This window comes from Eriocheir sinensis, chromosome 67 (genome assembly GCF_024679095.1).
Source record: "Eriocheir sinensis breed Jianghai 21 chromosome 67, ASM2467909v1, whole genome shotgun sequence".
NCBI lineage: Eukaryota > Metazoa > Arthropoda > Malacostraca > Decapoda > Varunidae > Eriocheir > Eriocheir sinensis.
The window spans coordinates 6,976,758-7,048,846 of record NC_066575.1 but is presented as its reverse complement, the minus strand read 5'-3'; the positions used below and the strand labels follow the sequence as shown (position 1 = coordinate 7,048,846).

At 41.9% G+C, this 72,089-nt stretch overlaps 1 protein-coding gene and 1 long non-coding RNA gene across 2 annotated transcripts; one reads left to right on the top strand and one right to left on the bottom strand.

The window, feature by feature from the left end:
* Nucleotides 1-32,204: 32,204 nt before the first annotated feature.
* LOC126987863 (uncharacterized) lies at nucleotides 32,205-35,089 on the bottom strand. The gene is made up of 3 exons (XR_007741248.1): nucleotides 34,724-35,089; nucleotides 33,028-33,117; nucleotides 32,205-32,247 (listed from the first exon to the last, which is right to left on the bottom strand). It is a non-coding gene; the product is annotated as an uncharacterized LOC126987863 (long non-coding RNA).
* A 3,011-nt stretch (nucleotides 35,090-38,100) lies between these two features.
* Nucleotides 38,101-59,096, top strand: LOC126988031 (homeobox protein aristaless-like). The gene is made up of 4 exons (XM_050845773.1): nucleotides 38,101-38,266; nucleotides 39,359-39,762; nucleotides 40,723-40,768; nucleotides 57,670-59,096. Exons 2-4 carry the CDS (start codon nucleotides 39,365-39,367, stop codon nucleotides 58,390-58,392), a joined length of 1,167 nt encoding a protein of 388 aa, XP_050701730.1. The 5' UTR covers nucleotides 38,101-38,266; nucleotides 39,359-39,364; the 3' UTR covers nucleotides 58,393-59,096.
* The last annotated feature ends 12,993 nt before the right edge of the window (nucleotides 59,097-72,089 follow it).

The following is a 72,089-nucleotide window of genomic DNA, read 5'->3' as shown; positions in this document are numbered from 1 at the left end:
TAGCGCGCGCCCCGACCCCGCTGGACACAAGACCCGCTTCGCACAGACCCGCAATCTACACGGCGATCACTGCGGGGGGGAGAGGGGGAGAGGGGACTGGGGGGGGAGTGGGAAGGGGAGCGAGGGGGAATAACAGCTTCCTTCCCCTCGTGCAATATTCCCTAATTATGGTAACCCGGCGAAGGGGAAGGGAGGGGAATGGGAAGGGAGGCGAAGGGGAGGGAAGGGAAAAAAGAGGGAAAAGGGAAAAAGACGCAAGGAAATTCTCTCCCATCATTATCATATTCTCTCTCTCTCTCTCTCTCTCTCTCTCTCTCTCTCTCTCTCTCTCTCTCTCTCTCGTTTTCTTGGTCTTTTTCCTTTATCTTTTTCTTTCTTTTTCCTATAATCGTGGTGGTGGTAGTAGTAGTAGTAGTAGTAGTAGTAGTAGTAGTAGTAGTAGTAGTAGTAGTAGTCGGGTTTCCCAAGGATGTAAAAACGGTGTGTGTGTGTGTGTGTGTGTGTGTGTGTGAGAGAGAGAGAGAGAGAGAGAGAGAGAGAACATACGAGAAAGAACCTGCCAGAGAACATGCGAGAGAATATGCAAGAGAAAAAAAAAACATAATATGCAAGCAATCTGTACCTCTATGTAAGCGATCCGAATCTATAACCAGGCGATTGGAATCTTTAAGCAAGCGATCGGAATCTCTATATGCCCGATCCATAATCAATGCGGTGCGCCCCTTATCTTATCTCAATCGCATCTCCTCCGAGCACCATTTGGCCGCAAAACACGAGCTGAACATTGCCTGGTCGGCGCGCTAACACATCCCATCATGTCGTTAGTTACCCCGTAAAAAACGAAGACAGCGAACGCTCAACATGTAATTACGATAACTTAATATTTATCTTACGTGTTTTTATAAGGGGAGGGGGTCACTGAAGGATGAACAAGAAGAAAATAATAAACGTAATAATAAATTTAGCCTAATTTCACTACCAGATGTTTAAGACGAGTAAATAGGAATGAGAGGCTATTATTGTCCATCACTTAATAGTCTGTCAAGGTGTCTTTTTCGTCTGCTAAAGGATTAAAAAAAGTATAGAAGGGGAAAGAAAATAATAAGTTAGCCTAAGTCCACTGCCAATTTGTTTTGATAGAAGTAAATGTGAACTGATAGGCTAATGTCTTTAACTTATTATTTATCGTTCATGCTTTCATTTTCGTTAACTTAAGAATAGAAAGTCTAAAAGGAAAGAAAATTATAAAGTTTGCATAATTTCACTCCCAAATACTTTAAATACCAATAAATGTGAACTGATAGGCTAATGTCTTGAACTTATTATTTATCGTTAATGCTTTTGATTTCGTTAACTTAAGAATAGAAAGTCTAAAAGGAAAGAAAATTATAAAGTTTGCATAATTTCACTCCCAAATACTTTAAATACCAATAAATGTGAACTGATAGGCTAATGTCTTGAACTTATTATTTATCGTTCATGCTTTCATTTTCGTTAACTTAAGAATAGAAAGAGTATAAACGGAAAGAAAATAATAAAGTTTGCATAATTTCACTCCCAAATACTTTAAATACCAATAAATGTGAATTGATAGGCCATTGTCTAGTCCCTAATAACTTCCTTTCATTCTATTAAAGATAAATGAGTAACAACAAAAAAGGGGCAAGCATAAATTCCCTAATACCGCTTTAAATATCGACTTTAATATATATGCATTGATAGGTTATTGGTTACTGATAGACTATTTGCTGTACATATATTTTCATTATGTATTAACAGGCCAACAGCAGGCATTTATATATCTTCCTCTTTACTCCCTTAACCTGCCTCCTATACTGCGAAAATATTCAATAATAATATGTAAGTATATATCATTATAATATAAAAATTAGACCAGACAACTTGAATAACAAACGATGAAAAATGAGACAATAAGGTTATTTTTTGTCCTTGAGTTGTCCCTTTGACTGTGGAAAAAAATACATAATCAAATAAACTTGTCAGAAGGAACCTGAATTCTCAAATGGCCACACATAAGAGCAAACAGATTTAAAAGTAACAAAACAGAGCGATATTACTGTGGTTGAACTCTCCCAAATTCTCAGTCGTTTTTGGTTCTCACAATAACTTTCAATACGTCACAAACAACGAAGATCAGTCGGGTTCTCACGTTCAAAGTGCAGAAGCCTCGTCAAACTTTAACCAGCCTCATAAAACTACCCATGGAAATACTAACACAACCTCTACCAAAGCTTTATCGAATGTGTGTGTGTGTGTGTGTGTGTGTGTGTGTGTGTGTGTGTGTACGCCCCGAAATGGACTCCAGACAGACGACCAAAAAGGTTAATAATAAAAAAGCATTATCGGTTCGTCCAGTTCGCGTCAGACCTTTCTTGCTTGGCCTTTTAATGTTCTCTTTATCGCTCTCCACCACAGTCTGCATTTTGCGTCGATTAAGGCTGAATAATAATAGCCAGCCGACGCCCACCATAAAATAAAAGCAATATTAATACCCCAACCTCTCCGTGGAACCGTTTCTGGATAACACACACACACACACACACAGAAAGACCAGATTCATTTATTGTTTTTGCATGCTTGGGAAACCTAAATACTACTACTGCTACTACTACTACTACTACTACAACTACCACTACTACCTAATATAGCCCTTGCCTCTATCCTTGAACTATCAATTTCAGAACTACGTCACTTAGAGTAATTATGACAATGAGTACTATAAAAAATAATATTAACACCACGAATATTATTTTCCTCTTTCCTTAAACAGCAAAACCTCTTCACTACACCGCCCAGTCTACATTGCCAGTGCTATAAAACAATAATATTAACACAAGGCACGACTACTTTAATATTCTTTCCTTAGACTGCAAAACCTCTTCATAACACCACCTCGTCTGAGTCCTATCGGTTCGGCACACCACGCCACAATCTCCCTTTATTGAAACACCACAATACCCAATGTTTTACTGTCTATTCAACATCAGCGCAGAGGAGCCGCCGCCGCCGGGCCGTCACCACCTCCACCACTCGCTCGCTCGCTCGGTCCCCCGCTGCGAGCCGGGCGCCATCTGCAGCCTGACACCCGCGGGCCAGACAGGTTATTGCAGGTATCAACAGCTCACTTAGCATTCCGAGGTGTTTTTTCCGCCTATAATTGTGTGATACGCGCTGCTTGTTACGTTGATTCCCTCCTTCCCTCTCTCTCCCTCCCTCCGTCTGTCTCCACGCCGCTGATAAACACTTGTAACCCTGTAAAACCATCCCACAACTACTACTTTATGTGCTTGTTATGCCGGGTTGAGCAGCGGACGAGATATTCAATCGTTTGCTCAAGTTTGCCGACTTGAGTGATGGTTATGTCTAATATAATAATTGCTGTACAGGCAGTGTCTCCGCGCCCCTGATAAATGCTTGTAAACCCATCCCACAAGTACCTGTTTATAAGTGCTTGTTACTGAGAAAATCATTAACACAAAATTACTGATCCGAGTGATGGTTACGTCTAATATAATAATTGATGTAGTACTGGCTGCCTCTACGTCCTTGATAAACACTAGTATTTTATCCACAAGTACCTGCTTATAAGTGCTTGTTAATCCGGGAAACTCAAATCTTTAACACAAAATAAAGCAAGACTGATGGTTGTCTAATATGAACCCCTGTAAACCCATTCCATAACTATCTCCAAGTGCTTGTTATTCCGGGAAGCTCAACCCCTTACACATTCGCAAACTCAAGTGATAGTTAATTCCGTCTAACTAAATAATAACTGGTGTCCAGGCAGCGAGCATACTTGAGGATGTTGATATAAACACTTGTCAAACCATCCCACAACAATCTTTAAGTGCTTGCTATTGAAATTCCCGGAAACTCAACCCTTCACACACACATATTCGCAATCTCAAGTGATGGTTAATTCCGTCTAACACAATAATTGATGTCGAGGCAGCGAGCATACTTGAGAAGGTGACAACGCCGCGCCACCAGCACCCACCCACACGCCCGGCGCCCGTTATTACGCTATCACAAGCAGACAAATTCCCTGCCACTGAGAAACTGCACCAATTTGCATACTCAGGCGTGTCTGGGGCGACCGTGTGTGTCTGTGGCGCTTATTCCCGCTACCCTGATTGTTATTCCGAGGACGAGGGTTGTTATTACTACTGTACACTAATTCTGAGACACGCCAACACTTCTAACCCTCCTTTTCCCCTTCCTTCTCCTCCTCTTCCACCCCTTCCCTGGCCTCCCGCCCCTCCTGCTCTCCCTCCCGCACCCCCTCCCGCTGACTGACGTACGAGCAGGCTCCGTAACAGGCGAGACAAGTGTTCTGGTACCTGCGTCACGTCCTTCCCAGCGTCGCCTGTCATGCCATTCCCTCGCCGGCGACCCTCAAGGCTCCAGTCACTCCCCTTTCCTAAGACACCACCACAACGACGAGGAAGACTATAGCCCCGTTCACACTGTGCCGACTCTGGGCCACGACAACCCAGCGACTCCGGGAACACGAGGTCTTGGGTGTGAAATGTTGACATGAAAGGGTCGCACATAGTTTTTCCGATCATATGCGACCCTTCCACATCAACATTTCACACCCAAGACCTCGTATACCCCGAGTCGCTGGGTTGTCGTGGCCCAGAGTCAGCACAGTGTGAACGGGGCTTATGATAACCACCACCTACTCCACCCCACCCCAACACCCCTCTACTAACCACCACTCCCCTCATTCCTCATAGCTAGTTAACACACAAGCTTATAACTGATTTAGCCAATACGAAAGCACATAACAATGGATTTAGTTAACACACAAGCTTATAAGGGTTGATTTAGTTAACATAAGAACGCATAACGGTGGATTTACTTAACATACAAGACAAAGTGCACAACAGGTGATTTGAATAACTTGTTTGACCCTCACCTACTGCAACGCCTTTACAATCCCCACCGCTAAATACAATAGCTCAGCGAATGTCCTGCCTTTTAACCCTTCACTAACCATGCATTTCCATCATACACGTTCATTAATATTATATAAGCACATAACGGGGGATTGAAATAGCTTGTTTAACCTCCACACACCTACTTAAGCGCCCCCTAACGCCACCACCACTAAGGTAATTAAACTAGCCCACTGCCCCTTCCTCCCCCTCCCTACCCAAGCAAGCATTTACACAAGGCCTTAATTAACATAAAATCACCACCGAAGACATCACCGCTAACCAAGGTAATTAAACTAGCCAACTGCCACTTCCTCCCCCTCCTTCCCCAAGCAAGCATTTCCTTATACACGGCCATAATTAACACAGAACAACATAGACGTATCAGCGTCACAATAATCATTCAAAACACAAATACACACTCACCTGTCACCACAACAGTCCAATATTGACATTTACACTTGATTCACTTTCCTCCTATCTATTTATAAGTGTTATGCACCGAACCTATATACTGTCTTGTGCAATACGTATTATTTAAACTGTTACAAATTTAAATACATCGTTTGACCTTCACGCGATTGCAGCGCCACCAAACAACCACCGCTATGATAATTAAACTAGGCTATTACCCTTTCCTCCTCTTTCCAACCTTTATTTCCCTCACACACGCATTATATTAACATCCAAATGCATAATAAAGGATGAAATACCATCTCTAAACTCTTTACACTTGCTGATTGGTATTTTAAAACATAACTAACGAAAATTACGATGATTAAACTAGCCTATTACCCCTCCTCTCCCCTCCCCCTTTCCCAACCCTTATTTCCCTCGCACACGCCTTATATTAACATCCAAATGCATAATAGTGGACTCAATACCATATTAGACCTTCCTTACACCTGCTGAAAATGCCTTAGAAACAAAACCAACAAATAGAATAATCAAACTAGCCTATTACCCCTCCTCCCTCCCCACCTTTCCTAACCCTCATTTCCCTCACACACGCCTTATAGTAACATCTAAATGCATAATAGTTGATTTAATACCATGTTTGACCTTCCATACACCTGCTGAAAATGCCTTAAAAACATAACCAACAAATAGAATGTTAAGTTGATAACCAAACTAGCCTATTACCCCTCCTCCCTCCCCACCCTTCCTGACCCTCATTTCCCTCACACACGCCTAATTTTAACTTCCAAATGCATAATAGTGGACTTAATACCATGTTAGACCTTCCATACACCTGCTGAAATTGCCTTTAATTAAAACCATCAACAAAAAAGTACGATAATCAAACTAGCCCACTGCCAAATTCACCCCCCCCCCCCCCTCCTTCCCAACGGTCATTCTCCTTACACACGCCCTATATTAACATCCAGATATATTATAGTGAACTTAATACGATGTTTGACCTTCCATACACCTGCCGACATACCTTTAATTAACACCACCGGGCATTAAGTCGAGCAGGCAACCCTCACCTTCCCCCCCCCCCCCCTATCACGAGCCCCTCACATTTTCCCCTTATACACGTCCTTAAGTAATATACAAATACATAAACATCAGCCTAAATACAACTTCTGACCTTGCCGTAGCTGCTGCAGTGCCGGCGGAGTAGCAGAAGGAGTGGCAGCAGCAGAAATAGGAGTAATAGCCCGCGGCACACACACTTAGCCCACCCGCCATGACACGTGCCCGCCGGCGCTCTGGGGTCTCTCGGTCTCGGTCTGGGGCGCGGGTGTCGTGGATTCAGTGCTGCCAAATTGGATAAGTAGCGCATTGGGCCACTTATAAGGACTACACTTAACTTAAATTTCTATTCAACTCCTTGCTACTTGTTATTCTTTAAGTAGTTGTTATATGTATTGAGCTATTTTATGTTGAAATCCATTACTCTTTTGTGTGTGTACGTCAATCAAAAGAATATTGGTAAGCCTGGACTCATGGCGGGCCAGCCGTAAAATTCAAATCGACACTAATTTCGCTTCATTGTCGGGCGAAGATAAATTAAAAAGTCATATAAGGTTTATTCTCGGACTCCAGCTATTTGTCAAGGTTCCAGGTTTAATGAATATCTGATTTTGGGAGATGTTTTGTTTTTTCCTCCCGCATAAGACAGTGTTTGGCGTCTTGAGGATTGCCAACTGATAGGATATTAAGTTGTTCTATGGCAAGCTTATTTGTTGTCATTTTCTTCGATGGCTTATCAGACCAAGTGGCGCGTGGCTGGAGGGGTGGTGGCGGGAAAGGCATACATAAGATAGACAGACAGATAGACAGAGACGCTAAGAGACAGACAGGACAGATAGAGACACAGACAGACAGTTTTATTTATGCTTTTCATTACGTTAGACAATTAGTTGGTTTCTCGAATATGATGAACGAGAGAGAGGTCGGTGGAGGGAGGCAACCTTGGCTGGGCTGAGACAGAGACACAGATAGACATATAGAAACAGAGACAGGCAAACGGATAGATAGACAGAGCTTTATTATTCCTTTATATTTACGTTACGACAATTATTAGTTAGCACTCCAAACATGACGAGAAAGCAGGTGGAGGGAGGGGCGGCACACTGGCTGGGCTGAGACAGAGACAGAGACATTTAGAAACAGAGACAGCCAAACAGATAGATAGACAGACAAAGCTTTATTATTCCTTTTTATTTACGTTACGAAGATAATTATATTAGTTAGCACTCCACAAACATGACGAGCAAGCAGGTGGAGGGAGGGGCGGCAACACTGGCTGGCTGGGCTGACATCAAGTTGCTTCAAGATCTCACTCCTACGACCCTCACACCCCTGCTACCATTATCTTATATACTGAAACTCACACTGTAGATGAAAATACAGCCATTACCTCGTTATTATCATTGAAGAAGCCATGAAGCTCTGACACGCATCTTTAAAGGAAACAACACAGAACAGAGACACGGAAAATCAATTAACAAGCAAACAAGCAGATGAGGATGGTAATACAGTTTGATACAATAGAGTAGTACAAGACATTAACATTACATTACATAATCATTGTATTTTTTTACAGCGCAGAGAGCAACTCAAGGGCAACAAAAAGAAAATGTCGATAAAAAAAAAGCCCGCTCACTGTTGCTCCCACAAAGCGAAATGTATAGTGGCCAAAAGAGAGGTCAATTTCAGATGGAGATTGGAGGTGTCGTGATACACTTCTTGAAAGAGGTCAAGTCATGGGCAGGAGGAAATACAGACGAAGGAAGGCTGTTACAGAGTTTACCAGTGAAGGGGATGAAAGAATGGAGATGCTGGTTAACTTCTTTCATTTATTTATTTTATTGTCCTATTTTTTTTTCTCTCTCTCTCTCTCTCTCTCTCTCTCTCTCTCTCTCTCTCTCTCTCTCTCTCTCTCTCTCTCTCTCTCTCTCACACACACACACACACAGGATATCGGCTATTTCCGCTGCCCAATTCACTCTCCCTCTCTCCTTCGTGGTCTTCCCCGCCTCACAAGATTCACTTAACAGCAACCAACCCGCTATTTGATGTCATTTTCTTCGTTGGCTTATCAGACCAAGCGTTGTGTGGTGGTGGTGGTAGTCTCTCTCTCTCTCTCTCTCTCTCTCTCTCTCTCTCTCTCTCTCTCTCTCTCTCTCTCTCTCTCTCTCTCTCTTTACGGGTTTATATGTGTAATTATTGTGTGAGAGAGAGAGAGAGAGAGAGAGAGAGAACCACAGCCCAGTATATCTTGAGAGCTGATCATTTTTTTTACACACACACACACACACACACACACACACACACACACACACACACACACACACACTATAGGAGTAAACTTTTCCTTCTTAAAATACTAGAAACTTATTTTATTTTATTTTATTTTATCTTCATTTTTTTTTTTCATCGGATATACGAAACAGAATCTGATCTTATGCATAACTCATAAACGCTACAAATACCAAGATCAAAAACTAAATATTCCACAAGATACATGTTTTTATCTCCTTTCTAAACTATCACAGACGAGTTTCTTCCATTAGTGTAGCTTCAATGGACACAAGTGAACAGCAGGATAATATTTAACAAGAAGAATGAGAATAAAGTAGGTATTCTTAGACATTTCCGCCTCGCATCTAATAATTTAAAAGTAAAAAAATGAGATCCGTTGGGTCCTCATGAGTGTTCTTTTAGTCTCACAATACAGAAGAAGGGTCAAACTACCACCAGGTTCATAAAACTACCCCTGGAAATGCTCAAAACGCCTACGGAAGCCTTGTCAAATATGTGAACCTGGGTCGATCTGTCTAAGAATATGGTCCTGAGATTCTAATTGTTTTTATTATGCACCTTCTTTAATGTGTGAACTTGGGCGTCGATCTGTTTAAGAAGAATATGGCCTTAAGATTATTTTTTGTTCTTATTATGTCATTTCATCTCCCCTCAAGGTTCAATGTGCCGGAGATGAGCACCGAGGCCACGAGTAGCTACAGTATATCCCTCCTCCCCCTCCCTCTCCCGTACTCCATCCTGCCCCATCATAAGCTCAAACCCCATCTCTCATCCCCCAAACCTATTCACTAACAAACAAGAACATTAACCACAGGCCTCGATCCCCTTAATGGCGAATCCAATACCTTCTTTTTTATCCCTTCTTTTTTCCTCTGTCCTTTTTTTTTCGCCTCCCCCTTATCAGGCTGTCCATTACCGCCCTAATGTGCGCCTAATTATGACGAGGCTCCCGTCCACGCACACTCCCGCCGGCAGCCCTGATACCTTATACTCCCAAGACCTATTATGGGGGTTTAATAAAGGTACGGAACACCCTCTATACTTTTTTTTTCATCCCCATTTCTTTCTCTTTTTAATTTCTGACATCTTTTTCTTCTTTTCTTTAGTTTTCTCTTTCCTCTTTCTCCTTTCTGTGTCTCCCGTCATTATCTCCTTTCTTTTTTCTTTCTTCACTTTCTCTTTTTTCAATTTCTGGACTTTTTGTTTTTCTTCTTCTTTTCTTTAGTTTTCTCTTTCCTCTTTCTCCTTTCTGTGTCTCCCGTCATTATCTCCTTTCTTTTTCTTCCTTTCCTTTCTCCGTTTTTTCCATCCACTGCCTCCCTCTGTTTCCTTTTTCTACTGGCTTTCCTCTCTGTTTATTTCCTTCTTCTTTTCCATCCATTTCCTCGCTTCCTTTTCCTCCCTCCTGCGTTTCTTCCCTCAATGACTTTCCTCTCTTTTCTTTCTCCCTTTTCCTCCCTCCTGCGTTTCTTCCTTCAATGACTTTTCTCTCTTTTCTTTCTCCCTCTTCTCCCTTTTTTTCCTCTGCCTTCCTCCCATTCTTTTTTTTCCCCTTTTCTCTTTGTTCTATCCCTCCCTTTATTCTCTCCTCCCCTCCCAGTTTCTCTCTCTTCTCGTTTCCTTTCTTCCTTCACCTCCCTTTCTCCCCTCCTCCCTTCTCTCTTTCTCCCTTTCTCTCATTCATATCCTTCCCTTCCTGTCCCTACTTCACCTCCCTATCCTACTTTCCTTCTCTCCCTCCCTCATTTTCTTTTCTCCCTCTTCCTTACTCTTCCTCCTCCTTTCCTCTCCCTTTCCCCCTTCCTTTTCCTTTCCTCCCTTCCCTCTCACATTCTTCCACGTACGCCACTTATCAAAATCTTCCAGAGAGAGAGAGAGAGAGAGAGAGAGAGAGAGAGAGAGAGAGGGTAGACAGCTGCGTAACATGTCTTTCAGTTAGCGAGGCCTTCGAGACAGTGGGGGCGGGGGCTACGGACCGGGGGGAGGGGGGGGAAGGAAGGGGGGCTGAGGGGGAGGTCCTATAGCCTTGTTAGTCCTTGATGGAGAGAGACTTCCCGCGTTGGTAAATGGGTTCTTGTGGTAGGACAGCCCCCCCCCCCCCTCTCCCCCCTTCAGTGACAAACAGGTCCTGGCCTATAGCGTCGATTTCAAATAGGTTTCTTTTGGGCTCTTTTCCCCGGGTAATTTGTTTGGGTAATGGGTTTTATGCTAATGGGCGCGACGACAAGCCTCTGTTTACGCTGCTAATGACCTCCTCCTCCTCCTCCTCCTCCTCCTCCTTGGTCCGACCTGTCCCCACCACCACCACCACCACCACCACTGTCCTCACCCACCTCCACCACTGTCGCCTACCACCACCATTGTTCCTGTCCTCCACCACTGTCCCTGTCCACCTCCACCACCACCACTGTCCACCACCACAACCACTAGCTCCACCACTACTTGTCCCTACTCCACCATCATCACCATCATCACCACCACCGACACACCCTTTCCTACCTCTACCTCCGTCACACACACCCTACCTATCCTTCCTCTACTTACCACCCCAACCACCACCGCCACAATAACCACAATAACCACAATCCACCACCACTATCGCCTCCACTCGCTGTCCCTCCCTAACCACATCTCACCACACCACCACCACCACCACCACTACTACTACTACGCCACCACCTTCCATCACCACTTCAATAAGCCTCTCTCCACCACCACACCACCACCACCATAACCACACCTACCTAACTACTCTCTTACCCCCCTGTTTCCTCCACCCCAATGCCCTTACCTAGCCCCCCCCGCTGCCTCGCCCATTTAGACCTGGTTCCCCTGACTGGTTCATCCGAGTCTTGTCCGCCGCTAAGTGTTCCATCAGTCCATCGGGTCGGGTCCTCGGCGTCTCCTGGTCCGTCATTTGTCTCCGCCAGTTCGGACTATCGGGCCATCAACGCCACTCATCACGGCCACGACTCATGCGCCATTAAACTATTATATTATTGGGCCCGGCCATTATTGGTGTGGGTTGGGTTGAGGGTTACTCGCTGACTGACTGACTGACTGACTGACTGGCTGACTGATTGGGTGCATGGGTTTAAGGCTTCTGTATGGCTTTGTTTTGTTGTTGTTGTTGTTGTTGTTGTTGTTGTTGTTGTTGTTGTTGTTGTTGTTGTTGTTGTTGTTGTTGTTGTTGTTGTTGTTGTTGTACCCTGCTATAGCTTATGTCTCTTAATCTTGTTATTTTTGTTGTTCCTTTTTTTTGTTCTTGTTCATTTTTTTATTCCTTTTTCCTTCTTTTCCTCATTGACTTATTTTTTTTCTTTGTTCTTGTTTTCCATATTTTTCTTTTCCTCTTTTTCTTTTTCTTTTCCTTCATTTTCTTCTTTTCTTCTTGTTCTTGTTCATATTCTTCTTCCTGTTCTTGTTCTTCTTGTTCTTCTTTCGTCTGATCTCATTCACCCAAAACACTATTGCAGACTTTTCCTCATATAATTTTTTCCTCTCCCATGCCGTCACCTTATTTTTCTTTTCTTTTTCTTTTTTCTTTTCCTTCGTTTTCTTCTTTTCTTCTCGTTCTTATTCTCGTTCATATTCTTCCTGTTCTCGTTCTTTTTGTTCGTCTTTCGTCTGACCTCATTGCAGACGTTTCCATATATCCTTTTTTTTCGTCTCCCATGCCCGTTCTTGTTCTCGTTCATCTTCCTGTTCTCGTTCTTTTTGTTATTCTTTCGTCTGACCTCATTGCAGACGTTTCCATATATCCTTTTTTTTCGTCTCCCATGCCCTGTCTCCCATACCCTAACGAAAAAAAAAAAAATCATCCTGAGAACCTAGGCCACCATTACCATCCCATAAACCCATTTCTACTCCCATTACCCACCCCTATTACCCACCCCTATTACCCACCCCCTTACCCCCCTCACCTGTCAACACCTAACCACACTCCCTGCCTCTTCCTAACCACTCCATTAACCACACACTGACCCCCTCATCCCTGGCTACCCCTTAACTCGGCCCACCCCCCATTAGTTTAGTATACCACCTGGTTAGTTATATCCATTGGTCTATTTTTGCTTTTTTGTTGATGTTGTTTGATCTGTTATTTTAATCTACTTGTCTCACCCATTAAGCTACCTCACCCCTTAGCCACTTTACCCCTATAATACGATACACCCTTTATTAACTCATCCCTTAGTACGATCCGACCCTTATAAATTTTACCCCTCAATGCATTTAACCCCCCCCTTAACCATTTATCCACCCCCTACCTTGCTACCTCCCTCATTCAAACTTCTCTTCCCCCTTATCCTTATCTACGTAACCTAACTTGACCTTTCCTAAACAAATCAAACCGAACCTACAACCTAGCCACCCCTTAGCTGTTCCACCCCTTAATTTGTTCTACTGTACCCTGCTCCTCCTAATCCCTTTCCACATAAGCCAACCTATAAACCTAATCAACCTAACCTATTATAGAACTCCACCCACCACCTCCTAACTACCCTACCCTCTCCTGAACCTATCCGCTCCACCCCTTAATTTCACCCACCTCTTACCCCACCTCACCTCTCCACAACTCCCCTCCCATTAGCGCACACACAACTGCCCGGCTGCCCCAAATGACCCCACCCCCCCCTCACACACACACACACACACACACACACACACACACACATACACACACACGCCACCGTCACGCTCTGAATGGCTAATGGGTCTCTTGATAAGGGGAAAAACATGTGCAAAAAAGCTTGTTACCCGCCCGTGTGTGTGTGTGTTTGTGTGTGTGTGTGTGTGTGTGTGTGTGTGTGTGTGTGTGTTTGTGTGTGCCCGACCCTCCGCGGCCTGACGATCTCGTGCTGTCGACGCCGAGTGATTGCCCGGCACGACACGCCATTGCTCGCTGCGGGGAGGTGGTGGTGGAGGTGATGGTGGTGGTGGAAGTGGTGGAGGAGGGGAAATGACAACACGAAGAACTAGGACGAGGAGAAACAATATAGAGAAGGGACAGAAGCATATTGGAGCTGTACGTGGAAGAGAAGGAAGATGAGAAAGAGGAGGAGGAGGATAAGGAAAGAAAATAGAGGGGAAGGAAAATAGTAAGAAAGGGGAAATAAGAAAATATGAAAGGAAAATGAAGGTAAGATAAAAGAAGGAAGAGAGGGTGAGAAAATAAAGAAGGGAAGGGAAAAGATGAAAAGAGGAAGAAAAAAAGAGAATTATAAAAGACGGAAAAAATAAATATGACAAAAAGAGAGAAATAAAAAGAGACAAAAGATAACGTAACAGAGGAAAAAAAGATAAGTGCAGGCAAGGAAGGGGAAAAAAAAAAGGAGAAAGATATAGGAAAAAAGTAGATAAAGGGAAAGAAAGATAAGGAAAGAAAGGTAGAGAAAATAAAATAAATAAAATGAAGGCAAAAGACGTAAAGGACAAACAGGAAAAGAAAAAAGCCAAATTAAAAAAAAGGTGAATTAACAGGAAGTAAAAATAAGTAAAAGTAAATAAAAAACAATAAAAAATAATAAAAGGGAGAAATTAATGGAAAAGATTAATACGGAAAAAACAAAAAAACAAAATAATAAGAGAAACGATAAGGTAACGAAGGGAAGGGAAAAGGTAAGTGCAGGTAAGGTAAGGGGAGGGAGGGGGCGGTAAGGGAGGAAGGGGGGGTAGGAGGGGGGCACAGGTAGATAGGTCCGCTGAGGGGGGGGGAGGGGGGGAGGGGCAGGTGATATCCCCACAAATAGGTAATGGCGGTACTTGGCTCACTGATCGCCCTATTACCGGTGATGGATGTGTGTGTGTGTGTGTGTGTGTGTGTGTGTGTGTGTGTGTGTGTGTTTGTACATGAGAGAAAGGGAGACTGTTATTAGGTTATGTTGTTTTATGAAGTCGACGATTTTGCAAAGGTATTTTAATTATTGTCGCTCACTATCAACAGACTGAGAAACACATCCAGTTCTGATAGTTATTTTTCGGTTCTTGTTCTTTTGTTCTTCTTTTTCTTCCTGTCTTCTTGTCCTTGTTCTTGTTGTTGTCCAGTTCTAAGAGTTCTTTTTCGGTTCTTGTTCTTTTTGTTCTTCTTTTTCTTCCTGTTTTCTCGTCCTTGTTCTTGTTGTTCTTGTTCTTGTCCCTGTTCGTCTCAGCAAGGGAAACAACGAAGGAGAGAAAAGAGAAAAGGGATGGAAGAAAGGAAGAAAGAAAGCAAAGGGAATTAAGGTGTAGGAATTAAAAGCAAAGAAAATAACGGAACAAAGGAAAACGGAAATTAATATGGAAAGGGAAGGAACAGAGGAAAGGAAGAGGAGGAAGAAAAAAATAAAGGAAAAAGTTAGGAATAAAAAAAAGTTAAAAAAATGAAGTAAACTAAAAGAACGGAAAAGACTGAATGAGGGAACGAATGAAGAAAATTAAAGGAAGGAATCAAGAGAAAAAGAAAACACGGGAAAAAAGAAGAACAAACCAAAACACGAAGAAATGAAAGAAGAGAAGCAGAGAAAGAAAACACGGGAAAAAAAGAACATACCAAAACACGAAGAAATGAAAGAAATAGAAGCAGAGGAAGAAACTAAATGAAAAAGAAAACACGGGAAAGAAGAACATACCAAAAAAACGAAGAAATGAAAGAAGAGAGAAGCAGAGGAAGATAACACCTCCCCCAAACCCTCCCAAGCGTAGTACTATCTTAAGGGACGAGAGAGGGCGTGAGGGTCGCCTCGTGTGGTCCCCTCTCTAACGGAACCACTCGCCCAGGGAACCCACCAGCGATGTCAAATTGTCGTACTCTGAACATCGCATTTTTTAAACATTTTCATTCCTAAAACTCTCGTACCCTTACAAATACCGATCGAAAATTAAAGTTAGCGTTGAAAATGTTAAATAGTGATGGTTTTCTTTCATTTTCGCAATAGTTATATGTCAGAAACTACGAAATGGCAATGTGGTAAGCACAAATTTGGCAACACTGGAACCCAACAAGCCCCCCTAAAGGAACGCCTCGCCTTCTTGGGTTCCGTACACAGTAGCCCGGCGCAAGCGTGATGAATCGCGTACCTGGCTACCTGTATGATTAGGGCCGTACTTACCTGTGTCTCGGAATACCACCAAGTTCTTGTAATTGTTCTAATGGGCGGACGAGAGAGAGGGAGAGAGAGAGAGAGTGTGGAGGACCCAGCGGCTGCCATTCTTCCCTTCCCCGACCCACCGCCGCCGCCCCTGGTGAAAAGAACCTCCTTTTCTAGTACGTCAGAAGGAGAAAGAGGAGAGGAGAAGGAACGAGGGAGAGAGAGAAGGAGGAAAGGAGGGTGAAAGACAGATAGAAAGACAATAAAGAAGACTAAAAACTATCGGTGTTGCTTGGCATGGCTGAGGGCTATAGGACTGGTCAGATGTCAGTGCAATGTTATGATAAGGAATGCTGAGCTGGGCCAAGGAGAGACTATAGGAGTAAGAGACCCATTGATACCTTGCCTTTTCTTGCCTTGTTTTGCCTAGTCTTGCCTTAGCGTGCAGTGTTATGATAGGGAATGCTGAGCTGGGCCAAGAAGAGACCAGGAGTAAGAGACCCATTGATACCTTGCCTTTTCTTGCCTTGTTTTGCCTAGTCCTGCCTTAGCGTGCAGTGTTATGATAGGGAATGCTGAGCTGGGCCAAGAAGGGACAAGTAGTAAGAGACCCATTAATACCTTGCCTTTTCTTGCCTTGTTTTGCCTAGTCTTGCCTAGCGTGTCTCGTCTCAGCGCTGCGGGACTGTCCGGGATCAATACGTATCGCCGCTGCTGTCCAAGCCATCGGGAAGCCATCGGCCGCCGGGAGTTATAAGCTTGTAAACAGGAGCCACCGCCGCCGCCGCCGCAGCCTCGCGATTTAATCAATTATCCTCGAGTTTATTCCCACGTAAACACGCAAATTAGAGCCTTTCGCCTGCCTCGCTGATCACTATACCGACCCTTCCTATCCCTTACCCCTCCTCCTCCTCCTCCTTCTTCTTCCTCTTCTTCCTCTACCCCTCCTCCTCCTTATCTTCCTTTCCTTCCTCCTCTTTCTTCTTCCTCTATACCTCCTCCTCCTTACCTTCCTTCTCCTCTTCCTTCTTCCTATCCCTTACTCCTCCTCCTCCTCCTCCTCCTTCTCCTCCTCTTCTTTCTTCCTCTATCCCTTCTCTTCCTTACCTTCCTTCCCTTCCTCCTCCTTCTTCCTATCCATTACCCTTCCTTCTCTTCCTCCTCCTCCTCCTCCCCCTTCTTTCTCTACCCCTTCTCCTCCTCCTTACCTTCCTTCCTCTCCTCCTCCTCCTGCTTCTCCTTCCCCTTCTGACCAATCGCTTCCTCACTACCTCCGATTTCTCCTTCTTTTGTTTCCTCTTATTTTTTTAGCAGGTTCTCTCAGTCCTCCGCTACCACCTCCTTTTTTTCCGTCTTCACTATCTTCTCTTCCTCTTCCCTCTTCTTCCTGTCTTCTTCCTCCTCATTCTACCTTCTTCTTTACCTCTTCTCCATTCTCTTTTATTCCTCTTCCACCTTCTCTCTTTCTCACCCTTCTGGTCTCCTCTTTCGTCTCCCCATTCTCCCTCCTATTCGTTCTTCTCTACTCTCTCTCTCTCTCTCTCTCTCTCTCTCTCTCTCTCTCTCTCTCTCTCTCTCTCTCTCTCTCTCTCTCTCTCTCTCTCTCTCTCTCTCTCTCTCTCTCTCTCTCTCTTCTATTCCTCTCTTTCGCACCCTCCTGGCCGCCTCTTCTCTCTCCCCATTCTCTCCTCCTTTCCCTCCTCCTCCACCATCTCGTATTCCTCCCCCCCTCCCCTATCTTCCCCCCTCTCCCCCCTCCCCCCTCCCCCCCCCCCTCATCGTGCCATCAGGCCTTTCAGACGAGGCTTCTATCAATATTTTCTCGGTCTTATGGCGCTTGTTTTCCGCGCCCGGGTTAAAAACAAGTTTGTCTTCGGCATTATATTTATTTCCTTCAATTAGTCGAGATCTCGCCCCCCCCCCAGACCCTCCCCAACCCCCTCCTCCTTCTCTGACCTCCTCCTCCCTCCTTCCCCCCCTCGACCTCATCTGCCTAATGTTAGTAATGAAAAGGAATTTGCATTTAATCTAACCTTATTTAGAGGCGAGGAAAGAGTATATGATTAGACATGGTGTTATTTTTCTTCCCTCCCTGCAGCCTCTCTCTCTCTCTCTCTCTCTCTCTCTCTCTCTCTCTCTCTCTCTCTCTCTCTCTCTCTCTCTCTCTCATTCCTTATTTTGCTTGTTTTCTCATTTTTTTCATTATTTATCAAGTTTTTCATTCTCTTTTATCCTTTTTGTTATATTTTCCATTCTTTTCCTCTGCCATGCCCTTTATACTCTCTCTCTCTCTCTCTCTCTCTCTCTCTCTCTCTCTCTCTCTCTCTCTCTCTCTCTCTCTCTCTCTCTCTCTCTCTCTCTCTCTCTCTCTCTCTCTCTCTCTCTAAATCCTTCTTTTTTCATTATTATCCACGTTTTTTTTTTTTCATTTTTCTACGATTTTTTTTTTTTTGCCTTTTATCTTTTCATTCTCTTTCCTCTGTTACGTCTCTCTCTCTCTCTCTCTCTCTCTCTCTCTCTCTCTCTCTCTCTCTCTCTCTCTCTCTCTCTCTCTCTCTCTCTCTCTCTCTCTCTCTCTCTCTCTCTCTCTCTCTCTCTCTCTCTCTCTCTCTCTCTCTCTCTCTCTCTCTCTCTCTCTCTCTCTCTCTCTCTCTCTCTCTCTCACTCTCTCTCTCTCTCTCTCTCTCTCTCTCTCTCTCTCTCTCTCTCTCTCTCTCTCTCTCTCGCAGGGCAGTGATACGTGTTCTCTCCTCGTCGACTCCCTGTACAACACTGAGAAGACGGCGCGTAAACTTTCAATAAATGGCTTCAAATTGACACAGCCAGCGAGGGAGGAGCAGTTTGTTAGGATCCAGCACCACTAACCCGCCAGTGATACCAAGTTCTTCCTTTACGAATAGTCTTTGAACCCCGGAATAAGGAGGTTAGAGAGGAAGGGAAAGTAGGTATTAAAAGATTCAGTGCAGAGTAACCGTTCAGGATCAGAGGATTATTATAACCGCCAGTGATACCAACTTGTCCCTCCTTGAATAGTCTTTGAACCCTGAAATAAAGGAGTTAGAGAAAGAGAGGGAGGAAGCTTTTAACAATACTGAAGGAGCCAAAATTAAATGATATAGCGGGAAGATAACAGGTATTCATAATTACACGTCTCGGACACCATAGCAGTGATACCTGTACTATTCCTGTCTCGATGTTACACTCTTTAACCCTATAAAAGAAAAAAAATAGAGAGATTGAGGAAGCTGATAATAAAATTGAATGAGTGAAGATTGACAGCTATTTAGAATTACATGTATATTTTAAGCCTCCAGTGATGTGATATTTTCCTTCCTTTGTTGACCATGAAGAAAAGCAGAGAGAGAGAGAGAGAGAGAGAGAGAGAGGAAGTTTAAAGCAAGAGTGAATGACTCGAGATTGAAGTCACAGAGAAGGGGAAACAAGTATTTAGAACGGCATGGTATTTTTTATATAAGCTCCCAGTGATATCAACTTTTCCCTTCCACTTTAAACCATGAAAAAAAAGCAGAAATGAAAGACAGCGAGAGGAAGTCTAGAGCAAAAGGAGACGAAATGAACAAGTCTAGTAAAGGGTAACTATACAAAATTACCAGAATCTTAAGCTGTCAGTGTCATCAGCGTTTCCCTTCCACTTTAAACCATGAAAAAAAGCAGAAATGAAAGACAGCGAGAGGAAGTCTAGAGCAAAAGGAGACGAAATGAACAAGTCTAGTAAGGGTAACTATACAAAATTACCAGAATCTTAAGCTGTCGGTGTTATCAGCGTTTCCCTTCCTCTTTAAACCATGAAAAAAAAAGCAGAAATGAAAGACAGCGAGAGGAAGTCTAGAGCAAAAGGAGACGAAATGAACATGTCTAGTAAAGGGTAACTATACAAAATTACCTGAATCTTAAGCCGTCGGTGTTATCAGCTTTTTCCTTCCACTTTAAACCATGAAAAAAAGCAGAAATGAGAGACAGCGAGAGGAAGTCTAGAGCAAAAGGAGACGAAATGAACAAGTCTAGTAAGGGTAACTAAACAAAATTACCAGAATCTTAAGCTGTCGGTGTTATCAGCTTTTCCCTTCCTTTTTAACCATGAAAAAAAAGCAGAAATGAAAGACAGCGAGAGGAAGTCAAGAGCAAAAGTTAAGGAGACGAAATGAACAAGTCTAGTAAAGGGTAACTATACAAAATTACCTGAATCTTAAGCCGTCAGTGTTATCAGCTTTTCCCTTCCACTTTAAACCATGAAAAAAAAAGCAGAAATGAGAGACAGCGAGAGGAAGTTAAAAGCAAAAGTTAAAGATACGCAATGAAGAGATCTAGCGCAGGGTAACTTTTTAAAATCACCAGAATCTTAAGCCGTCAGTTTTATCAGCTTTTCCCTTCCTTTTTAACCATGAAAAAAAGCAGAAATGAAAGACAGCGAGAGGAAGTCTAGAACAAAAGTTAAGGAGACGAAATTAACAGATCTAGCGAAGGGCAACCATTTTAAAATCACCATAATCTTCAAACGTCTGTGATGTGAGCCTTTTCCTTCCCTTCCTCATGAAAAAAAGCAGAAAGGAGAGAAAGAGGAAGTTTAAAACACGAATGAATGAGTGAAGATTAACAGATTCGGGGAAAGAGTAACCGCTGTTCAGAATCACATGTTTTTAAGTCGCGTGTGAGATCAACGCTTCCCTTCTTTAACCAAGACAAAAAAAAGAAGAAAAAAAAGCAGAAAGTAGAGAGAGGAAGTCTAAAGCAAAACTGAGTGTGTCGAAATTAAAGAGATTAGAAAACGGAACTTATTCAGAATTACTAGTCTACTTAAACACACACACACACACACACACACACGCACACACACACACACACATACCCCCTTTCACCCCCACACACACACACACACACACACACACACACACACACACACACACACACACACACACACACACACACACACACACACATAGCCCCCCTACTCCCACACACATTCACCCCTCACCGCCACCCCCCTTCACCCCACCCCCCACCTCCCTACAGAGACACACACACACACACAAAGGCGGAGGAAGCGTAAAGTATAAATAAATGAGTGAAAATGAACACAACACAACAGGGGCGGACATCGTTACCTCCCGCCGACAACCACAAAAAGTCCTCCTCCTCCTCCTCCTCCTCCTCCTCCCCACTATTCTTTCCCTTCCCTTCTCTTCCTCTTTTTTTCTTCCTTTCCCTCCCCACTCCATCCTCTCCCCTACTCCCCGACTACTCCCTCCTCACTCCCTCCCTTGAGTCTCTCCGCAGTGCCCGCCCTGAAGTGAAGATGCCCGGCAAGTGTACCCTCTGTTGGGTCACTCCGCGGGCATGCAGGGTGAAGCTGTTATGAGGCTCTGAAGCGCTCACTCCATCCACCCCTCCCTTCCTCACTCCCTCTCAATCCATCATTCCCTCACTCATTCCTCACTCCTCATTCCCCCCTCCTTCACTCCCTCACTCTTTCACTCTGCCTCCCTTCCTCACTCCCTCTCAATCCATCATTCCCTCACTCATTCCTCACTCCTCATTCCCCCCTCCTTCACTCCCTCACTGTTTCACTCTGCCTCCCTTCCTCACTCCCTCTCAATCCATCATTCCCTCACTCATTCCTCACTCCTCATTCCCCCCTCCTTCACTCGCTCACTCCATCCACCCCTCCCTTCCTCACTCCCTCTCAATCCATCATTCCCTCACTCATTCCTCACTCCTCCTTCCCCCTCCTTCACTCGCTCACTCCATCCACCCCCTTCCTCCACCTCCTCTCAATCCATCATTCCCTCATTCATTCCTCACTCCTCATCCCACTCCTTCACTCCTCCTCCACCCCTCCTTCCTCACTCCCTCTCAATCCATCATTCCATCACCATCATCCTCATCATCACTATCTTGCCTCCTTCTCCCTCACCTCTGCCTCCCTTCCTCACTCCCTCTCAATCCATCATTCCCTCACTCATTCCTCACTCCCCCCTCCTTCCTTTCCTCTGCCTCACCTCACTCTCCTCTCAATCCATCATTCCTCACTCCCCTCTTTCACTCGGCCTCCCTTCCTCACTCCCTCTCAATCCATCATTCCCTCATTCATTCCTCACTCCTTCTCTGCCTCCTCTCACTCCCCTTCCCCTTCGCTCCCCCCTCTCTCATCCCCTCCGCCCCGAGCCCAAGAAGTCCCGTGTGCCCCGTCCCTGGTCAGAGCGGGGCGGGGCCGGCTGTTGTGGGGCGCTTAAGGCCGTAATACCCACCTTCAGGACCCATTACACGGAGCATTAGCATTTACAAGCGTGTCATTGATGAGATGGTCGCCGCGCGCACACACTGACGGAGGCGCGGCGGGAGGGAGAAGGAGGGAGAGAGGGAGAGATTTTTTAGGGAAGAGGTGGGCCAAGTGGAAGACTAACTTATGTAGGTGTGTATGCATGGTGGATGGAGGGAAAGGAGAGGATAGGAAGGAAGGGAAAATATATGGAGGAGGAGGGAAGAGAGAGAAAATGGAGGAGGAGGGAAGGAAAAGGATTGGGAGAAGAGAAGGGAGAGGATAGAGAGACGGAGGGAATGGAATGGAAGGATGGATCATAAAACTGTATGTTACGTAATTCATAAAGTTTTGAACCTATAGATGATTAGTTTGTCTGACGGAGGCGCGGCGGGAGGGAGAGAGGGAGAGGGGGAGAGATATTTTTAAGGTTTAGGAGGTGGGCTAACGGCAAGACTAACTTATGTGAATATATACATGCAAAAAGAATCTAGTTAGGAAGCTACGAACACACACACACACACACACACACACACACACACACACACACACACACACACACACACAGCCTCCCCTTCCATACATACACACATACATAAGCACCCTCCCTCCCTCCCTCCCTCCTCCCTCTCCCCTCTCCTTCCCGTCCATCAACACACATATATATAAACAGCCAAGAAAATAGATATAAAATGTAAAGAATAAAACTGGGCTCCACATGAAGAGAGAGATAAAAAGCGAGCATCATGTATTAAGGGCAAACATAGACTGAAGATTTTTAATGATGATTTGAACGTGAAGTGGCCTGGGGCAAGACACTGTGTAGAACCGACAACACAGACTGATAACCAAAGTAAGTGTGGCAACTCAGAAATCGTAGAAGCAATGGCGGACAGAGAACCAGGTGAAAGGAGGAGGACAAATGAACAGAAGAAGGAGTATAGAAAAAGACAAATACAAACAAGATGAGAAAAATGGGACAGATGAATAAGAGGAGGATGAAGAGAAGAGAATTAGAGGAAAGATACATGAGAGAAAGATAGAGAACCAGGTGAAAGGAGGAGGAAAAATGAACAAAAGAAGGAGTATAGAAAAAGACAAATACAAACAAGATGAGAAAAATGGGATAGATAAATAAAAGGAGGATGAAGAGAAGAGAAATAGAGGAAAGATACATAAGAGAAAGATAGAGAACCAGGTGAAAGGAGGAGGAAAAAGAACAAAAGAAGGATTATAGAAAACGACGACAAATACAAACAAAATGAGACAAATAGCTTAGACAAATAAAAGGAGGAAGAAGAGAAGAGACTTAGAGGAAAGATAAATAAGAGGAAGAGGAAGAAAATATTAGTAAAATCAACACGGAAGGAGGAGAAGAAGTAAATAACGAGTAAGGAGTAAAAGAGAAAGAGAACCAAAATAAAAAAAAGAATTTAAACGAGAGGAGACAAGAAGAACAGACAAACAAGAGGAAGAGGAAGAAAAGGGAATAAAGCGGAAGGAGGAGGAAGAGAAGGAAATAACGAGGAAGGAGTAAAAGAGAAAGAGAACCAAAATAAAAAAAAAAGATATATACGAGAGAAGACAAGAAAATGGATAAACAAGAGGAAGAGGAAGAGGAAAATGAGATGGAAGGAAGAGGAAGAGAAGGAAATAACGAGTAAGGAGTAAAAGAGAAAGAGAACCAAAATAAAAAAAGAATATATACGAGAGAAAACAAGAAAAATGGATAAACAGAAGGAGGAAGTAGAAGAAAAGAAGGAAAAGAAGAGGAATGATAAAATAAATAGCAAAAAAAAGGTAACATAAACTAGACGATAAAAAGGAAATAATAAGAAAAGAAAGCCAAATAAAAGGAGGAAGAAAAAATACTATTATAAACTATATATCTATGAATATAATGAAGAAAAAGAGGAAGAAACGCAGAAGCAGAAGCAAAAGAGAAGACGGCGCCACTATAAACACCTGCCTGCGCCAATACGGGATGGGACCGACTACCAAGCCTACTGGAGCTATAGGCGTAGACGTAAAAAAAATAAAAAATAAAATAAATAAATAAATAAATAACAATAAATAAAAGCAGAAGTGATATATGATGAAGAGGGTGGCGGCGTCCGTGTCTTGAGGTGAGCCTCGTTCCAGCGCGCTCAGGTGTGTGTGCGTCGGCGGTAATGGGCAGGAGGCGACTCACAGGTGTACCAATTATTAAACCTTCGCTGGGGGTAACGCTGATTGGTGGCCCTGCACACACACTCACACACACACACACACACACACACACACTTCCACCCCCACACACAACCCCAGGCTCTCCTTCCTTCCCCTCCCACATACAACCCCAACCTCTCCTTTCCCCCACTTACAACCCCCAACCTCTCCTACCTCCCCCCCCCTCCAGCACATACTACGCCCAACCTCTCCTTCCCCTTCCACACCCAACCCCCAACATGTCCTCCCTGCCACCCACAACCCCCACCTTCTCCTTTCCCTCCCACACACAACCCCCATCCTCTCCTTCCCCTCACATACAACCCCCAACCTCTCCTTCCCCACCACACCCCCAACACCCCACCTCTCCTTCCCCTCCCAAACACGACCCCCAACCTCTCCTTATCCCCCCACCACATACAGACCCCAACCCCTCCTTCCCCTACACACGGCTCCCAACCTCTCCTTCCCCTCCCACACACACAACACCCAACCTCCCCTTCCATACATATACACATACATAAGTACCCTCCCTCCCTTCCTCCATCCATCCATCCTCTCCCCTCTCCTTCCTGTCCATCAACACACACATATATATATAAAAATGTAAATCTAATGACCAGACTTCCTTGACCGCTGCTCAGAATCGCCGTCTAATTATGCCTCTAATAATGTCTGCCGGTGTGCCAATTCGCGCTAATGAAGACCAAGTGTACGGGGCATGAGTGAGTCACGGCACCCAGGCAATGACCCTCTTCGCGCACACACACACACACACACACACACACACACACACACACACACACACACACACACACACACACACACACACACACTTATGCATAGCGACTGACCAGTGGGAGAAGAAAAAGCGAATTTGGATGAATGACATGCAAGATTGACAAAAAGATAAGGTTAGGTTAGGTTAGTTTAGTTTAGATCACTTTTAGGTTAGGTTAGGTTAGGTTAGGTTAGGTTAGGTTAGGTTAGGTTAGGTTAGGTCACTTTTAGGTTAGGTTAGGTTAGGTTAGGTTAGGTTAGGTTAGGTTAGTTTAGGTCACTTTTAGGTTAGGTTAGGTTAGGTTAGGTCACTTTTAGGTTAGGTTAGGTTAGGTTAGTTTAGGTCACTTTTAGATTAGGTTAGGTTAGGTTAGTTTAGGTTACTTTTAGGCTAGGTTAGGTTATATAAAACCAACTGGATAAATAAATAAACGAGTAAATATTCGAATAAAGATAAATATACATGGTTGGTATGTCAGATGGACCTAGCGATAAATATACATACACAAATAGATCATACAATAAGAGAAATAAACTTTTAAATAACGAGGAGTGGACGTTTATGCAAAAATTAAGGCAAAATTAAGATATACAACGCAGATAATATATAAAAGGATACGATGACCGCAGAATCCATCATATAAACTTATTACATGATTTTTCTTTTACAACAAAGGAGACAGCTCAAGGGCACAAAAAAAGGAAACAATAATAAAAAAAGCCCGCTACTCGCTGCTCCTACAAAAAAAAAAAAAAAAAATCAAAAGAGGTGGCCGAAAGAGAAGTCAATTTCGTGTACGGATATTTGTTGACATAGCGGATGGCTGAAAGGAAACGGGTATAATAGTGAGGAGAAGAAACAGGGAAAGAAACAATAAGAAAAACAAAATAATTATAAAGAGGGATAAGTGTCCATGGAGATACAGATAAATAAACAAATATATAAACAAGTAAAAAAATCAATCAATAAATATGTAATAGTAGCAAAGCAGGTACAATAATAATGATAATGATAATAATAATAATAATAACGATAATAATAATAATAATAATAATAATAATAATAATAATAATAATAATAATAATAATAATAATAATAATAATAATAATAATAATAATAATAATAATAATAATAATAATAATAATAATAATAATAATAATAATAATAATAATAATAATAATAATAATAATAATAATAATAATAATAATAATAATAATAATAATAATAATAATAATAACAATAATAACAACAACAACAACAACAACAACAACAACAACAACAACAACAACAACAACAACAACAACAACAACAGGATATTGATCAACAAGCGCTATGGGACCCCAAACAACAGAAATTCTAGTATCGCCAATATAATGCCAGGGAATGCCTCACACTTGCTCATTTTGATATATATTATTGACGTTGGCCAAAATCATCTTTTTATAGCAGCTTGGCAATTTTTTGCTCATTTGAAAAAGAGATACTGAACAATAAGGGAAAGATTTGGGTTCCAAAGCGGCTAAGTTGTTGTTCAGTTGTCTGTTTGTTAAATCAATGTTGTTCACGGCGTGGGTGAACAGATATTCACCCTAAATCAACAACAAAATACGATAACTCTTAGATATGAACAGGAAAGAACAACAAATTTGGACCAAAAAATTGGACCAAAAACTGCAGTGACTTTGCTATGACCTTCTTAGACTAGTGTTCTTACTCTTCGCACAAACTTCCTATGTTTTTTGAAACGCGAATAACTTTAATACTGCAAAACCAAATGAGCTGATTTTCACCACAACAAGGATAATGTAAAATTATTTAATATTCTAAAGTTTTGGCTCGGTAGTTACAATGGTTTTTTAGTTAAAAATCGGATAGTAGTTTTATGGTGCGCTTCTGTAACACAACAAAAACCATCAAAACATACATTCATCGCTGGTGAAAAAACTACTTCACTTTGGACTGCTGTGTAAAGTTATTTTATAGCATACGTGGCAACTACTAAAAAGAGACAAGTCTCGTGTCTTTAAATGCACTACTAATTATTTTAAAGGAATAAATCGCCTGAAACACGAGAAATTGCTGCGCTTTGGAACCGTTTTTTTCAACTTTGACTGGCCATATAAAAAAAAGTATTATAGATACCGCCTTTAAACTTTCAAATCACAGATATATTTTAATACTGAAGCTTTTAAACAATCTTCTCATTTTCCAAATTTTAGCCATATTTGATGAAAATACTTAACAAAAATCATGAATTATATTTAGAAGCATAGAAAATGTTATTTTGATAAAAAAACTAACCTAACCTAACTTAACAGGTTATAACATACTGTAAAGAAAAAAAAAACATGATTAATGTTTTGCCTTTGTCCTACTTAAAACCCGTTTTCTATAAGCACTGGTAATTAAAAACAGCCTGTGTGTTACGTAACCTTACCATCTGCTGACTTCAGGAGGAAAATAATGGCTCTCCATATTACTTACTGCCACAGGGATTTGAGTGGGATTCTTTACTTTGTTTCTCTCTCTCTCTTTAAAATAAAGCTTGACCGTCACTTCCTTGAACTTAATATTAATTAGAGTAGAACTGCAATGTTTTGGAGCCATCTGATTAACGTAGAATCACTTAGGTTTCAGGACAGGCCACCTAGTCTGGACCATGGGGTCTGTGTGGTCTGGTTTTCTATGTAAATCTATGTAAATCTCTCTCTCTCTCTACGCATATATATAAATAAATATATATATATATATATATATATATATATATATATATATATATATATATATATATATATATATATATATATATATATATATATATATATGGTACTGCAGTACTGCGGACGTTTTTCTTGACAGACCATGATTAATTTTGTTTTAAAAAATGTGGTTGTCATTTTGGACTTTTCTTGGGCAAACCATTAAAAGCATGTTTTCGATATTGGAAAAAAATCGAAAACACGTTTTTAATGATTTTACAACGAAAACCAGTCTCCAAATGAAAATAAAAACTAATCTAACCAAATCAAACCTAATCTAACCTGCGGCTGACTAATCTAACCAAACCAAACCTAACCAAGCTAACCTAACCCTGCGGGGCTGTAACATAAACAAAACCAAGACTAAGATCAAGACTGCTTACGCACGGAATTACCCAGGTTACGTTAGGTTAGGTTAGGTTAGGTTAGATTGGTCATCCCGCAGGGTTAGGTTAGGTTAGATTAATCAGCCCACAGGTTAGGTTAACTTTAGTTTTATTAGTTTTTCATTTTGGAGACTTTAGTCGAATCATTAAAAATGTTTTTCTATTTTTTTCAAGTATCCAAAACATATTTTTAATGATTTGCCCAGGTTTTCATTATTCATAGCAAGGTAGTGTGAGGATTGTGAGTGATATTATGTACAATGATATATATATATATATATATATATATATATATATATATATATATATATATATATATATATATATATATATATATATATATATATATATATATATATATATATATATATATATATTTATATATATATATATATATATATATATATATATATATATATATATATATATATATATATATATGGTTGTGTTTCATGGAAACTGTATTCATCAGTCTCAAACTTTATTTCATGGCTTTTAGTAAACTAGTTTCTCAGGTAATATACTACCGTATTTTTTTTTCTGGTATTCCTGTAGGATTTAATGATGAGGGGCTCAAATGTTGGGTGCTTATAACAAACAAGTTATGGAAAAAATATAGGTGATGACAAAAGTGAATAATCCAATTTTTTATTTTTTATTTATTTATGATTTTTTATAAGTAATTGAGAATCCACTTAAGTTTGAAAAATAACTTACATAAAGTTACTTGAAACTTCTTTTCCGGCAATTTGCAACACATGAAGATTATTCAACACATGAGAATCTCACACATACTCACAATGAAAAACATTTAAATTTGTAATATACCCCCTACTTTTGGTAAATTATAACATTTTAACTTCTGTTTTCCTGTGTACATGAGAAATTTCCTTATTCAAAAAATACTTATATAGAATTCTCTTAAACTGAAATGCCCCATTATTACATTATGGAAATCTATACAAGAGGAAACAAAAAGCTATTTTGGGAAATACCCTTTAACAAATTTGACTGACATATAATTCAAAATAAAAGATACAATAGGATTTTCCTTTAAAGAAACTATTCTCAATAGACTAAGTTTCATTTCAATTAAATACATCACCCTCTTAAGCTAAATGAAATTTTATTTTAATTGGATAGTAATTTTTCATCATATGAAATGCAATCCTCTGACTCTGAATGATACCATATAAAACATATAATGTACCTTTACCTATGCAAAATAATTACATACTTTTGATTCCTCCATTTCCCTATTTACTTATGCAGAAATACATAAAGGTTCCTTTAAACTGTAATGCCACAGATTAAGATCTTTACAAAAGTAACAAAAAAGCTATTATTGTGTATCACTTCCAACTTAAATTTGACTTAAACCTCAATTTTAAAAAAGTATATATTTCCTTTTAACATTTTTATAGAACAAAAACTATTCTCAATAGACTAAATTTGCTCTCAATCTTATTTCATTATCATAAGAAAATATATGCAAATAAAAGACAAAAGCCTTTAATATACATTACTAGTTGAACATAAATCTATATTTGAAAATAAAATAATACAGTTCAGGTGTGGAATGCTAAAGACAACATATATCTTGAGAAATAAAGACAGTGTTAACTAATTAAGCATTTCCTTTCAAATGAAAAACATAGATATTCAGTACTTGGTTTAGGTTTGGGTTAGGTTAGGTTAGGTGCAATAATGAGAGCTGTTGTTTATCGTGACCTGTACCCTCCCAAAAATTTTAACAAAATTTAGCAAATTAGTAGAAACTACTCTAATAGTACTATTATTTCCCAGCTGAGTTAACATAAAATGAATGGTGGCAAATTGGAGCAGAAGAGCTTAGGAATGTGATGATGCAATATTTTACCAGGTCCAAACAAATATAACCATTCATCGAAATTAGTATTTTAAACCATATATATTCTACCTTGCCTCACCCAACCTAAACTTTTGACAAGTACTATGTATGAATTCACACTTGAAAAATTTTAATGATGATTAACAACATTCAAAATCACAAATTTGCAGTATTCTATTTTTCATTTACTTTTCCTAACTTTATATCTATATTTCAGCCACCTCACTTTAGCCAGTATTTTTTTTCTCCATACTCATTTAGGAGTTTTGGGGTTTTTATTGTCAAGTATATTTCTTTTCTTCGATGATAAATTCTCGCCTTTCTTTATTTTATCCATGAATATTTTTCAATTAATCTGTTTTCATAAGGAGAAAATTTTCTATTTAATGAATTTGTGCTTGAATGACTATTCATTTCTGAAGTTTCACTCTCTGAATCACTACATTCATCACTGATATTTTCATTTTACTCCCTTCATAATTATGCTTTTCTTCATCTATCTTCTCTATAATGCCAGAATAACTCAGTCGGTCACAATAGTTTGCTGCCTCAATAGCTTTAGAGGATGGAACAGCATCTCTTTTTTATTGAGCAATCTGTATGTCTTTTTGCGGTATTAAACTCATGGTCCATATGAGTTGCCACATTTTCTGCCATTTCAGGGCAATGATAGAATATGTTGGTGGCGGCTGATTTTCTAAAATATTTGGAAATAATGCCCTATTCCACTTGCTATCCCTAATTTCTTAATGCCATTACTTACATTGCTGGCTGTGGTTGGAGTCCCTCCCATGACAAAAAAAGTAATCCCCACTTTCCTCAGTTTCAATCTTTGATCTCATGAATTTCAAATACTTCTGATAATAGGAATTTTCAGTTTCAGTGAGGACCAGGTTTGCTTCATCATGAGTGAAACTTGTTTTATGTTTTCAATGCTGATAACCACGCGGTCTTCAATGCGTTCTCTTTGGAGAAATTCACTGACCCGTAGCTCTGCAAAACACCTCCTCTTTTGCATTTTTAATTAGTCCCATAAATATCAAAATATTCCTTACCAATGAAATGTCATTTCTTTTTGGTACATATTTGTCATCAAGTTGTTCTATTATTTTCACTGCTCCTTTATATTCTTCTGATGAATAGAATTTATCTAATTTATCACTATTTAACAACAACTGCTCTTGTTCTTTTCTCTTACACCTTTTATCCTCTCAACATTTTGTAATAGCTACGGGACCACCCAGGCATAATGTTGCATAGGTGTTCTGCATCTGTGACCTCAGATTCAGAAAGGGTTTCCTTTCTCTTCTTTGAAACGTATGCAAAGAACTTTTCAGACTAGCGAGGTATGTTATTATTGTTTGTGATTTCCAGTCTTTTTCAGTTTTTTTCTTACCAAAGTACTTCCAAAGTTTTTCTTCCACCAGCAGTTCTTGTACATTATTTGCCTCTAGATCTGCTATCACTATTTTCAACCTGCCTATGTTATATGATATTGTTTTCATTTCTAGTGACCCTCCAGCAGGACCTTTCAAAAAAATTTCATAGTTAAGGAGTATTTCTTTCCAATATGTACTAACAACATCACTATTGTCTGTGTAGTCTATCTCTTCTTCATCTGTACTGCCTGTACCAGAACTCAATCTTTGCTTTACTTTATCTTGTAACTCAAATTCGGTATTTTCTAGTGGGGTGTTCTCAGATGAGGCTTGGGAATAGAATGCTTCAGGTTGGAGGCATATCCCATGCACCCTCTTCATGTGCTGACCCAATCGAGTAACCTGTGCATAGCAGTTCTTGACTGTACACGTTTTCCTAACTTTTCTTGTAAAGAGCCCTCTGTATTTTCTTGTTCCCATGATGCATGATATTTTTTTAGCTCTATCTGTGGACCATCCATGTACTCTCACTAGGTGGCGAGGCAGGTGAACTAGTTTTTTTTTGCATGCTGGGCAATTAGATTTTCCCTCTGCTTTTTTACTGTTAGGAAAGTACATCTACTAATCCATCACAAGGCAAGACCTCTGCCGAGTTCTCAACATTTAGAATAATCTCCTGGGGCTTCAGGTCTTCAATTGGGAGAAAAGTTTCTTCAGGTTGATAAACTGTTTCAAGGAGTAGCAGAGGCCTCAGGTGGAGCTAGCTCTTCAACATTTACCTCCACCTGCGGCATAATTCTGATTAGTCATGTAAAGTCACATTTGAATCAGGGTATGAAATAGGACATACTGAAAGAGCAAAACCTGTCCAGTGATTGGTGTGATGGTTGGGTATATTATTTCAAAAACTTAATAAAATCAAGTATAATTACACATAGGAGCATAATTATAAATAATTCAAGTATAATTATGGAACTATAATTATACTTACATTGTAAATTGTAAATGAGGTGCAATATATTAGAAGGCTATTGTTTAAATGAAGCTTTGGTAACTATGGTAACAGTAGCTATCAAGTGCTAACTACTAAGCAAGATTGATTATAAAGTGATTTTATTTTCAAATTATATATTGATTCCCTGTTTTAATGCATGAAAATTAAATTACGTTAAAGGAGTTTAAGCCTCAAGTTTTACTTTTTAAGTGTGAGTAATAAAGGAAATCTAGAGATGGTATAAATTAGTCAAATAACCATAAAATATTATGTGATTCGCATAGTTGGTTTTGGCAGCAATGGGAAGAGTCACATTCATTAAGCTCAAGGAACTCCAGGAAGTTGCAAGTGTAGATAGCTGAAGAGTGGTCATCTGCATACTTGAGCATTGTGCCTTAATGAGAATGAACCCACTAACAAATCTGGGACTTGAACCTGCACTCATGGCTTAGTAACTATGAAGTGCTAACCACTAAGCAAGCTTGATTATAAAGTAATTTTATTTTCAAATTATATATTGATTCCCTGTCAGTGAGGGCCTGGACTCAGCAACATCTAATTATTCATTTACCTCCACATGCTGGCTTGGGAGATATGTCCTGTGGTCATTTATTTTGTCACTGTGTGGCTCGCAGGAATGGGATCTTGACTTCATTGATACCTGCAAATTTTATTTAGGTTAGTTTCATGGTTTTCTGGATAAGATTGCATTTAATTGTGTGGTAAAAACAATGCACATCCTTTGAAACTATTAAAAATAATACATCCATATGAAAATTTTACCATATATATATATATATATATATATACATATATATACATATATATATATATATATATATATATATATATATATATATATATATATATATATATATATATATATATCAGAAAATTTTAAACCCAAGAACTTAAAGTATGGGAGGAAATATTTGTAAATTAAGAGAAATTATGCTATAATAACTCAAGAGTTCAATTGTGTTAATGAAAGGATAAATTCTAAGTGTTAACAGCTAACAGAGTCAGGCATAATAAATTTATAAAAATGTTATGTTGTGTTTAAATGCTAGAAGCTGTACGGTATTAATAATATTTTTTTCATTATCATTACTAACTATGATAATAATGGGAATAAATATTTCTGACTGCAACAAAATAAGTAATACAAATACAGAAAAAGATAATTTAAAATTGACTATGGTCAGTTTGGCTTTAGGTTGGGGAGACCTACAACTTCAGCAATTTACAGTTAATATGGAAAAAGATTGTATCATGCTTAGGGTAGGTATATGTCAGAGTACTATGTGATGCTGTAAGATGGGCTTTTTGAAGGCAAAGAGAACCAGAAAGATTAGTGAAAATGGTTGAGAAAATTTGTGCTGTCTGAGTAGCAGGGAAACTCAGCTGAAACAGGAGTGTGCCACTGTGTCACTTCTACGAAAGGATAAGGAGAGGTATACCAGGGAACTTTTGCTGAGGATGTTGAGAGTAGTCTAAAGGCTAACAACCTTCAGCCTGCCTACTATGTCTTTAAGAGGTTTTGCTCTAAATCCACAACATGGAAGAGGCCTGTCCAAAAGAGTATTAATAAAATTTTGCTTGTTAAAATGGAGGTGTACAACGCTTTGTCTTTTAGTAGCAATAAAATTATAATACACAGTAGTAAAGATAAGCATTTCCAGAGCCTTGGGCTTAGGGCTACCCTCTGGGTTGACTCTAGAGTGCTCACCTCCCATTCCTGCACACCAAGTTTGAGTTCCAGCAGGTTCATTGACAAAATTTGAATATTACAAAGATAAAACCCATGTGTTTACAAGTATCTATCAGGACAAGGCATCAGAGAGGTGGCAGCGTAGACCTACACTTAGACCTGCAGGTCCAGGAAGGAAAAGGAGTTGCCCCGAGACTGTAGGATACCTCATGTTCTCTCAGAGAGTGGTGAGCTTATCAAGGAAGAAAATAAATTTTAGACTATCATAAATACATGTAAATTGCTCTTAGGAGGAGGGGAAAGCAATGTAATGCACAGGAGTAGTAGAGGTAAGCATTTTCAGAGTTTTGGGTCTTGGGATACCCTTTGGGTCAACACTAGAGTGCTCATCTCCTATTTATTTCTGTAGTTTTCCTGGCAGGAGCTCCATTGAGAAAATTTAATTCTTATGAGTATCTTCTGAGGCATCAGATAGTTTGAGTGGAAATAGACTTTTTAGTATAAAAAAAATATTTGTGTAGAATGTACTAAGACAATAATGCAAAATCATACTCACCTTTATAACAGTCTTCGGCATGTTATAAGGTGCACTTTTAGGCAGCTTCATGGCTAAACCTGAAAGAGGTTTAGTTGAAAGATCCAGGGGACATAGTTGTTCAGCCATCCTTTGTTTATGGTTGAACAAAGCCCAAACTACAAACAGTCTTGGTCAACAAATCAGTCAAGCTGTTTGTCCCAGTAACCTGTAAATAAAGAAGGAATTAATTTGACATAAAACACAACACAAATGATGAAACCAAACCTGAACTATAATTAATTGTAGAATAGCACAACCCCTATAAAAATTTGTTATCCATCTACAGTAAAAATGAGCTATTACATACAAGGGAGGGGCTCCTTCCCCTTGACCCACTACTTCATAACTGTTTACATATATATCTCTAAGAAGCTCCCTGTTGGATAAGTGGGGTTTTAGGGTGAGGGGAACATAAGTGAACGAACTTATCTATCTATACCTTTTAAACTGTTTATAAAGGCTGTCTTCACACACTGTGGGACATAGAGCTAGATGGGCAGTGGCATTGGTTATAATAAAGGGACACCATGGAGAGGACAGTTGTTTATTTATTTAATTTTTATTTGTGTGGGCACCAGGCATAGTAAAATTATAGGGGCCATGAAACACTGAACACAGGTACAAGGTTGCTCAAACTCACTTAGGTCTATCAGTCTGGAGAATTCCCTGCCTGATCAGGTTGTTGCTATGGAGTTTATCTCATTCTTCAAATCAGCTCTATATTCCTTTACCATTTCCAAGACTAACCCCTAACACATCTTCCTCCCTGCCTTCCTTCCTTGTTATCAATTTAACAATTTCCTTTTAATCACTACAGTGACTACACACTTCAAGTATTACTCCTAGCACCAATAAACTCAGGCCATATATAATTATTTCTGCATAAGGTACATAGTTCAGTCATATATCCCTTAACGCTACTAATTGACCCTACTAATAATGGACTGGCATACCTGCAGATTGGTGCTACCCTATTTTAAAACATTTAACTTCTTCATACTTGCTTGAAAGGCCTTAACAAGGTGGGGGAGCTACCTCCACGCCCATAGAGCTAGGAAACTAAGGTAGAATGCTGTGATACTTGAGTGGCGTGGACGGTACAAATGACTGTCATGGGAACCAACATTTATATTCTCTACATGTCCATCTCCTGTGTGGTTGCGTTGGTTTTACTATTATGAAAGCATGCCTGCAGGGAAGCGTGACATGCGGTGGCTTATTCAGTACAATGACGGTCATGGAGCTAACCGACAATCTAAATCCTGAATTATCGTCATGTTCATCTCCTCCAAGCGCCTCCGTGGTGCAGTGGTCAGCATGTCTGGCTACGAATATGCGGGCCAGGTTCGAATCCCGGCCTGGGCAGTCGGCGCACAGCCCACCCAGCTGTTCATCATCCCTTTCGGGTTGGTCGATAAATGGGTACCTGGGGAAACCTGGGAAGGTAAACTGTGGATATCCCGGATGTCATACCAGCCCTGTGTCCCGGGATAGCGGGTTCTTACCCACCACAGGCTCCAAGGGCTAATGGGACGGAGATGGGCACCGCAGCTATGCGCAGCCACTGCGTATGCACCCACTTTACCTTTACCATCTCCTATGAGTTCATCTTCATTCTATCACTACGAATACACAGTAATTATGGGTGACTTACCATAGTTTTTACTGCTGAAGATATGCATGAAGAAGGCGTAATGGCGGCCACCGCGTGGCAGGAACAGCGCTGCAACAATTTCTCGGCTTGTGATTGGCTCGCTGAAAATAGTAGCTGGAACCTCGACAAAACGATACTGAAGTGCAGGTCGCAACACATCAAATCTGAGGGTGGGTGCGAAAGCGCAACGCGGTACTAAAGCGCAGTGTTGCGATACTAAAGCGCGAGGGGGTGGTTCCAAAGCGCAGACACCCCATAAAAAGTCACGAAAGCGCATTTTTCCTCCAACCAAAGCGCATAATGAAATCTACAACAACAACAACAACAACAACAACAACAACAACAACAACAACAACAACAACAACAACAACAACAACAACTTCATTCTTTTAATACATTGTCACATTCTGTAGTTTTCTTTCCGTCTCCTTTTTCTCTCCTTTATTATCCTTTTTTGACATCGCACTATTTGAACGTGTTAGCAAATTCGTAATATTAATCTAACCACAAATTTTTACCGTTGCTCCTTTTTTGTTCTTTTTGTGTTTCATCTGCACCAAACGCCCATTCAAGTATATGTATTTTTTTATTATTTTTTTTTTGTTACTTATTTGCTACACACGCCCATTTAAGTACAGTCCTTTCGTCCCCTTGTTATAACACAGGAGTCCATTTACTTATCGCCTTATTATTATTCGCCTTATTGTTTATCATATTATTATTATTATTATTATTATTATTATTATTATTATTATTATTATTATTATTATTATTATTATTATTATTATTATTATTATTATTATTATTCTGTTATCTATTTACTTCACGCGCCCATTCCAGTGTAGTTTTTATGTCCTTTTGTAATCTATTTGCTCTCTCTCTCTCTCTCTCTCTCTCTCTCTCTCTCTCTCTCTCTCTCTTATCGCAGTTTTGTCAGTATTCCGTAAAGCAGTTGTAGTAATGATTATATTTATTTCGTGCGTGCGTGTGTACGTGATGCAGTTTGCGGAAAAGAGTAGGAGAAAAAATACGATGTACCTACCTTAAATGATTCACATGATAACAGTTCTTCAGCGAATGTTCGTGAACACACACACACACACACACACACACACACACACACACACACACACACACACACACACACACACACGTCACCCTCCTGAACAAATAGTTTAGGATCTCATCAAGTCAGTTCACCTTTGTCTATAGGCGGACAGGATATCATTAGCATATCATAATTATTTCCTACCCGCTCCCCTACACGTCAGCGCCGCGGCCTCCCGGGCGGCCACGGAGCCTCGGGAGCCGCGCGGGCCTTATGGCGCCGCAGCGGGAGGCTCAGGGCTGCGCGGCGGCCCTCAGGTGCAAGCGGCCGGCCAGGTAACATGGAGCTCCCCGCCCAGCATCCGGCCTCCGTGTCTCCCATTAACAGTAATATCAAATGTTGACAAGTGGACGTGATAACCGTTCTCCATGCTGGGCTATTCCCTTAATAATGGCTAAGAATGTAAATGGGTTAACTCAACAAAAAATTATGCTCACTTGATCGCTATCTACAAACCCATCCCGCGCCGTGAATGGTGGGCGGCGCCGCCACGCCCCCGAGGTGTCGGCGGCGTGACGTGGCGAGGGCGACGCCGCTGATTGGCCGGGCCGCAGCGGAGCACAACATGGCCGCGCCCTCACCTGGACCCTCTACCTGGCCGACTCAGGTGTTCCAGTCAGTCAGTGCGCCGCTGTCAACCCGTTTGGACAGGTGCGAAAGCTTGTGTTTGTTTGGACAGTGACGCTTCTCGTGGCCCGGCGCCGCAGGATATATCACGCCGCCGAAGTGTGACGCCTTTGTGTCGCGGCCTTGTGTTACGGTACGTGCTGGTGTGGCGAGGGCGAGGGCGAGTGTCCCGCCCTAGTGACGCTTCCTTGCAGGGTCTTGTGGTGCTCCGCGGGTGAGGAGGCGAAGAGGCCAGGAGTCGTGAGTACGCTGAGGAGCCTTACAGGAGGGCTGCGCGTAGGGACTGCAGGGTGTGAGGGTGTGTGTTAGGTGCTGCGTCCTGCGAGGGGGAAGGTGTAGGTCAAAGAGTGCGAGAGTTTATGTGGGTGCAATTGTAGAGGCAATGGCTAGGAAAGGAGTGCAAGTCTTATTGTGTTATGGGTCTCGGGGCAGTGGATGCGGCAACAACGGTCAGGTTTTCAACATAGTCATGTGTGGACGAGAATTGCGAGAATATCTGCGAGCATTACTCAGACAGCACCTCAAGAGTTTGGATTCATTTTGCTCGGCGTCACGTTTGTGTCTGAGTCGGCTCAGTTATTTTTGTATTCCTGTTATCTATTTATATGTAAATTGCATAATCTGTAAAAGTCCCAATAAAATTTCCAGTTATTAGACATTATTCAAGTAACAAGGAGCTTTTTTGTGTCAGCGTTCCCGCCTAAGTGCAAAGTCTTGATGGTGTAAAACGTCGGGAAATTGCGAGGGAAAGTTAACATTAAAATTTCACTCGTGTCGCGTTTTTTCCCTCCGCTCGCAGGAAGCGAAGTGTGGCGCCTCGAAGAGTAACATAATCACGGTATTTTGTTGCGTCCACAAAAAGCGTTGATTTGTGCGTGTGTCGAGAGGCACAACAAGGTGTGTTCGCCGCGTTGGTGTTCAGAGGAGGCGGCGGCGAGCCGCGGCGGGGGCAGCGCGGGGCCCTGCGGTGACGCGGTGCTCGTCGGAGATTTGTCAACATTAGACAGGTGTTTCCTGAGGGAGGCGAGTGTGTGACAGCGGCGGGAGGAAGGGGTTGTTACGGAGCCAGTGGGTATCTGTTTCTCGTTTCCTGTAGGCGTGGGTGGCAGGGCCGCGCACCCCGTCATTGAGGGCTGGTGGTGGCGGCGGCGGCCGGGCGCTAAGTGAGGGTTGTGCGCCGCCCGACGGGTTATTTGACGCTGACGGTCGGTTCTTGTCCTTGCAGGGAGTCATGGGGATCCTGGAAGAGTGCCCGACGCCCACGCCCGTGTCCGTGGCTCTGGACATGTGCCTCAAACGCCAGGGCGAAGGAGCCGCCCAGGCCACGCCCGCCCACCGCCAGAGTCCGCCGTCACAGCGCCCCCACCAGGAGGCCGAGGAGGACCTGGAGGTGGACGTGGTGGACACAGACTCTGAGGTGGAGGTCGGAAAGGGCGACGAGGCGTGCGAGGAAGAGGAGGAGGGCGGGAGTACGGGCGGCGGAGGCGAAGGAAGCAGCGAGGGCGGCGGGGAGTCGGGCGGCCCTTCCAAGCGGAAGCAGCGCCGCTACCGCACCACCTTCACCTCCTACCAGCTGGAGGAGCTCGAGAAGGTGTTCGCCCGCACGCACTACCCAGACGTGTTCACCAGGTGAGTGGGGGGCAGGTGGGCAGCCGGTGAGGGCAGAGTGGTGAGGAAAGGCTTTAGAACATATTGTGTCTACTACTGAGAGGTGAAGTCGTCTTGTTCTGTATAGGTTTAACAATACACAAAAGTAACATCATGGAAACAAGAAAATCGAAGCAAAGTGTTTTGCTGAGAAGGCAGAGGTGTAAGGCTCTATAGGACACATTACATCCGTTATTGAAAGGTGAAGCCATCTTGTTCTGTATTACAGGTTTAACAGCACACAGAAATAACAGCATCGGCACAGGAACACTGAAGTAAAGTGTAACGAAATGTTGTATAGGATGTAATGTGTCTGTTTCTGCAAGGTGAAGATGTAAAGTTCTGTGTCACGGATTTGTCACTGCCCAAAAGTAACAGCATCGGCACAAGATCACTGAAGTAAAGTGTAACGAAAGGCTTTAGCCCGGTAGCAGCGGGGGTCATGTTTATTATTGGTCCCTCTAAGCGAGAAAAATGAGAAAAAATCATCACTCACACAAACCATTTCATAATATATATAAACGCATTTGTGATCAGTTTATGTATCATCTATTTTGGGGGGTTTATATCATGGCACAAATTTGGCCCGTCGCTGCTACACGGATAGATATAATTTACCTGTTACTGAAAGGTAATATTGCCTTGTTCATTATTTTAGGTTTAAAACACAATAATAACAACAACGGTGGCCTACAACAAAGTTAAGGTGTCCATTAATAACAAAACTAAAGGCAGTGGAATTCGTGCGTAGCCGTCACAGCAGAACAAACACCAAAAGACCATCATCAACAACATACAAAAAACTAAAATCATTGCAAAATCTCAGTAAAATCATAATTCACGCAACACTAATCAGACCAAGAAGCAGACAGTGGCCGCCGCGCACGACTCAGTGAACCAGACTCTGAGGTGACTAACACGTGCAATCCTTTCCTTCTGCAGAGAGGAGCTCGCCATGAAGATCGGTCTGACGGAGGCGCGCATACAGGTGAGTGTTGTCGCGTTCACCTGTCACCGGTCCGCCAATCAGAGCCTAGTTAATGGTAGTGAGTGGCCGAGTTGGGAGTTGAGGGCATGTTGGGCTGACGTGGGTTTCATTATAGACTGGAATATATAAATAGAGTGATCACTTACACTAGACTAGCTCTCCCCTGCTGGCTACATTTGTATTTCTTATGTTTATGTGTGTTTGTTTTTGTTCGAGTATTAGAAGGATTCGGAGAGAAGTATCGCTCTAAGCATCTGCCTTTTTCTTAAGTTCTAGGACGATTCATAGTCATAAGTGTAGTCTGAATATTTAACGAAGAGTTTATATTTATTTATTTTTTATACGTATCGCTAGAGAAAATTTATTGGTCTGCATGTGAACAATTTTGACGATTAAAAAAAAACATGAGTATTATCGTAATGTTTGTGTAGGCATTGCAGCGCGGATGTGCCTGAGAAAACTACACATACATTAATACAGAGCTTCTTTTAGTGATTCATGCGATGTGGAAAATGGCGTTGACGTTTAAAATATCTTACCCAGGGAAAAAAAGACGCTGACAACCAGAATTAATTACCATCATATTAAGTAGTCGATGTTTGGAGTATACGAAAAAGCTCATGCACGTTCCTGAAGAGTAGTAAAATTTAAACGAAAGAAAAACAATTACTCAAAGAAGAAGTCGATGTTTGGGGTTTACGAAGGAGCTAATATAGACTCACTGAAACTATTGTACAGACTAAAATAATTGCATCACCTCATGGAGACCTTAAATAATGGCAGCTACAGAAATAATATCACGAGATGCGTTAAAAGTATATTCTAAGCTGTGTGAAAACTGTCGATAATGATGATAAAATGAAGTGTTGGCTGCTGACATGATGAGCAGCACTTCACACGCCTGTCACACCATGATGCCTTGATAAGAGTAAGAGATTTGAATAAAGTAAAGAAAATATCACTCAGAGAAAAGTCGACGGATTAGCATGATCAAGTTCTTTACACGCCTGTCACTCTAAGACGCCTCGATAAAAAGTAATAAGAATTGAAAAGAAAGAAAAATATCCCAAAGAAAAAAAAATTGACAGGTACTTATTCGTCTCCTTACATGCCTGTCGCAATATAATGACGATAAAAGTAAGAAAAAATAAAAAAAGATGTTACAGAAAAGTCGATGTTTGGGGGATACGAGAGAGCAAATACATGTTCCCGACCAGTAGTAAAATTATAGAGAAAGAAAATTATATTACTCAAAGAAGAATTCGATGTTTGGGGTATACGATAGAGCAAATACATGTTCCCGACCAGTAGTAAAATTAAAAAAGAAAGAAAATATATAACTCAAAGAAGAATTCGATGATTGGCGTGTAGGAAAGAGATCATTCATGTTCCCGACCAGTAGTAAAATTAAAAAGAAAAAAAATACTTAAAGAAGAATTAAGTCGATGTTTGGGGTATACGAAAGGGCCTCTTGCAGACTCCTACGTTCTTATGTTCTTATGTTCCCGACCAGCAGTAGAATTATAAGGGAAAAAAAAAATTACTCAGAGAAGAATTTGATGTTTGGGGGATACGAGAGAGCGCCTAAACTATTCATCGAACCGGTAAACAAATCAACTTTTTTTTAAGCAAAGGAGACACCTCAAGGGCAAAAAAAAAAGGAAACAATAATGAAAAAAAAGCCCGCTAATCCCTGCTCCTATAAAAATGAGTTCAGAGGAGTGGCCGAAAGAGAGGTCAATTTCTGCAGAGAACTTCACTTAGCTCACGTGGACGCCAAAGGAAGCCAGAAACCAATATAATTCCCCCCCATTGATATATAATTCACAGTCCTTGCATACGTAGAGGACAATAATGAACGCATGATAAAAAATAACATAACCGGAGTGTTGTAAAATGTATCAGTATATCAATTTATAACCAGTTTTGTTTTCTACCGTCTTATGAGCCCCGTATCTTCTTAACCGCAATACACAAATATAAATAAGATACAAAGACGTTGAGGATATGTTGAATAATCTCTGTATATCAATTTCACCACTTTATAATCATTTACCGACGTATTGCACTTAATCATATATCCTCGAATCCGTTAAAAAAATCATAATAAAAGAAGTTAGCATATAGAATGATAAATACGCAGAACACAAATAGAAATGGAATACGCAGATGTTGAGGATATGCTGAATAATTTCTATATATATATCAATTTCACGTAATAAAAGAAGTTAGGATATAAATGATCAATACGCAGAACACAAATAGAAATAGAATACGCAGATGTTGAGGATGTGCTGAATAATCTCAATAAACATCAATTTCACCACTTTATAATCATTTACCGATGTATTGCACTTATTCAAACATCCTCGAATCTGTTCAAAATTCATAATAAAAGAAGTTAACAATAAAATACTCAATACGCAGAAGACAATATACGCTTAAAGAATTCCAGCAGTATATTTTGTGGTTAGCGGGGAATTATATAAATGCAAATAAGTATAAAAAAAACTTGCATCCGGGGAACAGTGAAGGTTACGGGAACATTGAAGAAAGCGGAAGAAACTAGACTTGAGATGATTTGGACACGTGAGAGGAAGAGAGAAGAGGAAAATGCAGAAAGAGAAGGGAAGAAAATGAATTAATATGGTGGAAGAATGAGAGGGAGACGAGGAAAGAGTGGATAGATGAGAGGAGTGGATAGGAGAACGAGAAAAGAGAAGGGGAGAAGAGAATAAAAGGAAGAGAGGGAGAAGAGGAAAGGGTGGATAGATCGGAAGACAGTGTAGGAGAACGAGGGAAGAGAAGGAGAGATCAGAATTAAAGGAAGAGAGGGAGAAGAGGAAAGGGTGGATAGATGGAGTGGATAGAAAGAAGAAGGAAGAGAAGAGGAAAACATGATAAAAGGAAAAGAGAAAGACGAGAATAGGTGTATGAAAGAGGAGTGAAAGGCTATATAGGAAGATAAGGGAAGAGAATGGAAGTACAGAACAAAGAGGAAGAAGACTAAGAAAGAGGTCGATGGAGTGTTTAAGGGAAGACATGAGAGACAAAATAGAGTGTGAACATAAGAAACAAAATCATCAACGAAAAACCAGCACACAACAGACCTTAGTGGAGGAGGCTCATAAATAACAGCGACTCCTTCTAACTTACGATAATAATGCCGAGGAGAAGAATTAATATATATGTGCAAAGAAACTATATAGACGCTACTTAACCCCGCTCTTTTTCACATTTGTTATCTTTTTTTTTATGTCCTTGAACTGACTCCTTTGCTGTTAAAAACAAAAAACAAAAAAAACAAAAAAAAGAAAATAGTTATAAGGATCTGTCAATTTAATATCCAAAAAAACAAAGTGATGATAAGATTGTAGTCATAATATATACACGTAAAAAAATAACCATCTTAAAAAATCTATCACATTAATATCACAGAAGAAAATTTAGTGATAAGATTGGAGTCGAAATTATCATACATCCAAAAAAAAAAAAAAAAATCATCACTAGAGTCTATGATATTAGGAGCAAAAATAGATTGCAATAATAAAATTGGGGTCATTATCATACACTAATACATAAGCACAAAAAAGATATTAACAACAACAACAACAACAACCACAAGCTAAAAAAATAACAGCCGCGGAGTGATGACAAAAGTTCGTGGTTCATAATCTCGTATCATCACCAGCAGAGAGTGATGACGGGCCCGGGAATATATGGATGTCAAAATGACGGACGTGTTATGATGATGATGACGGTGATGGTGTAAGCCTTTCCAACGGTACCTCATTTTGTCCTTTTGAAGTGCGGCTGATCTCTCTCATTTCTAGTATTTTTTTTTTCATCATAATTCTCTCATTTGTAATTTTCTTATATAATTATCTCATTTCTCGTCTATTTCCTTCATAATTTTTTCATTTCTCGCTTCCTTTCCTCGATATTTCTTTCCTTTCCAGTATTGTTTTCATCATAATCTTCTCATTTGTAGTTTTCTTATATAATTATCTCATTTGTAGTCTATTTCCTTCATACTTATTCATTTCTCGCTTCCTTTCCTCGATAATTCTCTCATTTCCAGTATTTTTTTTCGTCATAATCTTCTCAATTGTAGTTTTCTTATATAATTCTCTCATTTCTAGTCATATTTCCTTCATAATTATTTCATTTCTCGCTTTCTTTCCTCGATAATTCTCTCATTTCCAGTATTTTTTTCATCATAATCTTCTCATTTGTAGTTTTCTTTTATAATTCTCTCATTTCTAGTCTTATTTCCTTCATAATTATTTCATTTCTTGCTTTCTTTCCTCGATATTTCTTTCCTTTCCAGTATTTTTTTCATCATTATCCTCTTAATTGTAGTTTTCTTATATAATTCTCTCATTTCTAGTCTATTTCCTTCATACTTATTCATTTCTCGCTTCCTTTCCTCGATAATTCTCTCATTTCCAGTATTTTTTTCATCATAATCTTCTCAATTGTAGTTTTCTTATATAATTCTCTCATTTCTCGCCTATTTCCTTCATAATTATTTCATTTCTCGCTTCCTTTCCTCGATAATTCTTTCCTTTCCAGTATTTTTTTTTCATCATAATCTTCTCAATTGTAGTTTTCTTTTATAATTATCTCATTTGTAGTCTATTTCCTTCATACTTATTCATTTCTCGCTTCCTTTCCTCGATAATTCTTTCCTCTCCAGTATTTTTTTCATCATTATCCTCTTAATTGTAGTTTTCTTATATAATTCTCTCATTTCTAGTCTATTTCCTTCATAATTCTTTCATTTCTCGCTTCCTTTCCTCGATAATTTTCTCCTTTCCGGTATTGTTTTCATCATAATCTTCTCAATTGCAGTTTTCTTTTATAATTCTCTCATTTCCAGTATTTTTTTCATTATAATCTTCTCAATTGCAGTTTTCTTTTATAATTCTCTCATTTCAAGTCTTATTTCCTTCATACTTATTTCATTTCTATCTTTCTTTCCTTGCTAAATCTCTCATTTCTAGATCTCTCTCCTTTATCATTCCCGCGATCTTAGCTTTCTTTTATTTTCACTTCTATTTGTAGTTTTCTTTTATAATTCTCTCATTTCTAGTCGTATTTCCTTCATAATTATTCTATTTCTATTTTTCTTTCCTCGATAATTCTCTCATTTCTAGATCTCTCTCCTTTATGACTCCCTCGTTTTTAGCTTTCTTTTATTTCTTTTATTTTTATTATTCTCGTAACACGTAAAAAAAAAAAAAGCAAGTCTCACGTTCTTCCCACCTCGTCAAGGTAATACATATATTTGATTCTTGCTCTTTTATTTTCATTTCCCAGGAATAGTTTACTCATATAATTTTCTATTCGCAATGGCTGTTAAAATTCATAAAGTGATTTCTCATATTTATGCTGGCTACATTGTTATGCGGTAGATAGCGTCTCTGTTTGTCTGTCTGTCAACCTCAATATCCGTCTGTCTGTATGTGTGTAAGTACGATTATTTGCATCTGTGTCTGGTTCTCTGTCAATCTTCCCTTCGTCTGTCTGTCTCTGTGTTGTTTATTTGCATCTGTCTGGTTCTCTGTCTATCTTCCCTTCGTCTGTCTGTCTCTGTGTTGTTTATTTGCATCTGTCTGGTTCTCTGTCTCTCTATCTTCGTTTTCGTCTGTAAGTTTCTGTGTGTGTTTATCTGTCTGGTTCTCTGTCTCTCTATCTTCGTTTTCGTCTGTAAGTCTCTGTGTGTGTTTATCTGTCTGGTTCTGTCTCTCTATCTTTCTTTTTTGTCTGTAAGTCTCTGTGTGTGTTTATCTGTCTGGTTCTGTCTCTCTATCTTTCTTTTTTGTCTGTAAGTCTCTGTGTGTGTTTATCTGTCTGGTTCTGTCTCTCTATCTTTCTTTTTTGTCTGTAAGTCTCTGTGTGTGTTTATCTGTCTGGTTCTGTCTCTCTATCTTTCTTTTTTGTCTGTAAGTCTCTGTGTGTGTTTATCTGTCTGGTTCTGTATCTATCTTACTTTTTTGTCTGTAAGTCTCTGTGTGTGTTTATCTGTCTGGTTCTGTCTCTCTATCTTCCTTTTTTGTCTGTATGTCTCTGTGTGTGTTTATCTGTCTGGTTCTCTGTCTCTCTATCTCCCCTTTCGTCTGTATGTCTCTGTGTGTGTTTATCTGTCTGGTTCTCTGTCTCTCTATCTTCCTTTTTACCTGTATGCCTCTGTTTGTGTGTTTACCTAGTTGTATTTACCTAGTTGTAGTTTTACAGGGCCTGGGCTTACGCTCGTGTGGTCCCGTCTCCGTATCTGTATTTGTCCAACTTCTCCTTAAATTTGTTCAACTTTTCCTTAAATTTGTCCAACTTTTTCTTAAATTTGTCCAACTTTTTCTTAAATTTGTCCAACTTTTCCTTAAATTTGTCCAACTTCTCCTTAAATTTGTCCAACTTTTTCTTAAATTTGTCCAACTTTTCCTTAAATTTGTCCAACTTCTCCTTAAATTTGTTCAACTTCTCCTTAAATTTGTCCAACTTCTCCTTAAATTTGTCCAACTTTTCCTTAAATTTGTCCAACTTTTCCTTAAATTTGTCCAACGTTTCCTTAAATTTGTCCAACTTTTCCTTAAATTTGTCCAACGTTTCCTTAAATTTGTCCAACGTTTCCTTAAATTTGTCCAACGTTTCCTTAAATTTGTCCAACTTTTCCTTAAATTTGTCCAACGTTTCCTTAAATTTGTCCAACTTTTCCTTAAATTTGTCCAACTTTTCCTTAAATTTGTCCAACGTTTCCTTAAATTTGTCCAACTTCTTAAATTTGTCCAACTTTTCCTTAAATTTGTCCAACGTTTCCTTAAATTTGTCCAACTTTTCCTTAAATTTGTCCAACTTTTCCTTAAATTTGTCCAACGTTTCCTTAAATTTGTCCAACTTTTCCTTAAATTTGTCCAACTTTTCCTTAAATTTGTCCAACGTTTCCTTAAATTTGTCCAACGTTTCCTTAAATTTGTCCAACGTTTCCTTAAATTTGTCCAACTTCTTAAATTTGTCCAACTTTTCCTTAAATTTGTCCAACTTCTTAAATTTGTCCAACTTTTCCTTAAATTTGTCCAACGTTTCCTTAAATTTGTCCAACGTTTCCTTAAATTTGTCCAACTTCTTAAATTTGTCCAACTTTTCCTTAAATTTGTCCAACGTTTCCTTAAATTTGTCCAACGTTTCCTTAAATTTGTCCAACTTTTCCTTAAATTTGTCCAACGTTTCCTTAAATTTGTCCAACTTCTTAAATTTGTCCAACTTCTTAAATTTGTCCAACTTCTTAAATTTGTCCAACTTCTTAAATTTGTCCAACTTCTTAAATTTGTCCAACTTCTTAAATTTGTCCAACTTCTTAAATTTGTCCAACTTCTCCTTAGATTTGTCGAACTTCTTAAATTTGTCCAACTTCTTAAATTTGTCCAACGTTTCCTTAAATTTGTCCAACTTCTCCTTAAATTTGTCCAACTTCTCCTTAAATTTGTCCAACTTCTCCTTAAATTTGTCCAACTTCTTAAATTTGTCCAACTTCTTAAATTTGTCCAACTTCTTAAATTTGTCCAACTTCTTAAATTTGTCCAACTTCTCCTTAAATTTGTCCAACTTCTTAAATTTGTCCAACTTCTTAAATTTGTCCAACTTCTTAAATTTGTCCAACTTCTCCGTAAATTTGTCCAACTTCTCCTTAAATTTGTCCAACTTCTCCTTAAATTTGTCCAACTTCTTAAATTTGTCCAACTTCTCCTTAAATTTGTCCAACTTCTCCTTAAATTTGTCCAACTTCTTAAATTTGTCCAACTTCTTAAATTTGTCCAACTTTTCCTTAAATTTGTCAAACTTTTCCTTAAATTTGTCCAACTTTTCCTTAAATTTGTCCAACTTCTTAAATTTGTCCAACTTCTCCTTAAATTTGTCCAACTTTTCCTGTGTGTGTGTGTGTGTGTGTGTGTGTGTGTGTGTTTATCTAAGTGCCTGGTTCTTTATCTGTTCTCCTTTCCGTGTGTCTGTGTGTGCTTAATTCCCTATCACCCCCTTATCTCCCCTCTCTCACCCTTCTCCTCTGCAGCACTCGCGCGATAGGGGATCACATATGCAAAATTCCGTATTCATATTACTGTTATCTTTACTATCCCTCAGTGCAATGTTGATAGTGATGGGGCGGAGATAGCGGTGACATTTACAATACCAAAAATTATGATGTTAGTAGTAAATAATGATAATAGTAGAACAACCATTTACTACTACTACTACTACTACTACTACTACTACTACTACTATTACTACAAGATCACATATGGATACAACTACTACTTCTACTACTACTACTACTACTACTACTATTACTACTACTACTACTGCTACCACGTTACCTTTCTATTCTAATTATATGTTTTTGGTTCATGTTAATCAGAATTGCCTGTTACCAGATATTTCTCGTAATGTCGGAAATTAAACTAAATAGAGTCTTTCCTACACTATCGGTTGCAGAATTTACATATCTTTTTGTGATCTCGTGCCATTAACATACATTTCCGCATTGGGGGGGGGGGGGGGGGTCTAGACAGCGGTGATTACTATGCAGATGATGATGATGATGATAATGATGGTGATGACGATGACAGTCCTGATCTTGCAACGTCTCAAATTATTCTTTCATTTTTTTTGCTTCTTTTTTTTCTTGTTATTGTTTTTCTCTTCTTATTTATCATCTTTTCTCTCATGTTTTTTTTCTGTCTACATGAGAGATAGACAGACAGACAGACAGACAGACGAACCCACTGACACCAATACCAATAACGTACTAAAGAGAATCAGATCCCACTTAGTAGAACACACACACACACACACACACACACACACACACATACTAGCGGTTGTTGGTCGAGGTCTGATGTAGATTTAGATCACTGTGCATGTCAGGCCTTTGTTCGTTGGTGCGTTTGTTGTTCAGGATGCAATGATATCACGTGTTTAGTTATGGTAAAATCGCTCATTATTATTATTATTATTGAAAGCGTTTACTTATCTTTTGGGTCAATAGTCATGGTGTTAGAGCGGTGTTACTACTACTACTACTACTACTACTACTATACTACTACTACCACTACTACAACTAATACTACCACTACTACTACTATTAATTTTGTTGTTGCTGGTTCTATGTTCATTTTGACGCTAAAATATCTGGAGTCTTGGTATTTATATGTAGTCTTTTACTTATTAATTATTTTATACCACTACTACTAATGATAATAATAATGATGATAATAATGATACCAATACTAACACTCCTAATACTACTTACACAACTATCAAAACTACATATATAGAAATAACAACAACAACAATGATGATAGTGGGAGAGAATGTAAGGAAAGAAGAAAGAAAGAAAGAAAGGAAGGAAGGAAAGAAGGAAAGGAAAAAGAAAGAAGAAAGAAAGAAAGGAAAAAGAAAGATAAAAAGGAAAAAAAAAGAAAGAAAGGAAGAAAGAAAGAAAGAGTACAACCAACATCCCCCCATACACATACCACCTACCACCACCACCACCACCACCATCACCACCACCAACACCACCACCACCACCAACAACAACAACAGTAACACCATCCTTTTCCTGAGTAATAGCCAGTAATTCGGCCTTTGTCGCGGCACACAATCGGAAGCATTACAGTTATTGATGGAGGCGTTCATTGTTGACCTAACGTATTGACGGGATGGCGGCGGGGGGTTGAAGGAGAGAGAGAGGTGGAGAAGAGGGAGGGAGAGAGAGAGAGAGAGAGAGGGGGGGGGGAGGAAGAAAAAAGAGAGGATAAAAAGGGAAAATAAATAAACATCAAAGAAAAAAGAGAAAGAAGAAGAAAAGAGAGAAAAGAGAAGAGGAGACGAGAGAGAGAGAGAGAGAGAGAGAGAGAGAGAGAGAGAGAGAGAGAGAGAGAGAGAGAGAGAGAGAGAGAGAGAGAAGACGGAAATAAGGAAAAAAGAGAGAGAATAGAAGAGAAAAGGAGGAAAAAGATAGAGAAAAAAAAAGTAAAGAAGAGAAAAATAGTAGAAAATCACTTATCGTAAAATTTCATGTGAAAATATTGCCCATAAATTGATAAAGGTCTACTACTACTACTACTACTACCAATAAGAGTGATAATAATAATAATAATAATAATAATAATAATAATAATAATAATAATAATAATAATAATAATAATAATAATAATAATAATAATAATAATAATAATAATAATAATAATAATAATAATAATAATAATAGTAATAATAATAATAATAGTAATAATAATAATAATAACAAAACAATAATAATTTATAAAAAAACACCTCTTTATATTCCTATTAACTACGGGTGACTGAACTACCATAAGTGGACTAAGTTAATATTTAAGAGTCATTAAGCTACCAGTTAAGGGGATTAGATTACCCTTAAGATAGCCCCAGAGTGCCATTATAAAGGGGCCGTGTTGCCATTTCAAGGGGAGTTGGATACCATTTACAGGGGTCTAGATTATTGCTTTGAGGGGCTGGAGTACCATTTAGTAGGTTCTGGGTTACCATTTAAAAAGGCCCGGGTTATTTTAAAGGGATTTAGGTATCATTTTAGGAACTTGCCATTTTCAGATACATAAGGTTCTGTTTGAAAAGCGCTGATTATTGTTGTTATTATTATTATTATTATTATTATTATTATTATTATTATTATTATTATTAGTAGTAGTAGTAGTAGTAGTAGTAGTAGTAGTAGTAGTAGTAGTAGTAGTAGTAGTAGTAGTAGTAGCAGTAGTAGTAATAGCACGTTGGTAGGAATTATGGGAAGTAATATATCGATAATAACAACGAATAAAATAAATGAAAGCTATAATAACCAAACAATAAATATATATACAATAACATCAACAAAATACTAATAATTATAATCAGCACAAACAATAACACTAATAAACATCCCCCCAAAATCATGGACAACATAACAGTAAAATAACACCAAATAACAAAAAACAAACAAACAAAACCAGAAAAAGCAACAAACACACGCGCGCCCCTCACCTGGCCGCCCTAACAGGTGCCCCCTTCGGCCCAATTATTTAGATAAGCTGGTATGGGTTCGCCGCGCCTCGCCTGCAATTACCGGGTCCCGTCCACAGGTAATTGGCTCGCCACGTGTATCAGCTGATAACACACACCGCCCAGCGTCCACGAGCGGGCCAGAGACAGTGAATTAATAACGCCAGGAACAGGGACGAAGGGTGAAGGGGGACATATATGGCGGACAAATGCGGACTGATGTATATTTTGCGTTTTCCTGTGTGTTTTAGCGAAGGAACAGAAGATTCACATATACAAAGAGCGAGGAACTGTGAATTAATAACGCCTGGGACAAGGGACGAAGGGTGAAGGGGGACAAATATATGATGAAGAAATACTGACTGATGTATACTTTGCGTTTTCCTGCGTGTTTTAGCGAAGCAACAGAAGATTCACATATACAAAGAGTGAGGTAGAAACGGTGAATTAATAACACCAGAAACAGGGACGAAGGGTGAAGGGGGACATATATGGCGGACAAATGCTGACTGATGTATATTTTGCGTTTTCCTGTGTGTTTTAGGAAGGAACAGAAGATTCACATATACAAAGAGTGAGGAGGAAACGGTGAATTAATAACACCAGGAACAGGAACGAAGGGCGGAGGGGAAAATATATGGTGGAGAAATACTGACTGATGTATAATTTGCGTTTTCATGTGTGTTTTAGGAAGTAACGGAAGATTCACATATACAAAGAGTGAGGAGGAAACGGTGAATTGATAACGCCAGGAACAGAGGACAGAGGGCAGAGGGGGAGGTGTATAGCAGAGAAATACTGATTGATACTTCCTTGCTTTGTTGTGTTTGTTTAGAATATTTACAGAAGATTGAAGAACGCGAATAACTAACATCAGTAACAGGGGACGTATGGTTGTATAGTGAAAAAAATCTATGATACAGTAAACAAAACTGACTTTTTTTTTGCGATGTGTGTTTAGCCGAGACATAAGCTTGACATATACAAACAACGAGAGGAACAATAAATAACAGGAATAACTGAGGACGCACGGTAGAACAGAAATGAGGTACGGTATATGAATTCTGACTGATACAAATTTGCTCTTTTATGTGTTGAGTCTAGTAATAGTTAAATCTTGAGGGAGTAAGTCTTAGGAACGAACCCATACAATCTTAGGAAGGCTATCGCTGAGTTTATATACCACTGATAGGGATGAAAGTGTGATAACATTGATTGGCTCTAGCATTAATACGTTAGGCAGTAGATGGATGAGTATCAGCATAGTGTCTTTTGCAGCGAGGCGTTGATTTTCATGTGTAGGAGTTGAAAATTTATTGAAGATCCACAAATATAGCGAGGGAAAGTAAATTAATACCAGCAGAAACAGAGGCAGTGTAATGGAATAGTGAAATAATAATGGGATAGATTATTTTGCATTATTTTGTGTGTTTAGCCAAGTCGATAAATAGTTATAGAAAAATGCTAAGAATAACCAAACATATCATCAACCTTTACTTAGATGTTTAAGATGATTCCTGTTTGATTCAACCATCATTTTGAAATCTAAACATTAAGCTCAACCAAACATTCAATCATTTTTTTACTTAATAATGTAGAAAATTAATAATATACAAGACTTAATAATATAAAAGATACCTGTTTCATTCCTGTAACATTCCGAACTCGAAGCATTTCATCAACATTCACTTAGGATGAAGAAAAGTCCTATTAAAATCCATTTGCCTTTCGAGGTTGGCACATTAATCTTAACCGAACACAAATAGGAGGAGTGAGTAGCGGGCTTTTTTTCATTATTATTTTTTTTTTTGCCCTTGAGTCGTTTCCTTTGCTGTAAAAATAAATAAAAATAAAAAAATATATAAAACATCCACTTATAACAACAGACGATTGCCCTTTGATTCGACTAGCATTTCAAAGATCACACAATTCATCAACATCCACTTTTTAAATACAGAAGATTCTTGCTCGATTTCACTAACATCTCGGGAGCCCAAACATCAATCTTACCCAAACACTTAATCAGCATTCACCCACAACATAGACTCTTCGTGTGCTTAATATTATAGATCATTCTTGCTTGATTCCACTAACATCTCGGGAGCCCAAACATCAATCTTACCCAAACACTTTATCAGCATTCACCCACAATATAGGGTCTTCCTGTATAACTCCTGTAATATTCCAGAGTCCAGTCATTCATCTCCACCAAACGCATAATCAACATCAATATCTTCCCGTCACAATAAAATAAAACCATCTCCACGGAAAGAGAAAATTCATACCTGTAAGTTGTGATTTATTCCTCTGTTTACTCTCTCTCAGGTGTTCGCTTCGGCAGGTATTATCAATCTTTACCTGTAGCCTTGATGGAGGAGGAGAGAGAGAGGAAGAGGGAGAGAGAGGAGGGAAAGAAATCTAAGAGGTGATGGTGGGAGAGATTTGATTTATTTTCCTGATTATGTGATTCATCTTTCTCTCTGTTGTGTTAGAGGAGGAGGAGGAGAGAAGGAAGGAGAGAGAGAGAGAGAAGAAGAGGGAGAGGAAGGATATCTAAGCAGTGATGGTGGGAGAAATCGGGCTTATTTTTCTCTATCTTTCTACCTGTTGTGTTTGAGGAGGAGGAGGAGGAGGAGGAGGAGGGAAGGAAGGAAGGAGAAAGAGAGAGGAAGAGGAAGGATATCTAAGTCGTCATGGTGGGAGAAATCTGACTTATTTTTCTCTATCTTTCTACCTGTTGTGTTTGAGGAGGGGGAGAGAGAGAGAGAGGGAGAGGGAAGGGAGAGGAAGGAAGTCTGTCTCCGTGGTGGTGGTGGGAGAGTGGATTTTTGTGGCCAATTAGGTTTTCTCTTCTGTCTGTCTGTCTGTCTTTGTGTCTCCCTTTGTCTTCCCGTGTGCCTGTCGCTGTCTGTTTGTGGGTATTTGTGCCTAATTAGTTTCCGTCCGTCCGTCTGTCTGTCTGTCATGCCTCTCTCTCTCTCTCTCTCTCTCTCTCTCTCTCTCTCACACACTATCTGTATCTATCTATCCGTTTATCTATCTGTATCTATCGTTGTGTGTGTGTGTGTGTGTGTATGTGTGTGTGTGTGTGTGTGTGTGTGTGTGTGTGTGTGTTTCGGTAGCGTGACGGGGGGGGTTGGGGGCGTGGTCTTCTGGGGGCGGGGGGCGGAAGAGGCTGCTTTATTTATCCCCTTACCGACCCGGGGGGGGAAGGGGAGGAGGAAGGGGCGGGGGGAGGAGGGGGCCGTAAGTCTGTGTGTATGGGGGGGAAGGGGAGTATGGAGGCGACTTTCTCCTTAAGGGGGGCATGTGTGTATTTTTTTGCTTGTTTGTTTATGTGTGTGTTTGGGGGAAAAGTCGTGTGTGGAGGAATGTTCAAAGATTTCACTTCCTCTAGGATTTATAGGAGTCAGGGAAGAGCGAGAACCAGAGGTGGAGAGAGATTAGAACCTTCGCCGGATCTGATGCCATCTTAAACGCTTCGGAGCCCCAGCGCACATATTTGAGAAGGTTTTCGTAGGAGTTGTGGGCATTTCCAGGAGTAGTTTTATGATCCCGGTAGTAGTTTGTCCCTTCTTCTGTACCATGAAGCTAAGAAACACGTATTTGACAAGGCTTTCGTAGGAGTTGTGGGCATTTCCAGGGGTAGTTTTATGATCCTCGTGGTAGTTTGACCCTTCTTCTGTACCATGAAGCTAAAAACCACATATTTGACAAGGTTTTCGTAGGAGTTGTGGGCATTTCCAGGGGTAGGTTTATGATCGTGGTGGTAGTTTGATCCTTCTTCTGTATCATGAACCTAAGAAACGACATATTTGACAAGGCTTTCGTAGGAGTTGTGGGCATTTCCAGGGGTAGTTTTATGATCCTCGTGGTAGTAGGACCCTTTTTCTGTACCATGAACCTAAGAAACACATATTTGACAAGGTGCCCGCAGGGCTTTCGTAGGAGTTGTGGGCATTTCCAGGAGTACTTTCATGATCCCGGCGGTAGTTTGATCCTTCTTCTGTACCATGAAGCTAAAAACCACATATTTGACAAGGTTTTCGTAGGAGTTGTGGCATTTCCAGGAGTAGTTTCATGATCCCGGTGGTAGTTTGTCCCTTCTTCTGCACCATGAACCTAAAAACCACATATTTGACAAGGTTTTCGTAGGAATTGTGGGCATTTCCAGGAGTAGTTTCATGATCCCGGTGGTAGTTTGTTCCTTCTTCTGTACCATGAAGCTAAGGAACACACATCTGGCAGGATGGCATACGATAACATCAGACAGACAGAGGACCAGCTGGAGATGAAATTACAACCTTCGCTGGAGCAGGATGGAGCACACTAAAATCAAATAGAAGTGTAAAGGCCTGCACTGGGTTAACTAATGGCTGATGATGACGATGATACAAACTTTTTTTCTGTCACAAGAGGACCGAGGAAAGCTAATTGTTATATACTTTCTAAAATGGAAAAATATTATTGTCTTATATTTTCTCGTTATTTTCTTATATTTCTCTTCCTCGCCTTTCTCTTCGTGTTCTCCCCGTGTAGAGATGGAAGGGGGAGAAATAGAAATGGGTGACTTACAGAGGTGTGGGGTGAGTATAGGAGGTGGGGAGAGGGATGTGATTTATTGTATGGGGAGAGAAAACTGACGTGGGAGTGTATGACTTCTACAAATTCTGGACAAAGCGAGAAGGGGAGAAGAGGGAGTTTGTTGGGTAAGGAAGGGAAGGGAAGGGCAGGGTGGCTATATGAGATAAAAATAAAGCATGTATGAGATTGTGATTGTGTGTGAATGAAGGAAAGGGATGATAGTGTGAGGGTGTAAGGGAGAGGAAGTATCGGGGAGATGGATGAGGGGAGGGGTGAGGGGATGAGGGAGGTTGGCTGGAGAGGTGTGGGTGAGGGGAGAAGGGAGGGTGGGGTGGTAAGGGTGGCTGGAGGGGAGTAATTACCTTGGTGTGACAGGTTTGGATGACGGGGTGTTGTGTGGGGCCCCGTCTGAAGGGGTCTAGAGAGGGGGGAAGGAGGGGGAAGAAGGCTATCCTGCAGGAGACGAGATTAAAGAGACTCTAGTGGCCCCAAGGGAAGCATCGTTCCCAGATATAAAGTAGGAAGAAATTAACCCGTCAGAGGAAATTAAATTTTCTTCTGATATAGCGGTAATGACGCTGGTAAGTTAGGGCAGCCGTTGTCCACACGGCTGACGGACGACGCAGACACACGCAGAGGGGTGGGGGTGCAGCGGCCATGACTCTTGCAGGTACCCGCGGCGGCCTGACTGCCTGCCGCGGGAGGGCTCAGGAGGGGCGGCCGGCGAAGGTGATCCTCGTCGGGGTGTCACATCAATATAGCGAGGAGCTGCGGGCCGCGGGAGGTGCGGGCGAGGGTCGTCTCGTGTCTGGCCGCAGTAACTCGCGCCGCGTTATGAGGTCTCGGCCGCTCGGGACCCGCCGGCCGGATTAGTGACCGTAAACAATGCCGTAATTGATGTATGTGCGGCGCCGCGATCTGCGCCGCGTGTTGGCCGCCAAGTGACACGCTGTGTGTGTTGCCGGCGGTGTTGTGGCCCGCTAAGTGGCGTGTCGTGTGTGTTGCTGTTGTGGGTGTGGGTCTGGTAGCCGCCAGGTGACATGTGTTTGTGTTGCAGCTGTAGTTCTTTTGGCCGCTAAGTGACGTCGTGTGTGTTGTTGTTGTAGGTGTGGGTCTGTTGGCCGCCAGATGACATGTGTTTGTGGTACAGGTGTTGTTTTGTTAGCCGCTAAGTGACCCGTGTTGTATGTGTTGCAGGCGAAGTTATACGGGCCGCTAAGTAACGTGTTGTGTCTGTGTTGCAGGTGTGGTTCCAGAACCGGCGGGCCAAGTGGAGGAAGCAGGAAAAGGTCGGCCCCTCCACGCACCCCTACGGCGGCTTCCCTTCCTCGGCCTCGCTGCCCCTTCAGAGCCCTTCGCCCCTTCCCCCCACCATCTCCAGCCCCTTCGCCACCGGCCTGGGCTTCCCTGGGGCCAAGCACCTCGACCCCGCCGCCATGTTCCACGGGGCCCGCGTGCCGCCCCCGAACCCCTACCTGCCGCCCACCTCCGCTGCCGCTGCCGTGGCCGCCGCGTCCGCCACCCAGCCGCTGCTGCCGCCCGGCTCGCCGTACCTCCACCCGTCGCTAGCCATGCTGCGGGACCTGCAGTTCCGGCCTCCCGTGCTGGCCCCCCACCTGCTGCACTACACGCCCTCCTTCACCTCCGTGCTGGCCCAGCTGTCCCAGCGCTCCAAGCTGGAGCCGCCGCCGCATTACCTGTCCAGCCTGCAGCCCTACCTGCCGTCCCTCGCCGGCCTGCAGAGCTCCGCCCCGTCCCTCTCGTCCTCCAGCCTGGCGCCGCCCCTGCCCTACTCGCCCCCGCTCACCGGCCCCGCGGGCATACAGCCGCCGCCCCTCCCGTCCCTGCCCCTGCACCGGGACGACGCTGAGCGGCGCCACGCCTCGCTGCAGGACCTGCGGCTCAAGGCGCGCGACCAGGAGGTGAAGATGGAGCTGATGCGGAAGGCGGGCGAGATCACGGCGTGAGTACCCAAGGGACGCTCGCCTGCTGCTGCCCTCAGCGGCGCGGGACGCTGGCGAGGCTGCTGTGACTTGCGTGGATAACTATACCCAAAGGCGTCACAGTGAGGCAGCCCGCCACCGCCAGCACCAGCCCGCCTCGCCGTGCTGACGTGGCCGGCGGCGTGAGGTCGCGGCACTGCGCCCCTCGAGGCCTCGAGGGCCCCTGCAGAGACGGCCTCACGTGGCGATGGGAAGGGCGGCGCTGAGCGGCCGCGCTAGAGAAGTACCTCCTTCGGCAGGCGGCCAGGGCGAGTCTGGCCACGACGACCTCGTGCTGTGGCTGCGGCGAATAATGGCGTGTCCGCGGCGCGGTGGTGAAGGTGTAAGATAGTGTTACAGTGTGTCGTAGCTTACGTTAGTGTTTCAAGCCACAAGTATGCAAGTGTTACCTCATCTACTGCTCCGTCCAGTCCTTGCCTCAGTACTTACACGTGTGTCTTGCCTCACGGCTGTGTGCTACATGCTGACACCAACACACACACACACACACACACACACACACACATACACACACACACGAGGAACAAACAAACATACATACCTAGGAAATGAACCTCATTATGATAATTATATTTGCTAATAATTATTTAATAGAAGCCAAAGTTATTAGACCTGTTATTCCATTAATGTATATACTATTATGACACCAATAAAGCAAACAAAACATACATGAGCGAGTGTGAGTTATGTTTACCCGTCAGCGCTGTGTGTGTGTGTGTGTGTGTGTGTGTGTGTGGTGACGTCAGGGGCCAAAATCGATCACCTGAACACCTGTCGTCCTTCGTGAGGTAAAGAATGCAATTGGTCTCGCTAACAGCCCCGACAGGTAACACTTACTTACCTGCCCCGCGTCGGCCGTCCACTCACACCTGTCTGCGTCTCAGGTAACTATAATTAGGCGGTGATAGAGGAAGAGAAAAACACAGGCGACTTCTGATGTATCGCTTTTATATTTGGTGTTTGACGGAGAAAGTTTTGCTTTATGATATATTATGAGTGGCTGAGTGGGAGTTATTGGACATTATGGCAGTCTCTCTCTCTCTCTCTCTCTCCTAATTTCAAATCTCACCTCCATTTTTGCATTACTTTTCATCTTCTTTTATTATTTATCTTATTTTACGTTTGTTTTCGGTCTGGTCTCTCTCTCTCTCTCTCTCTCTCTCTCTCTCTTTTTTCTAAATTCAAATCTCACCTTAATTTTTGCATTACTTTTCACCTTCTTTCGTTATTTTTCTTATTTTACGCTTGTTTTCGGTCTGGTCTCTCTCTCTCTCTCTCTCTCTCTCTCTCTCCTAATTTCAAATCTCACCTTCATTTTTGCATTATTTCTCATCTTCTTTCATTATCTCTCTTATTTTGCGCTTGTTTTTTTTTTTCTCTCTCGTATCTTATAATTTCTTCCCTCCGTTACGTCTCTCTCTCTCTCTCTCTCTCTCTCTCTCACATAACTCACACTTCACTTCCTGCGCTTAACACCCGCAAAATGGAGCCAAAACGCAAGGCAGAGTGAGACGTAAGAGGAAGCAGAAGTGATAGGAATATAATCAAGACGGATGAGGAATAGCGGATGAAGATGGATGACGTGGATGCGTGGAGGAAGATGGGGATAATGATGGATCACACTTGCCCCTCTTCCACCCGCCCCTTCACGCTACCTCCGCTGTATATTGTAATGACCGAAGTGCCCAGAGCAGCGGCGATGATAAGAGAGCCTCGGGGTAATCCAATAATGGCTTGTGAGAGTGAGTTATGGGCGGCCAGGTGGTGTGTGTGTGTGTGTGTGTGTGTCTATATATGCAGTCCCTCTCCCTTCTCCTCCTCCTCCTCCTCCTCGTAATCCTCCTCCTCCTCCTCGTTCTCGTCCTCCTCCTCCTCCTCGTTCTCCTCCTCCTCCTCCTATTACTACTACTACTACTACTACTACTACTACTACTACTACTACTACTACCCCATTCAATCTACGCTAGTTACTCTCTAAACCGTTTTCTATCTCTCTGAATATTCCCCTAAGTGGTTTGTAATTACTTGAAAAACGCCACAAAGACCCAATTTACTGTACTTTAATGAATATAAAATAGACCAGTATATATTTCCAGTTATTTATATCACTAGGAAATGAGAATAACGTTAGATAGTTACGATATACGAAGAGCACAACGGAAGTGAATTTGCGGATGAGGTCTGTAATACGTGTTTAGCCTACCTATAACGCATTTTTACGCTCTATTAATAAAGATACAATGGAAAAAGAGCATATACTCACCAGTAGGAGAGGTTTACAGTATATGTTTGAGGCATGTTGACAGTCCGGGCCTCAGCAAGGGTGCCAACTCATGGTTATCACATCATATTCTTCGGTTTCTGACTCACAAGCATATAAAAAACGTCAATACTATACGGTTTTAACACTAACTTCAATTGGGTGTTGTTAATGGTGTGGGTGGACAGGTTTGGGGTCAGAAATCGAGAAATACAACACGGTAAGACCGACGATTGGCAGCGCTGGACCTCCGTGACGTCACAGTGATGGCGATCGTTTGAGTTTGTGGTTGGGTGCTGTGTCTTTGTTTTTGTGCTCGTTGGTGCCTTTAGGACGTCTTTGAGGTGTATTTTTGCGTCCGTGTGTAACCGTGAACACCTCAGGAACTTGGAGGCGGCGTGGGAGCCCTGCGGAGGAGAGGAGACGAAGGTAATGTATGAGTTTGTGTGTGTGTGTGTGTGTGTGTGATTCAGATTCAGATTCGGATTGTGAGTGTGTATGTGTGTGTGTGTACCTTCTTGCCTATGTGTTTATTTACTGTGATTTTACCTTCCCTATGCTTACCTGTGTGGTCTTACCTTACCTATTTATACTAAGGAAAGGAAGGTAGTGTGTGTGTGTGTGTGTGTGTACCTTACCAATGTGCTTACCTATCATGCGCTTATTTTACCTGTCCTTACCTATACGTTCTTACCTATTTGTACTTTAACAGGACTGAATCAAGCTCGTAATGTCCTTTTTTTTGTTATATTCCTCTTTAAAAACTCGTGTGTACCGTTTTGAACACATGATTAATTTGAGACTCATTCATCGGTTGTTTGATTTGTATGTGTGTTTGTGTGTGTGTGTGTGTGTGTGTGTGTGTGTGTGTAGATAATGTTGAAAGGGAGAAGGAATAGTTAGCGAGTGTTGTAGAATGGACAGGAAAAGGAAGAGAGAGTCGGTGGTATCGTAATGGCAGTAGTAGGCTATGAGGTTGCCTGATGCGTCGTGTGTTTTTCTTTACTTATTGAAAAGGAAGTAATAGTCACTTAAATAATTGGAACATCTGGAATCAACTGTTTTATTCTTACGGAAAAGGAAGTAATATTGTCAGTTAAATAATTATAACATCTAGAATCAACTGTTTTATTTTTACTGCAATAACGTATGCAGATAATTTTTTTATTTTCATATAGCCTTGGATCTGTATTTTCAAACTGTAATAAATAAAGAAGACGGAAATTAACGAAAACACGTCACATAAATTAAAATAGCTTAATATATAAACTTCAACAAAAATATGACGTGAAATCTCTTTTTTTACTACATCTGTGTATAATGTTCTTTTTTAATGTACAGGCTTTGGGCTACCTTTTCTAGCGGTACAATTAATATAGAATGAAAGGAAGGAAGATATAAGTGAGATCATATATACGTTTAGACAAATAAATAGTTCGTTTCTTGTTAGTAATACAGTAGCCTGAGGGCACTGGATATTGAATTATAAATGTTATCATTGTTATGTAAGTATTTCATGTGGAGTTAAGCAGGGAAGGTGTGCGTGAGATATATATAATCATTCATTATATAATCATTCACGTAATAGCCTGCGAGTCAAATTTAATAGAAATTACTGAGATTTGTATTGCCAATTATTTAATAAAAGATATATAACATTCACCATAGCCTCGCAATTACCCACTCAATGAAAATATGAATAATTCTCAATAGCCTAGCGCTGCTGATTACGTAGAAAGTCGTTGATCTTATTTAATGATAACACCTTATTCAGTTAGGCTATAATCATCACCGGATCGATTTCATTTCATATTACTGCAGAGAATATTTGATACGTTAAAACTGATAAATTAAATAAAAAAAGGAACATTCAGAGGCCCTTTTTTTAAGTCAGCGATGAAACAGGTAAATAAATGAATAAGTAAATAAATAAATCTCCCTCACAGTCTCTAAATAATGTTGAGAAAAGTCGGCCAAGCTGGAATATGCAAACGTCAGGCTGGTGACACTTAATTAATCCACTTTTTTATGGCAAAACTGACTGCGTGCAATGACGTGTCTGAGTCTGTCTTCCTCTCCATCACTCCACGTCCGGAGGCGGGAATGAATTAAAATACTGCCTCCTCTTCATTCTTAAACCCTCTCAGTGTTTTAAAACGAGGGATTATTAACTCTCCTCAGAAGCGGTGAATATCAAAGAGGGGAGCAGATCTAATTTTAAAGTCTTCGCACCTCGCCTTGGGATTGGCTGCGCGGGGAAGGCATCAACTAACAAATTTGATAAGCAGGATCTTCTGTGTCCAAAACCATGCTGCGGGGGCCTAATTGCCGCACTCCAGTCAGCTTGCTTAACTATCTTGTCTCTAATTATGGTTTCTGGGATTTTTCCGCCCACTGACGCCGGCTAATCGGCCTGTAATTGGCGCGCATTTTTCTCTCACCATTTAAAATATAACCTTGACGTTAGACAGCCGGACGGGGAGGCGCTGCGGAGAAAGATTTGCAGCGAACTCAACGTTATTCATTTTTATTTAAGCCTCAGAATTTTTGGACAAGAATAGTTACTGCAGATACCTTGTTTTTTTTCTGTTAGCTTTTATATCTTATGAAGTGTGTACAGTACATCATTCGGAGAGAGAGAGAGAGAGAGAGAGAGAGAGAGAGAGAGAGAGAGAGAGAGAGAGAGAGAGAGAGAGAGACTAACCGACAAACAGACAGACAGGCAGACGAAACCACAAGACCACACCAAAATTTATCAAGCCGAGTCGTAGTATAAATAAAAATTGTGACCGTGTTTATGAGATCCGCTTCAGGCTAAATTTGAGAAGGATGGGAGAGAGAGAGAGAGAGTGTGTGAATACGTTCCTAGCCCCTGTGTTTAAATCCGTATCATCTGAGTGAACTTGTAGCAGATTGTTTACTCACCACTCTAAATTCAGGTCAATATTCTTAAACTTATAGGTTTCCCTTTGCGACAATTGCCTAAGACCACAGAGAAGCTTAACCCTTAGACGGCAGTGGAACTCTATAGAGACGGTCCAAAATCCAGTCAGTCAGTTTTGTATGGCAGAAATATAACAACACTTCCAGACCGCGGTAGAATCCATATATAGACGATAGTTAAACCACCTCTTGTCCGGCGTAACTCTATTTATGCTACGGTCTTAAGCTCGGCAGTGACTTTATAGAGACGATTCATTTTTGGGGAGCTACTCTTCAGATACTGCCGCCGTCTGAGGGCTAATCGGGTGTTCATGAGTGGGGGGGTTTCCGTTCAAGGTCCAAAAGCCGTGTAAAACTGTCACCAGCATCAGAAAACGGTCCATGGAGATCCCAACATCTTCCACGAGAGGCTAAACAGGGGAGCTGAGGCGTTGATATGTTTAAAAATACGAGCTTCAGTCCATTTCAATCTTCGCCCTGCCAGGTATCCAGTTTACAGACAGGTGTTTTACAGGTGTTAGGACATGATTTGCTTGCTCTGTGCTGTGTGGATAGGCAGGTGGGGAAGTCAATCGCCCACCTGAGCACGATTTACCGTACACCTGGCTATACCTGACCCACTAGTAATACTTTCACCTGTACGCACTTAACTCATACCTGGTCCTCTCTTACATCTATACTTCTGCACACTGGATTAACCTGACCCACATATACACTAATATATACTTCTTTACAGCTGTCCAGTACTTGATTCAAACCCACTATAATACAATTTTACTCACCTAGTTCATACCTGATCTATTCTTACCTCCAGTTCTGCACACATGACTGAACACTATACCCAGATCTGAGCGTCACATTCACACCTGTACCTTCTCTTACTGTACCTATCAAACACCTGGCTAACATTTAAAACATACTCTCAGCTGTACTTCCATTTACTTTACTTTTCTCATACCTGACTAAGACTTAATCTAGACTCATACCTCAACCCACACACACCTGTTCCTCCACTTATCTCACACCTGACTTAGATGTAATCCCCCACACTCATTTTTCCACCCACACCCACACACTTATACACAAGATACTGAAGCCTCTCTCTTGATTATACTCTCTCTCTCTCTCTCTCTCTCTCTCTCTCTCTCTCTCTCTCTCTCTCTCTCTCTCTCTCTCATCAGCGTACCCCTCATTTATTTAATTGTCGTGATTACTTGTTCATATAAAAATCAATCTACTTCCTAATCAGCTACTCGGGTAGGGGGTGCGCGCCGACCCTCCCGCCGCCCTTCGCCTCGTCCCAGAATGCTTCGTGTAGACTGACTCGCTCTCTTGAACATAGCCACCACCCTACCCGCCCTACCCTATTACCTGCCCGCCTTACGGACTCTCTCCCTGGTGTCTTTGTTTTGCTTTACTCTTGGGCTCTGTTAGTGAGGTTTTCAGGGTATGTATGTGTTAGTGTATATAATGTAGTTACAGTTTCTTTCTTGACCTATTGCCTGCCCACCATATGAACTCCCCTCCGTGTGTTCTTGTTTTGCTTTACTCTCGGGTCTACTGAGGAGGTTTTCTTGGTTGGATAGGTACATAGATTTTGCGGTTTCTTCATTAATATGGGAGGTGCAGGTAAGATTGAGGTAGAGGTTTAAAGTACTATATATACCTACCTTACGGGGTCTTAGGTATATTTGTTTTGCTTTGCTCTGAGCTTGGTTACGTTAGGTTTGTTGGAGTGTTTATATATGTTAGAAGGGGTATGTGTATAGTGCCTTGGTTTTGGTGTTTATATAGGAGTTGTAGGGAAGGATTAGGTAGAGTTTTACAGTTTTTTTGTTGGTTTTTTTTTTTTTTTTTTTTTTTTTGTGTGTGTTTTCTCCTCTCTCTGCTGTCTGGTCTGTCCCTTACCTTGCCTCCTCCTACCTTCCTACCTGACCTCCTCCTCCTCCTTTCCCTCCTCCACCTCCTACTTCCCTTCCTCCTCCTCCTCCTCCTCCTCCATGTGTTCCTATCTCTCCTCTACCATCCACCTGTCCTACCTTCCTACCGCCCTACCTTTCTCCTCCTCCTCCTCTCCTCCACCTCCTCCTCCTCCTCCTCCTTCTCCTCCCGTGTGATCCATAATTGTTCTCTGGTTATGGTTAAGGCTTGATGGATATTTACATTTATTTTCCCATTGCTTATCATGGCTCCGACGTTAATAGATCTCTCTCTCTCTCTCTCTCTCTCTCTCTCTCTCTCTCTCTCTCTCTCTCTCTCTCTCTCTCTCTCTCTCTCTCTCTCTCTCTCTCGTTACTTCAAATCTCACCTCGTTTTTTGCATCACTTTTCTCTCTCTCTCTCTCTCTCTCTCTCTCTCTCTCTCTCTCTCTCTCTCTCTCTCTCTCTCTCTCTCTCTCTCTCTCTTATAGGATATGATAATAACTACTACTACTACTACTACTATCACTACTACAACTACTACTACTACTACTTCTACTACTCTGTCTCTCTCTATACTACTACTACTACTACTACAACTACTACTACTACTACTACTACTACTACTACTACTACTACTACGTCTCCTACTTTGTCATATTTAATTAGTTTACGGTACATTGACTTGATAATTAGTGGAGGAAATGTCTTCAGGGTTTTATATATTATTATTATTATTATTATTATTATTATTAGAGAGAGAGAGAGAGAGAGGAGGGAGGAGGGAGAAGATGATGTAAGAAATGGGAGAACGAAAGGGAGAGGGAGGGAGGAAATGAGAGGAGAGAGGGAGAAGGGAGGGAAGATAAGGTAGAGGAAGAGAGACGAAGGAGAGTAAAACAAAGTGAGAGAGAAAGAGGAAAGGAAGAAGAGAGAGAAGCGAAGGAGAATGAAAGAGAAAAGAAAGTAATGAGAGGAGAGAGAAAACGAGGGAGGAGGGAGGGAAGAGGAAACTGAAGGAGAGAGGTGAAGGAGGAAGGGATTGAGTAAGGAAGAAAGGGGGTGAGGGAGGGAGGAAGGAAAGAAGACAACCAGTAGGAGAAGGAGGAAAGGAAGGAGAGAAAGAGAGAGGTAAGGAGGAAGGAAACCAGTAAGAGAGAGGAGAAAAGTGAGGGACAGTGGAAGGAAGGGAAGGAGAGAGAGAGAGAGAGAGAGAGGAACAGAGGAAGAAAAGGAAAGCAAGGAAGGCAAAAAAGTTAAGCAGAGAGAGAGAGAGAGAGAGAGAGGAAGGGAGGGGAGTTAAAATCCATAGCGGTCCAGTCATCTTGTGCTGAGGGTGCTAATTACAGCCTCTTGAATTAGCAATCGTGGATCAGCGCGGCGCCTGACTACTGCTGTTACTCCTGCTGATGGTGACGGTGGTGGTGGTGGTGTTGTGGTGGTGGTGTTGTGGTGGTGAGGATGAAGAGGATAGTGTAATGATGGTGGTGGTGATTAAACTGTGATGTCATAACTACTACTACTACTACTACTACTACTACAACTACTACTACTACTACTACAATAATTCTTCTTTTTCTTCTTTTTCCTCTCCTCCTCCTCCTTCTTCTTCTTCCTCTTCTTCCTCTTCTTCTTCTTCTTCTTCTTTTTCCACTACTACCACTACTACTACTACTACTACTACTACTACTACTACTACAATAATTCTTCTTTTTCTTCTTTTTCCTCTCCTCCTCCTCCTTCTTCTTCTTCCTCTTCTTCCTCTTCTTCTTCTTCTTCTTTTTCCTCTACTACTACTACTACTACTACGTCTATTCACCCTTGTTGTTGTCGTTGTTGTTGTTGTTGCCGTTGGTGTGGCGTCCGCAGTAATTAGTTAATCATGCAGTTAATTAGGCGGGTTAGAAGATAATTGTAGAACACTAATCGCATAACTATCACCACCACCAACACCTTCACCACCACCACCACCACCATCACCCTTACCACCATCACCACCATCATATCCACCATTATCCGTTACCACCACCACCACCACCACCACCACCACCCTTACCACCACCACCACCACCACTACTACGTTTACCCCAACCTCTGCATCACCGCTACCACGTCTACCACCACCTACAACACGAGTCTCATTCACTACCATCACCACCATCATCACCACTACCACCACCTCATCACCACCACCACCCTTTCCTTCCCCGAACACAACACCACACCACCACCTCAAACACAACACCCTCAACACCTCCACCACAATACCACCACCACCACCACCACCACCACCACCATCATCACCACCACTACCTCTTACCACTACCCTTCACCACCACCAGCACCACCCTTTCCTTCCCCGAACACAACACCACCACCACCCCCAACACAACACCACCACCACCCCCAACACAACACCACCACCACCCCCAACACAACACCACCACCACCCCCAACACAACACCACCACCACCCCCAACACAACACCACCACCACCCCCAACACAACAACACCACCACCACCCCCAACACAACACCACACCACCACCCCCAACACAACACCCACACCACCCCCAACACAAAACCCCCACCACCCCAACACAACACCACCACCACACAACACCACCACCACCCCAACACAACACCACCACCACCCCAACACAACACCACCACCACCCCAACACACCACCACCACACCAACACAACACCACCACCACCACCCCAACACAACACCACCCCCAACACAACACCACCACCACCACCCCCAACACAACACCACCACCACCACCCCCAACACAACACCACCACCACCCCCAACACAACACCACCACCACCCCAACACAACACCACCACCACCCCAACACAACACCACCACCACCCCCAACACAACACCACCACCAACACAACACCACCACCACCCCAACACAACACACCACCACCACCCTAACACAACACCACCACCACCCCCAACACAACACCACCCCCAACACAACACCACACCACCACCCCCAACACAACACCACCACCACCCCCAACACAACACCACCACCACCCCCAACACAACACCACCACCACCCCCAACACAACACCACCACCACCCCAACACAACACCACCACCACCCCAACACAACACCACCACCACCCCAACACAACACCACCACCACCACCCCAATCATAACACCACCACCACCACCCCACACAACACCACCACAACACACCACCACCACCCCCAACACAACACCACCACCACCACCCCAACACAACACCACCACCACCACCCCAACACAACACACCACCACCACCCCAACACAACACCACCACCACCCCAACACAACACCACCACCACCCCAACATAACACAACCACCACCCCAACACAACACCACCACCACCACCCCCAACACAACACCACCACCACCCCAACACAACACCACCACCACCACCCCCAACACAACACCACCCCCAACACAACACCACCACCACCCCAACACAACACCACCACCACCCCCAACACAACACCACCCCCACCCCCAACCCAACACCACCACCACCCCACCACAACACCCCCACCACCCCCAACACAACACCACAACCACCAACACAACACCACCCCACCACCACCCCCAACACCACACCACCACCCCCAACACAACACCACCACCACCCCCAACACAACACCAACAACACCACCACCACCACCCCCAACACCACCACCACCCCAACACAACACCACCACCACCCCAACACAACACCACCACCACCCCAACACAACACCACCACCACCCCAACACAACACCACCACCACACAACACCACCACCACCCCAACACCACACCACCACCCCCAACACAACACCACCACCACCCCTAACACAACACCACACCACCACCCCCAACACAACACCACCACCACCCCCAACACAACACCACCAGCACCACGCCTTCAGCTGTCTTAATGGAGTTCACCCGCGCCATAAATTGAGGTCCCGTAGTCAATACCCGCCTGAGTTATCCCTTGGCGGGGCGGGAGCCAGCCCATTAACCTGCACTTTATGGCTCCACCTGTATCCCAGAATTTTCTTAATAATGACGTTAGCTGCGCGCGGGTTTGGTTATTACATGATTAGGCTGAAGTTTATCCCCCCCTCCCCCTCCATCCCCCGCCATCCCCTCTCTCTCTCTCTCTCCCTTTTCTTCATCCCCCTCTCTCTCTCTCTCTCTCTCTCTCTCTCTCTCTCTCTCTCTCTCTCTCTCTCTCTCTCTCTCTCTCTCTCTCTCTCTCTCTCTCTCTCTCTCTCTCTCTCTCTCTCTCTCTCTCTCTCTCTCTCTCTCTCTCTCTCTCTCTCTCTCTCTCTCTCTCTCTCTCTTCTCTTTTCATTTTATACCTTTTAATTCCTTTCTTTTTATCTCATTCTCTCCCTTCTTCGCTTTTACTTCTTCCTTTCTTCCTTTCTTTTCCTTTTCCCTTCCCCTTCCTTCCTTTCTTTTCCTTCTCCATTTCCCTTCCTCCCTTCCTTCCTTCCTTACTTACTTTCCTGCTTTTTATACTCTTAACCTAACTATCTTTTTCTTCTTAACTTCGTTTCTTCATTTCTCTTTACTTCTTTCTTTCTTCTTCCTCCTTTTTTTTCCTTTTTCCTTCCTTCCTTCCTTCCTTGCATTTTTTATCATTCTCACTCTCGCTTCTTCCTTGTCACTTCTTCCTATCTTCCTCCTTCTTTTCATTTCTTCCTCTTCTTCCTTCTTTCCTCCTTCCTTTTCCTTCCTTCCCTTTCCATTCCTCTCCCTCCCCTCTCATACCTTTTTTTTCTTTCCTTCTTGCTTTTATTTCTATTCCATTATCTCCTCCTCCTCCTCCTCCTCCTCCTCCCTCACATTATCTCCCTTCACATTTTCTTTACATGCATTTCCTTCCTTCCCTCTCATCTTTCCCTTCATCTTCCCTTCTTCCACTTTTCCCTCATTTTCTTACTTCTTTTTTTCTCTATGTTTTCTTCTTTCTCTTCTGTCCTTGTTTATCTACCTTCTGTTTCTTCCTTGTCTTTATCTCTCTTTTATCTCTCCTTCTCTCTGTCTCTGACCTTCCTTCTTCATCTCCATCATCTTTTGTCTTTCCTCAGCATCCGCCCTATCTTCATCTCATCCCATCACTTCTTTTTCTTCCTTATTTCTCTCTCTCTCTCTCTCTCTCTCTCTCTCTCTCTCTCTCTCTCTCTCTCTCTCTCTCTCTCTCTCTCTCTCTCTCTCTCTCTCTCTCTCTCTCTCTCTCTCCAACCCTCTTCTCTTACTCTTTCTCTCCCTATCTTCGTTCCCTTCCTTTCTTTGTTCATGGATTCTTCTTCCCTTTCTCCCTCTTCCTTCCTTCCTTCCTTCCCTCACATCCCATCCGTCTGTCACACCTTCTTTCTCTCTCTCTTCCTTACACCTCCTTCCTTTCCCTCCTTTCACTGTACATTTTCTCTCCTTTCCTCCCTCCCTCTTAGGACCGTGTATAGTGTCTCCCTCATTCCTTCCCTCCCTTACCATATGCTCCTTATGTAACATCTCTCTTCTCTCCTCCCTCCCTCCCTCCCTCCCTCACCTTGTCTACCTTCCTCCATTTCTCACACCTCCCATCTTCTCTCCTTCCCTCCCTCCCTCCTTACTTTCCTCCTTCCATCCTTATTCTTCCTTTCCTTCGTTTCTCTTCTTTTTTTATTTCTTTCCCTCCACTTTCCTTTCCTTTCCTTCATTCTCTCTTTCTTTCCCTCCACGATATTCTTACCTCCCTCTCCTTTTCCCTACTCCCTCCCCCTTCTTCTCCCTCCCTTCCCACCCTTCCTTCTTTCTTCCCTCTTCTTTCTGTTTCCTTCCTCGTTTTCCCTTCCTTCTCGTTCCATTCCCTCTCTTCCACCTTCCTCCCCACCCACCCTCTCATCCTCCTCCCTTCTTCCATCCTTTTCTCTCCACATTTTATCAACCCTTCCATCCCTCCCCTTCTCTCCTCCCTACCGGTGTGTTTTGTAATAAGTATTGACCGCCAGGCAGGGGGAGGCAAGGCGACTCCCTCCTCCCCTGCCGTCATTACACCCTGTCTCATGATACCCCTGCAAGCCTCCCTCCCTCTCCCTTGTCGGCCTTATTTACTCCCTCATATCTCCCTTCTTCACTGCCTACCTCGTTTACTCCCTTATACTCCCTCTCTCATCCCTGCCTCCCTTAGATCCCCCCCTTTCCCTCTCCTCTCCCTTTTCTTCCTCATCCTTCTTCTTTTCTCCCTTCTCCCATTTTTACCTCACTTCCATTTATTCTCCCCCCTCATTTCTCCTCCTCCCCATTCTTCCCCTTTTCATTCTTCCTCACTCCTCCTCCTCCTCCTCCTCCCTGCCTCATTCAGCTCTCCTGTCTCACCTGTTCCTTTTTCCTCCACCTTCCTCACCTCCTCATCTTTTCCTCCCTCATTTTCTCTCCTCCCATCTTTCCTTCTCTCACCTTTGCTTACCTCACTCCTTCCTCCCTTTCCCTCACTTTTACCTCCATCCCTTCCTCCCTCCCTCTACCCCTC

What these genes read in the sequence shown, in the direction of transcription:
- LOC126988031 (XM_050845773.1), top strand. Translation starts at nt 39,365, where the DNA reads ATGGGGATCCTGGAAGAGTGCCCGACGCCCACGCCCGTGTCCGTGGCT. An exon ending in TACCCAGACGTGTTCACCAG is followed by an intron (nt 39,763 to 40,722) that starts GTGAGTGGGGGG and finishes TTCCTTCTGCAG; the next exon opens with AGAGGAGCTCGCCATGAAGA. An exon ending in TGACGGAGGCGCGCATACAG is followed by an intron (nt 40,769 to 57,669) that starts GTGAGTGTTGTC and finishes TCTGTGTTGCAG; the next exon opens with GTGTGGTTCCAGAACCGGCG.